At 43.7% G+C, this 65,500-nt stretch overlaps 1 protein-coding gene across 2 annotated transcripts; it reads right to left on the reverse strand.

Annotated features, from left to right (window-relative positions):
- Positions 1-11,282: 11,282 nt before the first annotated feature.
- BAK1 (BCL2 antagonist/killer 1) lies at positions 11,283-55,696 on the reverse strand. 2 transcript variants are annotated; one of them, XM_054980622.1, is made up of 7 exons: positions 50,301-50,414; positions 46,628-46,757; positions 39,784-39,889; positions 16,498-16,633; positions 16,244-16,387; positions 13,161-13,341; positions 11,283-12,468 (listed from the first exon to the last, which is right to left on the reverse strand). In XM_054980622.1, the coding sequence occupies exons 3-7, from the start codon at positions 39,854-39,856 to the stop codon at positions 12,364-12,366; spliced, it is 639 nt and encodes a 212-aa protein (XP_054836597.1). In that variant the 5' UTR covers positions 39,857-39,889; positions 46,628-46,757; positions 50,301-50,414; the 3' UTR covers positions 11,283-12,363. The 2 variants fall into 2 exon arrangements, with proteins under 2 accessions (XP_054836597.1, XP_054836596.1); XM_054980621.1 differs by lacking the exons at positions 46,628-46,757; positions 50,301-50,414 and adding an exon at positions 55,522-55,696.
- Between the last annotated feature and the right edge of the window lie 9,804 nt (positions 55,697-65,500).

Genomic DNA, 65,500 nt, shown 5'->3' on the forward strand with positions numbered 1-65,500 from the left:
ATAAACAATGCCATAGGGTAAATAGATACAAGTTCACAAAGACCATTAGTAGGAATCCAATACAACATAGTGGTGAGGTCTATGGTTCCTAACTCATTAGTGGATCATCTCTTCCTTTGTCCCTTGCCTGGATGCTATGGTGGAGAGGCTGAGGGGTAACTGGATGAAGTTAAATCCTTTGAAAACTGAGCTGCTATGGCTGGGAAGGACTTTCGCTGTGGGAAATTTGTCACTTCCATTACTCGACAGAGCCCATATTTCTACTGCGAACTCTGTGAAAAGTTTGGGGGTTTAGCTTGATTCTAAGCTTTCCATGAACAAACTGGTGTCCATGGTGGCTAGAACAGCATTTTTCCATCTTTGCCAGGCCTGACAATTCTCACCATATTTATCTCAGTCTGACCTTGCCACATTGATCCATGTGACAGTCACCTTTCATTTAAACTACTGCAACTTGCTATACGTAGGGCTACCCTTGAAGATACTCCAGAGACTTCAGGTGGTGCAGAATGCGGCTGCTAGGTTGCTGACCAAGTCACCATGGACAGCTCATATAAGACTGATTTTGAAGCAGCTGCACTGATTACCAGTTAGCCTCCAGATCCAATACAAGGTGGAATTAAAGCCCTTCATGGTGTGGTACCCTCATACCTTTTTATTTTATTTATTTATATCATTTATAGTCCGCCTTTCTCATTGAGACTCAAGGCGAATGACATACCTTCAGGTCCGCCTCTCCCATTATGAACCTCGCCCCCACCTGTTTATCTTCACAGGGCTTGCTGTTGTTTCCCAGTCTTGGGGGGAGGGGATAACTTTCTCCCATCAAGCTGAGGGCCTTTACGATTGTGGTGCCCTCCCTTTGGAACGCACTCTTGGAAGGCACTCTTGATCAGCAGGACCTGTTGATGTTTCAGAAACTCTGTAAGGCCAGTATGCTTTGGGTATCTAATGTTCTATTGTGAAGCAGACCAAATTGCTGTGCATTTTATCTGCCTGCAATTTTATGTTATTCACAGAGTTTTATGGGTTTGGGTGGGACTATTTGTATTAGGCCGTTGTTTTATTTTGATTTTATTGAATATATTATATTTTTGTATTGGTTTTTAATTGCTGTAATTGTTTTGAACTGCTTTGAGATGTTAATGGAAGAGAAGCCATATAAAAATCAAATAAATGAAATAAAAATAAATAATGAAAAGTTAGGTTGCAGTGGTAAAAGTCCTATTGTTTATTCTACCTTGCACAACACAGAGAAATTCAGAGTGGAAGCCTTCCTAATGGCTTCTGGAAGGCTATTCCATATAACAGGAGCAGACACTAAAAAGCTCCAGATCTAGTACTGGCCATCCTAACTTCCCTGCTGGAGGAGATAACCAACATGTGTTGGCCTGAGGAGCAGAGCTGTGGCATAGATTGATTCTGGGATACTTGCCAACTAGTGTTTAAACAGGGTTTTAGTTTCCCATTATCCCATTTTACTGAAACCACAGACTCTACATGGAAATACATTGATATGGAGTCCAAGGAGTTGTGAAGGATTCTAGGAGTCTGAAGCAAACTTCGCAACCCAGAGATCCCTTGGCTGCCTCCAATGCTCATTTGCTCCTCATGTATCTCTCTTTTTTAAAATCCTTTATGGGTTGGCTGATTATGGAGCCACCCCCCAAAAAAAAGTCAGCAGAGATTGGTTCTGAACTCATCTTAGGTTTTCCTGCCCCAATACCTTTACTTAAAAGGCCATAGGTCCAAACTTTTGCCTTAGCCTTGATAGTTATTGTTGGATTCATTAAATTGAGAGCTTGAATTAGGGTAATAAATCCTGGAGGATTACAGAGGCAGCTGCTACTTTTATGAGAGCCATTTTTTTTGTTACTGTTTAACCTTTTGCTGAACAAAGAGAGAAAGCTTACTGGTGTTCTGTGGCAGCAGGTGTAAGCCAGTAGCATTCTCTGTGGGTCTTTTACTGGTGTCTACTAAACCTGCTCTGAGACAGAGAGATTAAGAATAGGCAATGATCTCATTCAGGATCTCAGCACAGAGCTCATTTGCCTGCCTGGCATGTGCTCAACATTGTCATAATTATGGTGTTGGCTCTTGTTTTCTGTGCTCTGACCCAGTGCTTCTTGCATGGAACTCACCTTTCCATCTCGGCAGAATTTAAGGGGGCAGGGTCTTACTGCTTTGTTTTCTTAGATGCCTGTGGCCTTTGCAGACAGAATTCAAGAGCTTTCCCACACACCAGCACATGAATCATTGCTGCTCCTCTGGCATGACTTGGCTGCACTGATGTCCAGTCAACTTGCAAAGACCATTTTAAGGAAAGAGGGTCAAAGTGCTAGTTTTGACATTTAAAGCCCTGCATGGTCTGAGAGCAGGCTGCCTCAAGAACCATCTTCTCTTGCATGTACCTGTCCACAGTCAATAGAAGCTCTATGTTCCATCAGACGACAACATGGTACAAAAAAATTTTGGTGGCAGCACCATGGCGAATAAATTCTTTCCTAAGAGATGCCTTGGATTTATCTTTTTATGCCAAAACTGCTTTGTAGGTAACATCTTTTAAATAAAAACATTAAACAGTTTGGCCATCATGTAAGAACAATGATGGCTGAGTGTTGCAGGATGAAAGGATGTTTTCTGTTTTGCATTTTTGTATCTTAAATTTTACTGGGAACTTATGCCTATCCAGGGCAACTTGATTCAGGTAGCTCCTATGTCTGTTCTTAGTTGAAGGGCATTAGCTGTGCCACCCTTAGCAGAGTTACACTCTTCTAAGCCCATTAGTCTCAAGAGACTGCTTAGGATGGCATTGGAAACCAAATTGATCCTAGCAATAAGCTATAGTCAGCATGTGATGGACCAAGGGTATGTTTAGGTAATTGTGATAAGAGGAAGTACCGTAAGTAGGCATCTCTTCTGCAGACTTTTAAGAAAACGTAGAAAAGGAATATTCTTTTTACATCCATTTATTTGAGTCCTTATGTTGCTTTAGGACTACAGAATACACCGACTTCCTGAAAATGTCATGCTCCAGAGTGGTTTGCAGATACCTAGCATCTCCACCACCATTTTTTGTAATAGGCACATGTTGGTCCTACTGGGGACAGGTGCCATTCAATTCCATACCTGCTGCAAACAGTTTCTCTAGAAAGAGAAAGGGGAGGAGAAAGATGACACCATCTGACTAATGCTCTACCCTTGGCTCCTGGTTTCAAGAAGCAACACATTGCTGGGCTGGCTGTTTGCTCCCGATCTTAGCTGAGCTGTTTCTTCCTGATAATTTCAGAGTGGTAGCCATGTTAGTCTATTGTAGCGAAACAAAACAAATCCAGTGGCACCGTAAAGACAAACATTTATTTTACTATGAGCTCTCATAATATAGAGCTCTCTTCTGCAGATACAATAGGAGAAAAAACCCTTCACGTTTACAGAAAATTACAGAAAGGGACGATAGTTGGGAATGCCTTACAATCAGCATCAAGATTTTCAGTGCTCCGCAGTTCTGAACTATTTGAATCTGGTATTCAGAGGATTAGTCTAGGCTTGGAAAAATCTAGCTACAAATTTTAGCTTTATCCCAGACTGACTTGTTCGGATCACTATCACTCAGACATCTATAAAAGAGGTGCAATAGTTTAAGGCAGAATTGTATGTAATTCTGTGATCCTTTCCCACATTGCAGCCTTTGTGAAATATGGCAAGAAGGAAATTCTTAAATACCCTCCTGCAGCAGATTCCCCCCTCCCGAAATCACAGTACCATGGCTGCAATCTGCAAAAAGAAAACATTCCAAAAACAGGATCACAGAACGACACAAAGTGTAGATCCCCCTCTTCAGCTGTATCTCAAAAGTACTACTACTGTCTATTTCCAGATATGCTCCCATTTCACCATTGTGCGATTAAAAGTGGAAGGTATTTGGAGAAATGTTTCCCTTGCACTTGAATAACTGGTTGCCTTGGTGGCCCTAATGAGGGCAGAAAGGAAGAGTATCCATTTTGTTCAATAAATCAGACCAGGGGGCTGGTGAAATTCAAATCCTGCCTCCACAAAAAAACCCTGTAGAATATAGAAGAGCAAATGGATCCAGCCCACGATGAGTGAGGATGGACTTCTACTGACTAATGATTGGAATTATCAGTTAAGATTTTTTTTACAGAATCCCTCATGAGCTCTTTGAACAGCTACAGACACTTACAGCCAAGTAGCACGTGATTCCTTTTCCTCCCCGCTGCCTGTGTCTTTAGCAGTAGGTGGCGGCAGAGGCAGCAGCAGCTCTGCCACCACCACCCCCGGATTCCCTGGTAGGAACCCAGGGGAGGCACGCTAGGGGCGGCGGCGGCGGCAGTGTGGCCTGTCCTCCAGGCCTGCAAGCAGTGAGGGCTCTGCAGAGGAGGGTAAGCTGCTTTGAATTCATTTTGCTGCTTTATTGTCATTCGTGACGAGTGAGTGAGTGAGTGAGTGAGTGAGTGAGTGAGTGAGTGAGTGAGTGAGTGAGTGAGTGAGTGCCAGCCGGGCTACTGGGGCTGGCTCTCCAAACGAGGGTAAGCTGCTTTAAATTCATTCTGCTGCTTTATTTTCATTCATGACTCATAAGAGTGAGTGAGTGAGTGAGTGAGTGAGTGAGTGAGTGAGTGAGTGAGTGAGTGATTGCAAGCCGGGCTACTGGGGCTGTCTCTCCGAAGGAGGGTAAGCTGCTTTCATTTCATTCTGCTGATCTTCATGAGTGAGTGATTGCAAGCCAGACTACTGGGGCTGGCTTTCCAAAGGAAGGTAAGCTTTGAATTCATTCTGCTTTATTTTCATTTGTGACTAGTGCACGCGTGTGTGCAAGCAGGGCTGCTGGGGCTGGCTCTCCAGAGGAGGGTAAGCAGCTTTGAGTTCATTTTGCTTTATTTTCAGGAAATATCTGGAGATTTTGGGGGAAAGGGGCCCGAGGAGTGGGTGTTGCCTTCTGACACACGTTGATGTCAGGGGGTATGGCATATGCTAATGAGATATGCTAATGAGTTCCTGCAGTTCTTTTTCTACAAAATGACCCCTGGTTTTGATGCTGCTGGGAAGTCCCTCCCATTTCCCCATGGCATTAGGGTATGTTTGTGCACTTCCCAGATTTTCCCAGGTTATTCTCTGATCTTTCCCACATCTGCTTTGCTGTGAAGCTTTGGAAAAGATCACGGCAAAGCCTGGATGGCTGCCATGTGGATGCGGAAGTTTGGTTGTGTGGCAGCTATTCCCCCTGCCTATGAGGAGGGTGTATCCACAACCACACCAGCAACAGGGAAACAACACAAGCCTGTCCCCATGTGGAAAACATCTTGGTTTGTGTGAGAAGAAAATCAGGTCACACAATGTCTGTGCAACAATAACTGGTCACACAAGTACCCATGAGAGTTCTTTTTTTTTCTGCACGTATGGTGAGATATCTGTAGCCTGAATAGTTTATTATTGAGATTTTTACACTATTTTCAGAGCTTTTGCAATGCTTTAGGGCAACAGCTGAATTCAGGTCAGCAGTGAGGGAAATCCGACCACTTAATGACTGGAGTAGAGGCCCTGCACCAAGTGTGCTAAGTCAACATATTGTATAATGCTGCACAAACATTACTTGACTTTCATCTCTCACATACCAAATCTGGATGTCAGCTTACACTAGTCTTTCCCATAGATGCTACTTGGTACTAAGAGCATCTGGTTACCTACCACATTGACTACAAAGCAGAAGACCACACTGCCCTCCATAAAGCTTGGTATGTATGAAGGAAGATAAGGTCTTCTGAAAGAACAGCTCAGCTTTTCTAATAGAAAATCTTTTACATTACAAAATGTAACTCCTTCTCACAGCTCTTAAAAACCTTCTCAGTCAGAACCAGCTGTATTTGCATATATCTTTTATTTGGAAATATATTACAACTGCTTCTATTTAACATCTCTTCACTGCCAAGTGGCTATGCACCATACAGTTTAAGTACATAAAAAGATGCCACTTTCCAGTAAGACAACCCAGTGCATTCCCCATGGATATATCGTGCAATGAGAGCTTACGACTGCTCCTTTGCCAATGAAAAGAGGCTAATTCTTCACATCTCCAAGGCAGTAGCACCACCACGGCCCCTCAGTGGAGGGGCCATTTCCTTTTGTCTCTGATGGAGGCAGCATAGCAAGTGATGGTTTGTTTGTTTGTTTGTATGCATGAATAAGGCCTGCACATCAAATTATTTATCCAAGTCTACTAGAAGGGCTCCCCCCTCACTTGTTTTGAGTACAGAAGGGGAAAAAAATAACCATTAAACATTGGAGACGGGCAAAATTTGAAATCCAAACCTAGTGTTCAACAAGAGACTGCCTTTCTCCCCAGCAAACTCTTTCAAGAACCAATTGTCCAGAATACTGGCCATTAGTTTAGCCATTACTTCTGTGTCTGGGACTCTGACACGGGTAGAGAATCTGCTTTGCACACGAAGTCCCAGGTTCAATCCCTGGCATCGGCAGTCAAAAGGTTCCGATAGTAGGTGATGTGAAAGACCTCTGCCTGAGACCTTGGAGAGCCACGGCTAGAGACAATCTTGATACACCTAGGGTCTGGCTCAGTATAAGGCAGTTGTATGTGTGACATTTAGCCAATAGTTAATTATTATTAATCAAAATATTTATACCCCAACCAAAGTAAGCCGCTTGAGGACTGCAGCCCAGAAGTGTTCCCAGGAGATGCTTGTCGTCTCTGGAGATTCATGTGACTGACAGCTGCTTTGAAGCTGGGCAAAAAAGGTAATAAAAAGGTCCTGCCTGGCTTGGAGCTATACTGGGGATATCTAGGTTAGAAGTGTGCTGCATATTCAGGTATTTCTGAGCTGAGCTTGAAATGTGTTGCTTTGTTTGGGATATCTATAATAGCAAAAGCATTCCCAAAATGTTGGGAAATTTGGGCCTTTGGAGCCCAAACATCAGGTCTACTGCCCACTGACAACAGTGGTCTGGCCTCTGGCTGGAGGACTGGCCTGCTGGTACCTGATATTACTGGCCCCTTCCCCCCAATTATCTAAAATGGATTCTCAAAACAGTATCAATGCTTCTGAAATTTTGGGATAACGGTAATCGTACCATTTTTGAAATGCCAGAATTAAATTAAAACCTTTTTTTTTAAAAGTGCACACACCTCTAATCTAGGCCCCTGGAAAAGTGAAGGATGCAGTCCCTCTGCATCCCTGGAGACAAGGGAATTGTTAAGCTGGGTAAACTGGATGGAAATAAGCAGTCTATTAAATATAATACAGAGCAAAGAAAAGTGGCTCATAGCTACATTATGGCTTCAAGTATGCATGTTAAAACTAAACAGAAGCCTCCTTCTCCAAAGACTTTCTAGGTACCTCAAGGAGGTTCTGATTGCTAGGCCCTCCCTCCTCCCCAGCAGAAAAGCCAACAGCTCATGCATCTGGATTCACAGCTGCCCCCCAATCGCCTCCAGGAGATTTTGTAAGGCACAAGAGGAGCAACAGCTCTAGTGGCTCCAAGGAAACTGCCTTCTGTGTCCAGTAACAATAAGTTGTTTCCACAGAATCACAGCCCACCTTGTACTTACTGACACTTCTGAAGACAGGGACATACATCAAGTTATACATTTTTTTAAAAAAAAAAACGTATTTAAAATACTTCTTAATCCTCCTTTTCTCCTACAACAGGATCCAATGCATCAACTCTGGAAGGTATATGAAGCTTGTGAGCTGCAAATAATTCTTTAGCAGGTCAAAACAAAATATATAAGAGTATACAAAGGTTTATTGGAGCAATTCCAGTTTCCAACATTTTCTCCCATAATTAGCAATTTCCTGTGATGAAGAGCGATTTGCTGGAAATGCATTGCTTCAATAAATCTCTGTGCACCTTTCAGAATTTTATTACTGGGTTCCAGTGCAGAATTGTTTGTTGTTAAAAACAAACATTCTGCATCTTTCTATTAAGTGGGATCTACAGTGGTTACCCAGCTGAGTGGATCAGCTGGGACCCTAACAGACTTGCTTGCCAGGATCGCTCTCCTATTAAGCTATCGGGGAAGAGCAAAAATCTTCCTAGCCAAGTACAAAAGCACCAACTTTCTTTCTTAAACACCCTTGAAAGCCTGCTGCAAGACCCACCCACCCCGCATGGAACAAATACAGTCCCTTTAAGTGTTCTGGAGTGTTTTCACCTCTCTTCCAAACAGTATCACAGTAGCTAGTCGAATCACAATGACAGAGGTTTTTAAATTGCATTCATGGAACAAGCTTGGTTGTTCACATCAGTGTGCCACACTTAATCTTCACAGCACAAAGGTTTACACAGAATTTAGAAGACAGTATATGTGGGTAATGGCAAAGGGCATTCCTGCCATTTTCCTGTTTTGTACTCTCCCCTAAATGTGAGGAGCAGGAGCTTTTGCCTTCCTCTGAAGCAACACACACTGGAGAGTCCTGGAATCCCTTTCTCAAAGATGGTATATGTGCACTCCAAAGTGGATGAAGGATATGGTGGAGTGCACATATACCATCTTTGAGAAAGGGATTCCAGAAACGGGACTCTGCACCGGTTTCCCGTCAGGTGGATAATTCTACATGATTTATGACCTACAGTGCCTACAGTGCCTTCCTGGCCAGCTATATTGTTGCATTAAATTGCATTGGACTGAGTTATTCTGTTTATGGATTCATGTATTTAGCTGTGGTTATGGACTATTATACAAGCACTGAGCACTTTTGGGTCTTGTCACAAAGATTGTATGGATTAATATAATTTTGCATTGTGAATGGGTTTTGAATATTGTACGAATTGCATGTAATCTGGCAAATTGTAATTGTATTGAATAATTGTATTGAATATATGAGTGTTCATTTTTGAAGTGGGTGTCATTAGGTGGTCCAGAATTCTTTTGTTAACTTCCTCTGAAGCAAACCTGAGACTGCTGAGGTAGAAAGCAAGCAGGGAATAGCAATAGCTAGGAAAAGCCAAAAAGGGCTTTAATCCCAAGGGCCTGGAGGGCTGAGAGGAATCTTTGAAGGAATATTTTGAGGGAAAAGTTCCCAGCATATGCCCAGAAACAGAAAAACGGAAAGAAGCCAATAGGGGGGGCGGGTCCAAGGGCAGAAACAAGTGGGCCTTGAGGAAGGAGCTCCAGTCCTCCTAATCAGACCCCAGCACCAGGAGATGACGGCATTCACCACTGCCTTTGAATTCTTGCTACATATATTAAAGTACTTGGGGAAAATTTCTGGTTTTGATGATGATCAGTGGGGTTAGTCACAAAGCAGGACCTACTGCAAGAGAGCAGAGGTACAGAACTATGAAAGAATCAGAACAGTAATATTCACTTTGCATTCAACTGTTCTGAACTGGGTGGAGTTATCACAATCAAAGTCTTGGGCACCTTTCATGAGATGGTATGGAAAGCATCTATTACAACAGGGCAGGTATCAGTGATCCCCAATGTGGTGCAAAAGGGCACCATGGTACCTACTGTTGTATTTCATGATACTCACTTGCTTCTCCCCCAAAATAAAGAGTCAATCCTGGATTTCCTCCACTTCAATGAAGAAGGAAGCATGTCAGAAGAGCCTGTGTGTCTGCAGAAGAACCTTTGTGTCTGCAGGGTGCACCCATGTGGTAAAACTATCTGTCTCCACCACAGAATAATGATTGGCTTGGAGTCTCCTAACATACTGTGGAACCTCCCTAGTGACTGGTCCCAGTCCCCATGGCAGCCGTTTTGTTGTTTGCTACCTGTTCTCAAAATTCCAGAAATGGCCTACAGGTTCAACAAGGTTGGGAATCCCTGCGATATCCTCTCAAGTTGAGAAACATGGACTTAGTGATTCACACAGTTCATTCCAATCCATGGAATTTTAGACAGAGCTCTTTGGAAAGGCTTTCTTGAAATAGCTTTACTCTTAACTTCTAAAATACAAGGAACTCTGACATTTAAGGTGTTGCAATCACACTCAACGGGAACTCAATTGGGCTTACTTGAGTAAATTGCCTCAGGATTGGGCTGAAATCCTGGGAGTGAAGAGATATGCCCATAAAACCCTTTATATAGCATTTTAACTGTGAATATTGACAGCCAAATAAAAATTTAAACAAAAATATTGCAGGATGATTTTTTCCCCAAAGAAAATCCAGGTAGAATGATTTTTAAAATGTAAACTTCTGGGATAGACAGAAGATACTTGTGTTGCTACCAAGTTACCCACTAGAGCTTTTGGTAAAAGGAAGAGAGCTATGAAAGTGCTGCAAAAATTTGAATACTAACATTATTATGGCTTTGGAGAGCAAGGACAGAGAGCCCACTACAAGTATGTGTGCCTCTGCTTGCAAGTGAACCACAGATGTGCACATTTGAAACCTTGGGTTCATTAAAGTCAATTGATATTTTATCTGATTTCTTCACAGCAGTATCTATCAGCTGAAAAAGCAGGGTCAGAAAAGATCTAGAGTAAAGTTAGTTTTTTAAAAGCCAAAATGACTTCAAACACAAAATAGTTTGGAATTTGACTCTTTACATAACTGTCTCCCCTACTGCTCAGGATGCTGCATTTTCAAAAAAGTGGTTGATCGAAATGTCAAAGAAGAGCTCCAATTAAGTGTGATGCAACTCCTAAGCAACTCTAAGGTCCCACTGATTTCAATGGAAGAGGGAACCTACCACATGCTTAACACACTTATTGAAAATAATAGGACAGACAGCCCATGCTTAGGCATGTTTACTCAGAAGCACCTCTTCCTGATCAACTCACTATGTGTGAGCAAAGCTACAAGTGACTTTCTTCACGTGGAGAACACTAGATTTTTCTCACAAGGTTACCTGGGAAGTGAAGTCCGAGTGGTCCTTCTCCTCTGTTAGAATCACTGCCTGAAGAGCCACAAGAGGGCTTTGTTTGGGGGCACGCAGCTGCTACTTTCTCCCAGGGTGTCCTGTGGGCTGCCTGCTCCTGGGGAGCTGCTCTGAAGAAAGCGGCTGCATCGGTGAAGCTTCAGCCAAAGCAACAGCGGAAGAATCTGCAGCAGATCGTTCCACTGTCGCTGCAGCTGCAGCTTCACCAACGCGGCCACTTTCTCCAGAGCAGCTCCCGGGAACAGGCAGCCCACAGGCCACCCTGGGAGAAAGTAGCAGCTGCCCACCCCCAAACAAAGCCCTCTTGTGGCTCTTCAGGTAGCAATTCTAACAGAGAGGGGAAGGACCAGTCGGACTTCACTTCCCAGGTAACCTTGCAAGAAAAATCTAGTGTTCTCCACATGAAGAAAGTCACTTGTAGTCACACTCTGTGCACTGGAATGCAGTCATTTGCATGTGTTGGCTGAATCATGTACATGTTGCCTGGGGGAAAAAATGACATCCTGTTTCAGGTATTCACAGGACATAATTTCCCCCCATTGTTTGCATAAGGCAAATTTAAATATCAGCTATTGGTTATCAAAAGGGCAAACAACTACAACCATATCTGAAAAATAACCAAGTCATCCCTCCATTCTTCGCCATGTTCAGCTTGAAAAGTCACAGATAAATGCTGTGATGTGCAGGAAACACAGTGGCATCCTCCAGATTAAAATGGAACAGAAATAAGGTTGTTTCAAAACAGCCAATCCTCTCCACTAGTTGATAGACAGGGATCACCGCAGAGTAATAAAACATGAGTAAGACAATGACAGAGAACCACTAGCAAGGACTAAACTCTGTGCCTGGGTGAGGAAGTGCCTCTGAACTGATAATCAGGGAGAAACTCTGAAGCCCACATCTGATGCTCTTAAGGATCTTCCTCCCTAAGTCATGAGATGTTTGAATGTCCACTCAAATGAACGTCCACTGTTGTGTATACTCCTGATAAAAGGTGACCATCCAATAAATCAAGGGACAGATAGGCACATTCTCCCAATCAGGTGAATGTCACATCATTATTTCAGCACCAGAAAAGTTCATGAAAGTGGGAAGAAGTGGAGCAAGCAATGATGTCACATACGGCCCACCGTGCTTCTGCTTTCCATGGAGACACAGCTGCAAACTGTTGTATTAGAACTGGCCCTGAGATTGTTCTGAAAAAGGATTTGTTCTTCGTAGAGACTCTGTGAAGGACACAGTTCCCTTCCCTCTTCTTTCTCACAACACTGTGGCTCTGTCTTGAGCAACTACTGGCCCCTGTGGCCTCCAGAAATAATAAATCCTCTTCCATGTGTCCTTTTAATACTACACTGTGGATTCCCTGCTTTAAATATATTGGAGCCACACTGGAATTTTCCTTTGGTTGTTTCTTGAGTCCTCCTTTCTTTGAAAGCATCACCACAGAGCAGCACTTCAATAGCTGGCATGCATGTGGCTACCAGCATGTTTCCCCTCAGTCATGGCCTGAAGAAGCGACATACCACAAATTGGCCCAGCAAGATAATTGCTGCCAAAGCAATCATGTACTTCAAGTAAACATTGCTTAAGTCCATTGCTGCCACCTAGTGGGAGAGAAATGTATAATTACTTTTAAAAGTCGAGACCATACCATATCATGCAACCACAATTTCTTTTCACAGAATTTTGAAAAGAAAGGTGCCTGAAGGTCTGCAAAATGAATTTCTGTGTGTCTGATAGAGGGGAGAAATATTTCATGCATCCTTCCTCAGAGATAGACGCGCGTCTTAAAGTAAAAAATATAATTCTATAGCCAACTGCTTACATACCAAATATACTTGTTTTGGGAATCCACAGCCAACTGCAACTTCTAAGCATAAAGATGTGTGTATCTTTGTGGCATGTTTTACTCACTTCTCAAGAAGGAAAGGTGTGTGATGTTTAAAGTGATCCTAAAAGTCCCCACATGGGTTTGCTCCTGCTGAGGAACACTTGGGAGGGCCTGACACAAAGGGAACTGGAACAGAGAAGCACCGCATGGAGGCAAAGTGAGGAGAGAAAACACAGCAGACTGGACATGTCCACCTGGTACCAAAAGGTCACAGGGAAAAAGCTGAAATGCCAGTGGGCCTATCAGAGAAAAGACCCTGGAGAAACCTGGCAGAAGAGCAGAGCTTTCCTATCAACAGCTAAGGAAGGAGACCTAGTTGTCAGCCTATACTCTCTCTAATTAGATTTAAGCCACTTGCATGTTAAGAGAAATAATTACCTTTAAAAAAATGTTTCTGGAACTTACCCATCCTCCTTGCTGGGCAATCCACCGAGCGATGCGGTTGTGAAGCACAAAGTCTGCTATGAAGTGAGTGATCCTCCTTAGGAAGCCAGTCATCCCATGCTGGTATACATGGATTGCCATCCTATAGCCGAAGCCCAGCAGCGCTATCACACGGCCCCAGTTTATACCACTATCAAACAAACTGCAGGGGAAAGAGGAGAGAGGTTTGTTGTTGTTGTCGTTGTTTGTTTTTAAAGTTATGGCTGGCTATTTGTTTTCTTCTTCTGGGACACTGCTTGTTCATATTTTCTTGGCAGCAATAAAGCATTGCTTGGACAGTGCATGTGTGTGTTCATTTGCACACAGCCAAGGCATTTAAGCTGCATCAAGGCACAAATGCACAAGACCCCTTGCCTGTTTGCTGTCAGGGGTTATAAACAGCATATACGAACATACCCTTGAGCCACATCCTCTTGTTCAAGACATTCCTTTGTCTGATGGAGCCTGCCAATGGAATTTAGGTACTTCCCTACCACTTGTCTAAAGGTAAATATTTCTCAAGTGCTTCTCTTGCTCTGGAACTTGCACATTTTAGATCAGCCTCCAAATAGTCACATTCAAAAAGGGCTATAGCTTAGTCACATTACAATTGCATCAAAATGAAAAACAGGAAAACCACACCTGCTTCACAATCACAAGACCACATCATGTTTTCATGCACTGTTAATGTCAGCCCTTGAGTATCTAATGTTATTACGATCCTTGCAGAGCATGCGAATCCAGTTGCAACCTCCAAAACTGCTGACAACTGAGGTACTCCCAATCTGGACTAGAATGATCCAGAAAACAGCATGACTATGTCTTCTGCCCTACGTGTTGGGTGCTGGTGAAGTGGCAAGGAGAGAGGAGGGGGAGGTATTAAACACTTTAGAAGCAAAGCTCAGACTCCTCTTGTTTCTCATCTTGCTGGAAATACTTCCAAGATTTTTCATTTTAAAAAGACTTGTGAATCAGAAACCTCTCTCTCTCTCTGTGTCTCACACACGCAAGCACACACACACACACAAAAGAGTAGTTTCTTCAGGATAACACAAACTCTTAAGTTTTCAAATGTGGCTCTACTTTGGATACATCCTTTGGAGTTAAGTAGCAAGGACTTTTTTGTGGTGATACCCTATCTCCATGGAACTTCATGTTTAAAAGTTCGTATAAACAGCTCACACATGTTTATTTAGGAATGCACTTAGTTGACTGGCTAGTGCTGTTATTGTGATTTGTTTTTATCTGTGATTTTAGTTTTTTTTTTTAAAAAAAAACCTTTTAAATGTATTTTAACTGGTTGTTAGTTACTTTGAGATCTTGCGTGGCTGACTGATGGGATAATTTTTTAAAAAATAATCACATAAAAACTAATCAGAGTAGCAACATTCTAACACAGATACACTATTCACTGCCTTACTTACAGCTGGAAATCCACATACTGTAACTGGGAGATTCTGAAGGCACCGTACGGAATACAGAGTTAAAAACAGAGGAAAAGAAAGCACCATCAATTAATTTACCTGGTTGCAGTACACTGACCACCTCAAGGTGGTAAAACGATGAGAACAACGCTGCTTGGCTTCCCAAGAAGGGGAGAGCAGGAAGAGAGGATAGAAGAGACAGTTACACAATATTCACAAAGGACTGAGAGTGGACATACATATACACACACACGTAGGTGGACAGAAAGTGGATATGTTGTTTCAAAAAGAGAAGTAATGACCGATGCATCACAAACCTTGCGTTGGGCAATTCACTACTGTGGACAAGCTCTGGGCTCCACAAAGCCACTTACCACTGGCAGCCCCACCCCCACGGAATCTCTTTGGCTCGCAGAATGCAGAGCAGGAAATGTGTCAGCTTCTCACTTTGCGGAAGGCAAAAGGACTGACGGAGAATTTGGGATGGAGAGAGGGGTTTGCAGTGACCCCCAAGTCATGGCTGGCGTGTTTGTGAACTCCTGGACAAGCTACACACATTCATCCTCCGCTTCCTGAAAGTAGCTTTCAAAGGGAATCCAATGGGCTTAAATTACATGCACAAAGGTACCGGCTGGATATTAGGAAAAACTTTTTCACGGTCAGAGTAGTTCAAAAGTGGAATCAGCTGCCTAGGGAGGTGGTGAGCTCCCCCTCACTGGCAGTTTTCAAGAAGAGGCTGGATGAATACTTGTCAGAGATGCTTTAGGCTGATCCTGCACTGGGCAGGGGGTTGGACTAGATGGTCTGTATGGCCCCTTCCAACTCTATGATTCTATGAATACACCCAAGTCCATATTCAGCAGCAGTAAATCTGAGTAATCAGATGCATGGGACAGACAACAAGGGAGGATTGCAGCCTTCATGCTCTGCATGGGAGCACATCAGAGGCATCTTCCTGGCTGATGCTGAACACACAATGATCTACAGTAGATTAATGATGATCCAGCAGGGCACTTCACTGTTACTGTTTTTAATTTAAAACACGTAACTGCCCATCCAAGGAAACTTGAATCAGAGTTGTTGTTACCTCCTGTGCCCTGAGAAATCTGGGTTAGTCCTCAAGTAAACTTTAATTAAATTCTAAATTATCTAAAACATAAAGCAGACAAGAGCGGTAAAGCATTGTTAAAATAGATGGAATCTGGAACTCAGTTGTACATGTGAGGGGATTAGCAAGTGTGTAGAATATCTAAGAACAACTATGGCAGCTTATAACTTGGGGAAGCAAGGAAATGGATGGGATTCAATGAAGAAACACTGGAGGATATGGCACAAGCTTCAGTAGACCTCTTTTTAGCCACTTACCCTCTGTAGATGTAGATGACTGGGGAAGGCAATGGCGAACCACCCCATAACAAAACGTCTGCCAAGAAAACGTTGTGATGCGACATTCCCCCATGAGTCAGTAATGACTCGGTGCTTGCACAGGGGACCACTTTAACTTTTTTTAACCTACCCTAGGATAATGAAACCCGAACAGGACTACACTTGGCAACTCTGGATGCTGGACAGTTAAGCCAGCTTAACTGTAACATTTTGAGGAAGTCCAGAAGAAACTGGGCAGCTGCCTGCCTGACTTACCTGGAGGCTATTTTGGTGAAGTACTCATAGGCGTTGTCCCTTGTCAGCTGCAGGGACTCCAACATCTCACAGAACTCCTTATCATACCGTGCATTGATGTCATCACCAATGGTGGCCAGGCGCCTTCCGACCAGGTTGCTGGTGCTGCCAGAAGACGGCCAAAATGTGTTAGCCTCGGAATGGGGACGGAGGCAGGCACTGGCCTTGCCTTGGATTCAAGGAAGGAACTGAGGTTAAATTCTGCCGCTCTCTACCTGCCCGGCTCCTGCTGGATTGCAGCAATTTCTGGATCGATCGGCACATCTGCCTCATTCTGCTCCAGCTCCTGCTGATATCGGTGGAAGGCATAGCTCTGGAACACTTCCTCAGCCTGCTGGGCCACCTGGTCTTCTGCAGAAGAGAAGGCAATAGGCGAATGTCAGAGACAAGCAGGCAGCTCCAGTTAGAGAATGCATTCCGCTCTTGTGGTATGAATGAATGCCTTCGATGGCCGGGCCATTTAAGGGGCATGAAGTGGGCAGCTCTGGCCCTCCACACCACCCTGCAGGGCCGCGCAGCAGTAAAGGAGCCGGCTCTGCCCTTCCCTGCTACCCAGCTGGCCGCTGCGGTGGTGGAGGCGGCGTGAGCCCTGCAGGAGCTGGCTCCATGCTTTCCTGCCGCCCAGCTGGCCGCTGCGGTGGCGGAGGAGGAGGCGCAGGCCCCGCAGGAGTCGGCTCCGTGCTTCCCCGCTGCCTAGCTGGTTGCCTCAGCGGAGGCCCCACAGGAGCTGGCTCTGTGCTTCCCTGCCGCCCAGCTGGCTCTGCAGGAGCTGGCTCCATGCTTCCCTGCCGCCCAGCTGGCTCTGCAGGAGCTGGCTCCGCGCTTTCCTGTTGCCCAGCTGATCAGCCTCCCCTCTCCCTGCTGGCCAGGTAAGTGGGGAGGGTGGGTTTGCCCCGGGGAGGGGTGGGGGTGGAGAGGTTTGCTCCCCCTCGCTTCAGTATGTTCTGAAACTTTATGGAGCATATCGAAGCGAGCTAAATACCAGAATCCTGAAGTGGCCTGCCACTTTGGGATTCTGGTAAATGTGGATTTCCCCCCCCCCACTTTGGGTAAACCCGAAGCAGGAAACCTGAATTTTTTGGGGGGTGCACATCCCTAGTCCCTATGCAAAAGAATAAATGGATATAAATCTACATTAGAAATCACTAAACTCCAAAAGCAGTGGGAGAATATTTTTATCTTCCAGGACATTCCATTGCTGACCTAAAAGTGGCTGTCCTCAGAGAAACTTCAAGGGGAGATTACAATGTGAGATTGCTGAAATGGAGTTTATTCACAAATTCAGAAAAATGGATGCCCCTGCCCTGGGGCTGAACAGAGACTTAGGACTCTTATCTCACTGCAGATGCTAATTTCTGCTCTAATCAAGCTGCATTGTACCTTTACATCCTGATGCCCTCCCTTCTAACACTCCCTCATCTTTGGTTGGGATATAAAGGCTCAGGGATCTCCATTCCCACTCATGTCTGAAGAAGGGAGATCTGACTGTCAAAAGCTTACACTCTGAAAATCTTGTTGGTCTCTTAAAGTGCCACTGGACTCAAGTCCTATGTACATCATCTTGGCAGTAATTTGATGAGTGGGACAATGTATAAATCTTGTAAATAAATCGTGTGTGTGTGTGGGGGGGGGGTGAGCATCAGGTTTTGAAACATCAGCCCACAATGCAGGAGGAGCTGAAAGGCAAGAATTTATGGCAACAATATTTAGTGACAAGGGTGGACAATGTAGTCACCATAATGACCAGAAGAGGGCAGCACAAAAAACTATGCAGACAGGAGAAACATTTAAAGGCGGAACACTCAAAATATATTAACACTGTAGTTCTTAACTAATCCTCTACCACCTATTAAGTATGCAATCAAATGGCACGAAGCTACATGTAAAATATTAGGACATCAAAATAGCACTCAGGCAAGGGAACTGTATTTATATAGGCATATTTATGGTCTATACATATGATACACAAATCTCAGCCATACATTCGATGAGCCTCTTGTCATTGAAGACTAGGGTTGCCAGGTCTCCCACCAGATCCCCCTGGCAACTTGTTTTGTTGCCTACTGGTGCCTGAAGCACTGGGGGGAAAGAAGGGGGGGAATACAGGCAAGTGCCAGCATACTGGCATCACTTGGGGTGAAAAACCACATAATTTTCAAAGCTCTAGAGCATCCCATGACATCACTTCCAGTTTTCACTGGAACTGACATCAGTGTGCCAGTGTCATGCAGCGGGCACACCAGATCCTGCTCTCTAAATGCTCTCGGGGGGTTGCTGGCTATCAGACATCTGCTGAATGTTAGGTTTGACTGTTGTGTGTTTCACTTATAAATACCTGGGAAAGTATCTGAGAATCTAAGATTTTATCATCTGGGGATGGTGAGGTGCAGGGAACAACTCTCCTCCACTAGCTGACAGAAGCCATTGTGAGTGGGGAGATGGAGCTGCTCAAAATCTCCACAAGTGGGTGGGTGGTGGCTGACTCCCTGTCTGCTGCTGTACTGCACCACTGCTGACCTGGTGGTACTAACTTCTGGCTGGGCCAAGAAGCAGTACAGTGTGAGGTACTCCTGTACATAAACTTGCAAGGAGAAACAAGTCAACTCAGTCCAAGTCCGACAGTGTCAAATATGCACGTGAATTGTAACTCAGCAGTTTCTCCCAGAATCTGCCTTGTAATTTTTTCTGCTGAAGCACTGCATTAAGTCTTTACATCTTAATGACCATGGAGCCTGAAATGCTCCATCCAAGGTTACTGGTTTCTTTCCATTTCTAATGCATCATTTGCACCCATCTAGTCTCTTGCATACACAGACTGCCCAGTTAGGTCAACATAAATGGCAGAAGGGTGTGGTTGTCACACTACATGAGAAGCTTTGCAGGTGTTGGTTATTCTGTTCCATTCCCTCCATCCAAAGATCCAGTAGCGTTCCATTTACACTGACAAGGAAAGACAGGCAATAGAAAAAGGTACAGTAACTGGCTGCAGGTACAAGTGCGAGGGAAAGGTGCAGTTATATTTAAAAGGACAGACTGTATGTAACTCCTCTATTAAGTAGTGCATTTAGATATTTTTACCTTATTTTTCTCCCCAATGAGAATGGTATTGTTCCCCTTCCATTTTAGTCTCACGACAACCCTGTGAGGTATAGTAGGCTGGGACTGGCCCCACATCACCCATGGCAGAGTGGGGATTCAAACCTGGGTCTCCCAAATCCTTGTCCAACAATCTAACCACTATACTTCACTGGCTCTCAAGTCTAAAGAGACATCGGACAGCTAGGTGTGGCCTATGAAGACCTGCAGGGTCAGTGTGGGAGGAAGTGAAATGTTTAATGGGAAAATGCAAGGAAAATGAGGCCTAATGCCAGATCCTTTGCAAGGTAGGGATCAGGAGTAGCCAGCGGTACTCTTAACGCCTAAGCAACAGAACAAGAGAAGCCAGAGTGTGCCAAGAAATCCCCCAGGCACCTGGTTCATGCCTCATGTCTGAAATGTCGTGTGAACATTCTCATGGAAGATCCCTCAGCTTGCCCCTGTGTAAAGAGCCATATTAGCATTCTGGCACAGATCTTACGTCTAAGGAGCCAAACATCAAAGAAAACTTTTAAGACATTTTCTTGCCTTTAAAATTAAAAATATAAGGCTCTACCCAGAGCAACCAAAAACAATACAACACCAGCAAAGTATCAAGTGACAATACTGTAAACCGCAAGCACCCAGCAAAGCAACAGAGAGGAGGAACAGAAAACTTAAAATAAACCCGCCCACCTAAAGCTTGGGTCAGCAGCAAAAATAGCACCAGCTCTCTCAGGAATGGTGTTTGGTGAAAACATCCTGATTTCCAAAGGCATTCTGTGTAGTCTCTGGGGAACCTTAACGTAAGATCCGTTAGGAAGATGGTGGTTCTTCAGACATCTAGTGGCCAGACTGTTTAGGAGTAGGGAAGGGGAAGATAGATCAGATGGCAGGGTGTGTGTGTGTTAACCCTTCTCCCACCCAATGTCTCTTCTCTGCTTTCCCCCCAGCAGCTGACAAACACGTGACTTGGAATCCTTACTGAGGAAGAGGACTGGGAAGCAGAAGCACCCCCCCCTCAATTGCTTCCCTCTTCCAAATTGAGCTTTCCTCCCATTACATACTCAGTATGGACCAGCATTCCCAAATCTGAGTTGGTCTACTTGTATATGTGTTCCATGTTAATCCCACCCTTTCCTCCAAGGATCCCAGGACAGCATACATCATCCCCTCCATTTTATCTTTGAAACTCCACAAGGCAAGTTAGGCTGAGAAAGAATGACAGGCCGAACATCACAAGGTAAGTTTCAGGACCGAGTGGAGACTTGAGCCTGGATTTCCCGATCCGAAGCCAATACTCCAACCAGTGCACATCTTATTATGTAACATTAATTCTGGCCCAAACAGCAGTAGCAACAAGAGAAGGGTTTGTGTATGTGGGCAAGGGCTTCACACCAGTGCAGGCAACCACAGCAACTGTCAAAAGAGAAGTCTGTGCTGTCTTTTCAGTTTCTCTTTCCCTCCTGAGAACTAGTTGGGGTGTAGATGGACAAATGTACACAGCTCTAGTCATTTTAAACTAATGACTTTCACTTCAGGTAGGTGGTTTACTAGGGAAATAAGTGGCATCCATCCCTTCCAACAACAACAGAGGACCAAGAGATTTCCCAAAGCAGTGGGAATACTTGGAAGCAGTATCAGTTCTGCAAGAGAACTGCAAGATGGCTTGGTTCCCCCAACACAGCTGAAAGCACTACAGCACCAGCAGCAACAGAACACAATCAAAGCCATAAACACTAGCCCATAAATACAAGCATATGGGCAGCTGCGGGGTGCGTGTGTGTGTGTGCGCGCGCGCACACGCGCGCCTGAAGCTTTCACATTTTTGTTTATTTGGAAAATCTGCATTTCACCTCTTGAGACGAACTCTCAATTCAAACAATAAAACAAACTAATAAGCCAAGTCAGTAAAACTGCTGCAACCAGTAGAATAAATAAAAACGGATCCATAAAAGAAATGTTTTGGCTTGTTGTCTAAAAGAAAGTAAGGCAGGCACTAGGTGAGCCTCAAGGGGAAGGGAGTTCCAGAGGCAGGGTACCACCACAGAAAAAGCCCTTTCTGTAGCTGCTCATCCATCTTACCTCAGCAGGCAAGGGGAACAGAGAACAGGACTTAAGAAAATGATATTACCTGGTGGGCAAAATCAAAAAGAGTCCAGTAGCACCTTTAAGACTAACCAATTTTATTGTAGCATAAGCTTTCGAGAATCACGTTCTCTTCGTCAGATGCATGGAGGGCAGAAGGAAACTGGCCAAATATAGAGGAGGAGAGGGGGGGAAAGGGGGAAGGTAGGCAGGACTACATGGGAAAAAGTGATCCAGCCTTCAGCCTTCAAGTATTCTAGCCCCTAGCCATTTAGAGTCTCCTCCAGGTAAGAACCAGGACTTTGAATTGTACCCAGAAACAGATGGGAAGCCTGTGGAGACCTTTTAGCATAGGGGTGATCTGATCCTTGTATCTGTCCCTTGACAATAATGTGGCCATGTCCAGAGTCAACTGAAATTTCTGAACGGTTTGCAAAGACAGCCTATTATAATAATCCAGCTTGGTAGTGATCACAGCATGGAACACCATGGCCCAATCAAATTAAAATGCTCATGTTACATAAAGTTGCAGATTACATGATGTGCCTCAAAAAGCATCTTCAGGCCATACATGATGCATCATTATTTGGGAATAAGGCTTAGTGAATATAGTGAGACTCCTTCCAAAATATCATGCTGAAGATTGGGTGAAAGACAGGAAACAGGGCTTATAAATGCAGTATGCTTTCCTCCTCCTCTTCCTTTCCAGGATCTACTGGGTAGTACAGATAGTCACCTAGACAGAGCAATGGCCACCTGGCTGCCCGTGCATGCTTCTGCGCACAGATCACTCTACTTCATTTGATCCCTTGTGTGTTAGAGCGCTAAAGCAAAAACCATAAAGCTCTTGTGTTCCACATCAGCACTGTCCACTCCTGTAGCACCGAGTGAATTATTGGTGCTGGGGTCAGAATGTGCTATACTGAGCTATAGTGACCGATGAGGCACAGGAAGGATTAAGCTAAACATAATTTTTATCCCATCTCCTTAAACCACACACAGCTGGGAACTGTGACCTCTCTTTGGTTAGCTGCAAATGATTTTCTAATGTCTGGAAACTGAACCATGGTACAGATGCAACCACAAGGGAAACCAGTCATCTGTACTATCTAGCTAGTTTGTAACCAATTATCTATCAGTGTTGTATAGCGGTTACAGTGTCAGCCTAGGATCTCAGTGATCCACGTTCAAATTCTCACTCTGCCATGGAAGGTTGCTGGGTGACATTGGACTAATCACACACACTCAGGTTAACCTACATCACAGGATTGTTGTGAGGATAAAATAGAGAAGAGGAAAATTATGTCAGCCGCTTTTAGGCCCTTTTGGGGAGAGAGGTGGGGTATAAATGAAGTAAATAAATAACATCTAATTACAAACTGGGCCAGAGTGTGTGGATTAAAGGATCAGCAAAATGAAGCTAAGGACAGATAAGGGGGATTTCTATATACCCCTTCAGGAATACCCAAGTTTACAGAAAAATCTGTAATCTAAAAAAACAACCCCCCGCCAAAAATCATGGGAGGGTTAAAACATCCCAAAATAATAGAAACAATGCCTGTAGCTCTAAGAAAAGAATACTCACTGAGCTCTCAGTCGCCATTTTGGAGGTTGGCAGGCAACTACAATGATATTGCTAAGCCTTCCAAGGGGGAGCCAGGGTAGATTTGGAAGACAAATAGCCCTGGCAAGGGTTCTGTCCTCCTCCCCTGTCATGCTCCCCGATGGAGGACTTACTGCTCAATTAGGCCCAGCCTGGATAGAGGGGGAAATGACAGCCCCCTCCCCGCAAGTCCTAGTGTGACTGTTGCTTGCAAATAAATAATTTTTAAGTATTCAGGATTCCAGGAAAGCAGTGATTGCAACTTCATAGGGCTGGATACAGACAGTTAGCTTCTGTGACTGTATTTAGATTCACAAGTGGTATATGGACACCTGGGGTCAGCCTACAGGTAACATGAAAGTGGTAATCATTTCTTATTTTTTTACTGAAAGAATCCATCAATTCTCTCCCCCCTGCCAATTCTTTTTCAAGTTCTTCACTCTTTCAGAAGACATTTTGGAGGTACTGAAACAACAACCCTACTCAGTTCAAATGGACATTTGGATAACTGATCAGTATGACCCAGTGTATTCTAATCTATGTTCCTCTATGCACTAAGTCATACAGCTATCGGCAGGATAACCTGAGTGAACAAAACGAGTTGATGGATGGCAAACCTTAGTCACCTGACAAGCGTAACATTAAAAAAATGCTAATACTGTATTTGAATGTAAACAATTCTCAAGCTGAGAAATCAAAGACCAATAATTGTCTAGCACTGAACCAAGGGGAAAAACAGAAAATGAAACAGACTGACTCATAGTTTCAGCATGGAACACAGAAAAGCAAGCAAAACATGAGTGTGGTAGGAAAGGGTTGCAAAAATGCTAACCACCATGTTGTAAGCAGCCAGAAAAAAAATCAACACCCACATCACTTTTTTTTTTGAAGTTCTGATGCTACCATCCTTTTCTGGAATGAGGAACTCCCAGGGCGTCCACCCTTCTACCCTCCCCAACACACTCACATGCTGGGTTTCCTCCTCCCTTCCTAACCTTCCAAGTCCCCTCACACCTACAAACACACATCATCGCCCCCTCCCTTCCCCAAAATGTCAAATCACTTTTAGAAAATGTTTCCATGGTGCATTGCATAGGAAGGGGGAAAGCCTGGTGGCATCTGTATTGTAGGTTCATTTTTTTGAGGTTTTTAAGCTCTAATAATTGTATTTTTCTGAAAACCTAGGGATTACTGCAGGTTTGCAGAAAATATATCCTAGGTGTGTGTGGTCTATTCCTTAGCAGATTGTTACTGTTTTAGGGCCACTAGTTACTATTAGATATATGATGCATGGTGACTTGCTGTTTCTGTACTGTTACTTTTTCATGTCTAATGTACTGAGGGGATTCACTACCCCAAGATGTAATGAGGGCTACTAGCATAGAGAGCTGTAACAGGCAATGTGACAGACTCTGTAAATAGCTATTACCCATGAGAGCTACATGAAGCCTCCATATGCACTTTTGAAGTCAGGTATTGGAGGGGAATTGTAGGGAGAGACTGTTGCCTTCACTCCCTGCTTGTAGGGTTTCCTAAGACATCTGGAGTTAGTGAGGTGCAGTGGTCAGAGTGTCAGAATAGGATCTCAGAAACCCAGGTTCGATTCCCCACTCTGCCATGAAAGCTTTCTGGGTGACCTTGGGCCAGTCACACACTAGCGGCCTAACTACCTCACAGGGTTGTTGTGAGGATAAAATAGGTCCCTTTGGGAAAAAATGAAGTAAATAAATCTGGGCAGCCTCCTCCCTGGATTATCCACCACCTCTGTCCAGTTATAAAACCTGTCATGAAGCAACGTATATTCATTACTGAGCTTAGGGCAGGTCTACACATTACCTTCATCAATCAGAACCAGTATATTATTTCTGATGCCTGCAGAGAATGGCTTTAATGCCTTTCACATCCTTAACAGCAGCTGGTGTAATTATAGGCTGTCCTCAAGATCAGGATGAACCACAACACTGAGGGCAATTCTATGCAGTGTTACTGTGATCTAATCTCATAGGCTTAGACTGTAATGACTCTGCACAGGACTGCACCATAAGTAACTTACAGGGTGGCATTACTACTTTTCAGGAGAGGTTGGTGGGTATCTATGGGGGGCATATAATGTTTTGGTCACAAGAGACTGCCACAGGATGTTTCTCAGGGCAAAACTACATGGTTGCGCTTTCAAAAGAGTTGGGTCTGGATTCCCCACAGCCACACAGCAGCTTCAAGGAATTGCATTTTAAAAATAAAAGAGAGCTAAATGGGCTCAGAATACCACCTCCGGGGGGGGGGGGGGTCCTGCCTCCTCACCCCAAGCCATTTCTCCACACTAAAACAGCACCGGAGGAAGTTATTTCCCTGTTTTTGCTGCTTCATATGCACAGAATACTCCACGTGAAGCAGCAAAAAAAAAAAAAAAAAAAAAGAAGTAACACCCCCCCAGCAGAGTTTTGCTGTGGGAAATGGCTTGGGAGGGAAAGCAGGAGACCCTTTCCCCCTGTTGTGGCTCTTCCAATCTCGTTTGGATGCTTCTTTATTTTTAAAAGCCATTCTGTGCAGCTGCTGTAAGCCTGTGGGGCTTCAGGGATCACAAATTTGGCCCTCAGTGGCACTCTATCCCTATGGAGAATACCAGAATGATTTCTTTAAAAGGGCAACAGTCTGCATAGCAGAGGAAGAATGTACCTTGAAAAACTAAGAGGGAAAATACCTGAGGTAATACAATGAAGCATTCTTTGTCCAGATTTTTCAGTTGTGGGGGAGACTATAAAAAGACATTCCTCATCTTTCTCACCTGAGCTCCTGCTTCTTCCTCAGAGCCGGACCACACGTTACTAAATACACGAGATCCGAGCGAGTGTCCATTTTCGTGCCTCACCCCAAGTTCTCGTGCCTAGATGAGTACGTGTCCTTATCCGGCCATGTGTTCAGATCATCTGTTTTCAGTGGCGAGTGTACGCTGTCTTGATCATCAAGTCAGCAATGTAGAGTTTCCGTCTCCATTTTCTTCCGCTTCCCACCCTTGGCACAGTCATCTGTTCTCTCAATATCGCAGATTGATGGCGCTCACGTCAACGTGAGGGAAAGTCAAGAATTTATTTTGGATGTCAGTCGCGCAACTCATTTTTTTGCCTGCCATTGCCCAGTTCTACCCGAACTACTCTCTCATCACAGTAGGTTTTTTCCCCACCATTTGACTGCTACTTATATTCCCCCCCCTTGCCCCCAAGCAACACCAAAGGAGAGACTGGCTGCTCTAACGGCATGCTTCATTTCAAACCCACTTTGAAGCCTTGGTGCAGTTTTGGGCTTTTGGGGCCATGCAATTCACATCACACTTTTTTAAAAAAATTGAGCATGCGTAGTAACATTGCAATGTTGGAACCCTTCCCCCCTTTTTGCTGATTGGGCTGTCCCCTGCCCACTGGAGAGAGAATTGGTGGCAGAGTTCTGGGGGAAAACATGTACCACTCTCATTTTTTTTAATCAAGCCAGGAAAGGGTTAAAATGCCCTTTCATCTCCTCCCAGGAAGCAGAGGCTTGTTTCCAAACGGCTGTGCAAAATGCTTGGTTTTTTCCCCCCTCTTTGGCAAAGTCTGAAACATGCCTGGGAGGGAGGGAAAAGCAGCCATTTAATCCTTTCCTGGCTTTTAATGCTAGGGGAAAAGTGCAGTAACATTACAACGTTGCAACCCATTCGTGTCTTTTTTTAAAAAAAGTGTGTGCATACCCTAAGGGAGGAAGGAGAAAGCAGCTATTTAACACTTTCCTTGCTTTTAAAGCTAGCAGGGAATTAGCAGCAAGCTTAGGAATCATTCCTGGCTTTTGAAAAAAAAAATTACAGCTGACCACAAAGCAATTGATAAGCAAACATGATGACAAACATAAAATCCATCATTACTCCCCCAGTTGACCACTTGAGGAACAATTCCTAACACTGATTCAATTTATGAGGAAATGGAACAGATGCATGATGGGATACTGTTCGCCTATCTCGGAGGAATGCCAAGAGAACCCGTGCAAAGGCAGACATGAGTTTGATTACGGTGCTGAAAGACTGGCAAGTGTACAGGGGAGACCCGTGAAAGTTGGTTTGCGTGTCATTTGCGTGTATTTAGTAACGTGTGGTCCGGCTCTACGTTTCATGCATTCCATTGAAGCAGTCTCTCTTAATCCACTGGTGTATCTCTGACTCAGAAGGTGCTGGGCCATTTCCCCTCAAGATGACCTAACTGGATGGTAATTATTTATTCACTGGTGTCTGTCAGTGAGTCAACACAACACAACATTTATATATGCTGGGAGCCCATATTTGAAAAATACTGAGGAAAAACAGTGTTTGAAGGAGGAGACGACAGCCTTCAGTGACAAAGGTAGTTTGGGCTTGGTAAAGTACAGAGAGTGGCTGCTTCCACACATGTTGGATAATCCACTTTCAATACTCTTTAGTGAACATTTGAAACTGATTTTCCATGTGCGGAACAAAAAATCCACTTCAAAAGGATTGCGAAAGTGCATTATTCAACGTGTGTGGAAATGGCCAGTGACTCATGATTTGTAAAGAACAAAAAAGGCAGAACTAACTCACTGACCTTTGAAAGGACTGGTCAACACCAAATGCATCTTAAAAATGTTTTCATCTTATGGCATCCTGTTCAATTTTATTTCTCTATTTTAACACTGCTTAAAATGAGGGACACAAACACAATCCACCTGGAGTTTTTCCTGTACAAGCACCACAGAAATTAATGGGAGCTATGAAAGAGCAGAGCTGTACTGCACAGGAGCATACCACTTCCTTGTTAGGCTAGAAGTATATCCTCTTTCTTGCTGTTTTCTGAAGTTAGAAAAATCATTGTCAATGCTTGGAACTTATAAAACTACTAATAATACCCTTATTAATACCTGTATTAACCACTTTCACAAATCATCATATCCTGAAACTTCTTTGTAACAAAGCATGTTATATTTTCAATGTGCTGCTCATCCTAAGACATAAAAGGCAAACCATATTGCCAACGACAAACTTTTTATCCCTGTGCAGGTGCACTCTGTGGGGATAAGAAATGAGTTGGCGGCAACATGGTTTTGCCTTCCCGCTGCTTTCAGAGGCCTGGGAGAATGCCTCCGGAGGCTGTGCTGGCCTTCTCCATCGCTGCACTAGCCTATTCCATCGCTGCAGCAGCTTCCTCAGGGCCTCTGGAGGGTTGCGGCACCGCAACTGCAGAAGCAGCAGTGAGGACTGGTGTGCTAGTACAGCCCTCCCAAGACCCCAGAGTGGCTGCCCCTCCACTGGCCTCCTCTTTCCCCCAGCTGTTATTGCTGCCACATCCTTCCCCTCCTCTCCTGTGTCACCACCCCTCCCCCCTCCCCCCTCAGTGGCCTCCCAGCTTTAAAGGGAAAGGAGCTGAGGAAAATGAGGCAAGGCAGCCATTAGATTTAATACACAGTGACCTATGCGGTCCAATGAGAATAGTGACACCAATTGGCAACAAATATATTCTCACCTTCATTGATGCATTCTCCAAATATACTGTAACATACATGATCAGGGAGAAAAATCAAGTCCTGGAAAAATTTAAAGCTCATGCAGCAATGGTCAGTAACAGATTCCAGAGAGGACCACTGGCACTCCGCACTGGCAATGGAGGTGAATATGTAGGACATGAAATGAAAAACTACATGACCAAGCAGGGGATTCAGCATCAAGTCACAGTGCCATACACGCCTGGGCAGAATGGAGTAGCAGAGAGAAAGAATTGTTCTCACACTGAAATGAGTAGATCCATGCTCCTTGAAGCAGGGCTACCTGAAAAATTCTGGGGAGAAGCAATTAACACTGCTACCTACCTGCAAAATAGAGTGCCCACCAGAGGTGCAAGCAGTACCCCATATGAACTATGGTATGGGTACAAACCAAGTGTGAAACACCTGAAGGTTTTTGGATCAAAAGCCTACAGTTATGTGTCAGTCTATGGAAACAGGATATGTTGAAGTCGACTCCCACCCCTTGCAGCAAGAAATCCAAGCTCTCTTGAGTCAAAGGTTCTTTAATGAGAAATCATAGTTCTAGCATATATATGTCCATAGGTTACACAGAGGCAAGTAAAAGCATCTGGCTGTACACAGGTCTCTTGTTGAGAATGACGTACTGAGTGCTTGTTACAGTATATCTATCCCTCTACACAAGCCCCCCACCCTCGGTGCCCATCCAGCTGGGTACAGTCAGTGAGGGAGAAGGAAGGAGCTGTCCCAAGGCCGCTGCGGCGAGCCACCTCAGATAAGAGCTCAGCTGCCCTGGGAACTAGACAGCAACTGTGGAAAACAGACACATGAGACTATTGCAACATACTCAGAGTAGGCAATATACTGAGAGTAGACTGTGGGCAACAGACCTGACATTATGTTCCTAAAGAAAAACGGTCTAAGATGGCTCTCCAAGCAGAAGAAGGAATTGTTGTGGGGTATGCACAAGGATGTAGAGGATACCGAATCCTTAACCCAAAGACTGAAACTATAAAAATCTGCCACATCGTCTGTTAATGAAAGGAAGATAGCAGGCATTGGTGAAAGTGCACCAACAGGAGAAAATGAAGAACAGCAACAAAGAGTAGTACAACTACCCATCATGGACTGCACACATGGCACAGCAGCAGAACCCGCAGAGCCAGAAGGGGCTGCAAAGCCAGAAGGGGCCACAGAGCCAGAAGGGACTGAAGATCCAAGAATCACAAAATCAGAGAGAGTAAACAAAAACATACCACCGAAAAGACTTTCCTATCTGGCAAAAACAGAGGTTGTGCCTGAACCCTCCACATGGGAACACATAACAAAAATGCCTGCCAGAGAAGCAGAGAAGGGCTGCAGAGGAATGGACCCTTGAAGAACTCCCTCCAGGGAAGGGAACAGTTGGGTGCAAGTGGATTTTCAAGAACCCAAACTGATAAAACTCTTTGAGGACAATCAAGGGTGCATAAAACTTGCACAAACAGAAAAGATGAACTCTAGAACAAAACATATTGGTGTGAAACAACATCTGGTGAGAAATATGCAAGAGGATGGACTTACTGAGTTGAAGTATTGCTGCACAGAAGAGATGATTGCCAATGTACTCACTAAACCACTCCCTAAAGACAAGTTTGAAAGTCTACGCAAGAAGTTAAACTTTGTGGATTCTGTACACACCTTAAAAAGAGGTGTTGGAAATATGTCTTGTGTACAGAGAAGGCAGAAGATACAGAATACATGCAAGGGGCAGCGGGTCTGACAGTTAGATAGATGGCAGAGCCGGATCCTTCTTTCCTTCTCTCTTCTGACCTTCCTGTATGTCTTCAGATTGATATTCTTAGGATACTTCCTGCAAGTCCCTCCTCCCTTTTTACTGAGGTAGTTAGTTTCTATTCTTTTTCTCTCCTTTTCTGTTGAAGTTGTAGTTCCTAAGTAAACTCTCTTCATTCACTCCTTAATCAGACTAAAGATCTTTCCTAAAATATACCAGAGCCTACAGAATGGACATGAACTTCCAAAGGACAAGATAAGTCAGTTTGTTCATAGCACATTTTGATAGCCTGAACTACCCATCTGGCAATGGTCTAAGAAGTGGCCCTTTCCCCCTTATTTGGGTCCACATAACAAACAAAAAGTTGGACCTCCGATCTGAATGGTGCCGTATGTTTCAAGTAAAGAAGTGTTGCCCTCCTTATGATAAATTTATGGAGTGTCCTCTCCGACTCAAATGATGGGGATAGGAAAAATATAGGTAACTAGCAACAGAACAGCGTGGCCTCCAGAGGGATGGGCTGGCTCACCTGGCTGTGCTATTGTCGTGGTGTCCTCCAGAGGGACAAGCTAGCTTGACTGGCCGTCCCACCACTGCGGCACCCTCTGGAGGCTGTATTGGCCATGACACACTTTTTATCCTGATGCTCCTGCACAGGCACACCAGGATAAAATGTGCATCGTCGGCAACACAGTTTGCCTTTTATGTTAAAGTAATATTAATTCCTGTGAAGTGTGGGATTTAGAAACTATCTTTGGAAGAAATTCCAAACTAGGTCTCAGTACCACCTTTTCCGCATGAATCTTTAGGAAAAGAAAATACATGCGTAGTATTGCTAATTCATTTACCCTCCTGGCACAAGTAATAGCTACCAGGAATATAATTTTAATTGAAAGGACTTTTAATGGACAAGTGGCTAGGGGTTCAATGGTTTAGCCATCAGTTTTGCCAGGACCAGCTGCAATGATCACAGAGGTATAATTTAAGTCGCTGGTGGGAACATGTTCTGTAGAGCCTTCAGAAATAGTTTAGAGTATAATATGAGAAAACAGTCTTATCGTCTACAGGGACACAAAATGCTGAAATAGCAGCCAGATATACTTTAATAGACGAAAAAGAGAGCCGATAATGTTTTAGGCTCAAAAGCTATTCCAGAACAATGGCAGGGCACATATAGGGGTTGAGGTCTTTATCCTTGGCCCATTCCACAAGTTTATCCCACTTATGGGCATAAGATTTCCTAGTATTAGCTTTTCTGGCATTTAGTACAACCTCTGCTACTCCTTGGGGAAAACTGCCTATTGCAGGGTTAACCATGCCATCAGTCTGAGTCTGGGTATGTCGTGATACCTCACTCCTTGGTACAGGAAGAGATCCACTACCAAGGGTAAGTGTCGAAACTTGCCCTTGGCCATTAGAGAAAGTCGGTGAAACCATGCCTGACATGGCCAAAAAGGCTATGTCACTATGCAATCCATCTGTATTTTGCTGATGGTGCAAGCTATCAGAGGTATGGGGAAGGGGGAAGGCATAAAAGAGGTATCCTGACCATGTTAACTGGAATGGAGCCGTTCGGTTCTCTTCTATTGCAAATAGGTCTATGTCCAGGAAACTCCATTGGTGGAAAATCGGTCGTATACATGACTCGTTCAGCAACCACTTGTGAGCGGAGAAGCCTAGTCTGCTTCGTCTGTCCACAATGAAATTGGATTTCCCTGGGATGGCCTGTAGGGACACTCTGTGTCATACTGCCCTGTTTCAGATTACATGGATTCTCTGCAGAGGCTCTTTGTTTGTTTATGTAGAACATAGTTGTGCAGTTGTCCATAAGTATTTGGACATGTTTGTTTTGTATGATACCTGCGAAGGAGATAAGCACATAACAAACCGCCCTCATTTCTAATATATTGATATGCAAATTCCTTTCACCTTTCAACTGCGTGCCATGGGTAGTGTAATTATTGCAATGTGCCCCCCAGCCTTCTATTGAAGCATCTATGGTAACAGTGGCTTTGATCCTTGGAATATCAAAGTAGACTGGGATCTGATAACTACCAATGCAGTGATCTAATAACTACTCTCAAAATAGAATGCTATCTATTCTGGGCATGTAAAGTGGAGCTACGGACAGATAGAAACCATATTTATAATCCCCTCATTTGTAGCCAAGTCAGAGGAATTACATTTGTAGCTGCAGCCATTACACCTAGGAGCAGTTGAATTTTCAGTGCTGATTGAAATCTACTATTCATCATAGATCTAACAAGAACTTTAATCTTTCGCGTTCTCTCCAATGGGAGAAAAGCCTTATTAGAGTCAGCATCTAGTAATGTGCCAATAAATACCACTCTTCTAGAAGAGATAAGGTTCGATTTTTTAAAATTAACTATTAATTCCAAGCACCGACATGTCTCTAACACCATGTCTATATTCTTTTCTAAGGCCTCTTTGGAATAGGCAGAGATTAGCCAATTGTCCAGATAAGGGTAAACAGAACAGTCTCTAGTTCTCAGATGAGCAACCACTACAGCCATGCACTTGGTGAATAATCTTGGGAGCCACAGCTAGTCTGAACAGCAGGACTTGATACTGATATATGTTCCCCTCAAACTGAAATCTCAGGAATTTCCTGTGGGATGGATGGATATATGAAAACAGACAGTGCAAAACAAGAGTCATGGGGCAACAGCTGTAGCACCATATTGATTGTTACCATTCTAAATTTATGTACTCTGAACATTTTATTAAAATTTCTCAGGTCCAGTATGGGTCTGAAAACCCTCGTCCTTCTTTTGGACTAGAAAAAACCTAGAGTAAAACCCCAGGCTAGGTTTAGATGCAGGTATTTGTTGTACAGTACCCATTTCCAGCAGTGCTGACAACTCTTTAGTCAGTTCAGGTAAGGCAGATCAAGGAGCTTTACAAGGAATAAACATGGAGAACTGTTAAACTCAATTTTATAACCATTTCTGATAACTTCTAATACCCAAACACCTATAGTGATAGACACCCATGCTGTGTAATAGTCTATTCCCGAAGATAAAAGCTTCTCCTTGTTTTAGCCAGAATGCTTCGGACTTTGGCTGACATCTTTGCTCCCAGCTGACAAGATACCTTGTTTCAATTTGTGAATGGGTTTAAGCCTCTGATACTCTCCTTGACCAACAGATGTAGAACAACCATGAGGATACTGCTGTTGGTAGGGTTGGTATCTTGAGTAACAACCCCTATACTGTTGCTGTAGCTGCTGTTTGTAGAAGGGTTGAAAGCTAAGCTGTTGTGGGGACAGCAGCACTCCATAGGATCTCACAGTCTACCAACCCTTCTGCTTTTGTGATAAGTATTCATCCATCTTTGAGGAAAATAACATTTCACCCTCAAATGGTAAATCTTCCACCCTGTTTCTTGTCTCCAGCAGCAGTCTGTGGAGCAGAGCCAAGCATGCCTCCGAAAGACTACTGCAGTGCTGACACTAAAGCCCTGGTGGAAGAGTTGACTATGTGCCTTCTAACATTTATTTGCTGCTTGGGTAGCCTGATTGCCTCCTCTTGAATCACTTTGACTAACACCTTCTGGTCCTCTGGTAGGTGTTCTTTGTACACTACCATCTTATTCCAAAAGAATATTTGGTAAGTCCCCATAACAGCAGCATAATTAGCAATGTTTATGTTGAGGGCTGTAGATGTGTATAGACTTTCTATCCCAAGCTATCCAGCTTCTTTCCCTCCCTATCAGCAGGCACAGAATGGTGATCTTGCCTGTGCATTGACTGCATCTCCTCTGTGACCAGCGATGATGGAGAAGGATGAGAAAAAGGAAAAGAAATTTGTCCTCCTTAGTTTTATAAAAGCCTTCAGCCTTCTTAGACGTAGGAAGGATTGACGCTGGTTTTTCACACAATGCAGACATCAGATCCACGAACCCTTCAATCATTTATTATTTATTTGTCATTTCAATTTATAGAAAATTTTAGTGACGAAAACTATTGACCAACAGACCTGTGCAGTCCCATGCAGGACTACACAGAAGACCAAAACTGAACCAATGGTATCTGTGGTATCATCTTGGGTTTATTCACCAATGCCATCAACAACGCCCTTCTGCTCTCTACACAGGACATGTAAAAAGAATAACAGTACATAAATCTGACAAAATGGCAGTATTTTAAAAAGTGGAAGAACATTTCAGTCTCCCAGGACACACTGTTGCTGATTCTTCTTCCATAGCAACAAAATTCAAAAAGGGAGCTCCAGTGTGAAACTACAAAAGTAGAATTCATCAAGAAGTCTGAAAGCATCCTCTAAAGATTTGGGATTTCTTAGCCATTATAAGAGTTCATTAGTTCAGGAGAACTACAGAAACTGCATTACCAGTTACTTCTATTGCAAGTAGAGTTTGCACTTTTCTTGATTATATTTAAATTTTACATAATCACATCTCACTTATACTTCTTGCAATTTCAAGGCTTTCGACCCTGCTGTTTACGACGTTTCCCCTTAATAATGTGTGTGTGTGGGGGGGGGGGGGTGCGTGAGCATGTGTGAGAGTGTGTTTATAAGTGACTGTCAAGTAAGGATCCACATCATGTACCTAACAATGTGGATTCTAGACCATAAAAAATTATGCTAGAATAAATTTTTTGTTGATTTTTAAGGAGCCACAGGCCAGTTGTTTATGTTAACTGCAGCAGACTACCACTTCAGGATTTGTTACTGCAGAGTTTGTATAAACACTTCCAATGGGAACTAATGTCCTTGGTGGTCTACTCAAGCTTGTATATATATATATTTAAAAAAGGTTATTTATGCAAGACCAAAGTAAATAAATGGTGACCTGCCAAAAGCCTGAAATCTAGGATTTTCCTTTTGTGTGTTAAGTACATCCTTATGAGATCAGCCAGCATATTGTAATCCTAAAATGATCAGTGTTATCAACGTTATAGAAAACAATGGTGGTAAAATTCTACATCCTTTTAAAACCAATAAGGAGTCTTGTGGCACCTTGAAGACTAGTAGATTTATTGTGGCATAAGCTTTTTTAGATGCATGAAGAATACTTGGGCCTAGAGAAAGACGTTGTAAAGAATAGGGAAAAATGGCAAATGAAAAGCAAAAGGTAGTGTCTGTGGCATTTTAATGCAACACTCAGATGCATGCAACCAAAACACAATGATCATTCACAACCAGCAGTAACAGGCATTAGTAAAATCTTCTCAGACTGTATGTATCATATTTTAAAATTTCCTATTCAGAGTTTATACAGATCACTACAGGAATTTACATAAACTCTACAGTTCCATATTACATGTATAAACACATAAAATATGCATTCTCAATCAAAATTAGATTTCAAGGATAGATTCTGCAATAATTATTCAGCCACCATCACACTGATGTGAAGAAGTCAGCCTAATGAAAGACTGATCTAGGGATTTCTATTCATCTTTGGCTGCAGAAATAAATATATTTATGCAGCATGCAACACATTCAGTTTTAACTCCATTTTAACTGCCAGGTACTACTGTGGCACAAATACATAAAATAACCCTGACTAAACAGCAAAGCAGACATGGCAAACTTTTAAAAAAGGTATTATTGACAAAGCTGAAATGACTTCTTAACATCCTCATTTACAACCCCAACAGTAAAACAGCTCATAAAGGCAGTGGTGCATAAAGGTTTATGGTATAGCAGAGTTTTAGCCATTGTGTTGCGGTTTTAAACATTAACAGAGAATTGTCTTTCCCCTGCAGCACAATTCTAGGAGGTGCCATATGCAGAGTTCCAAAGGATAATATTCTATATAGTATTTAGAACCCACAGAGCAATTTGTGCCAAAATGAACTTTAGGAATTCCCTGAGGTTTGACTGCACGAGGTAACAGATACTGTCAAACTAGGGTTGCCAGGTCCCCTTACCCTACCAGTGGGAACACGACACTCACTTTTTCTTCGCTCCTTGTGACTGCATGATGATGTCACTCCCAGGAAGTGATGTCATTGTGCAGGCCCAAGAGCATGCACATGCTTTGCAGCAGCTTGGTTTGGCCCCCAAATGGGCCCAGTTCAGTCCATTTGGGGCCCAGACTGACCCTCTGGGAAGTGTAGGAGCACTTTCATGGCACACGACAACGTCACTCCTGGGAGTGATGTTGTTGTGTCACCTTGGAAGTGCGCCCGGGAGGCCTGTTCCCTTGCCTCCTCCCACCACTGGCCAGGTGAGTGGTGGCAGGGGGCAGAGGGTGGGTGCAGAGGATCCCCTGCCCCCCACCAGGGGACCTGGAATCCCTATGTCAGACAAACCCAAATCACAAGCACAACATTTTTTCTGTTTAGCAGCTTAAGAGAAGTCCCCAATTCAGACTTCTGCCACATACTCAGTGGTCTTTCTCATGCTATTCCCACTCAGCCTCGACCTGTGATATGTAGGTAATAGTGACTCACCTTATAATAACAACAAAGTAATGCATGAGAAGCACTTCACAGTGCAATCTTAAGAACATTTTCCTGATAATAAGGTTCACTGGAAAAAATGGGGCTTACTTTTGAGTAGACTTGCTTAGGATTGGTCACTTGACTGCTCAAAGGCGCCAGATAAATGCACAGTATTAACATTTTGTTGCAAGTGTTATTCTTGTTCAAGAAAGGAAATGACAATTGTACCGTTACACAGTTCTAATTAAAACTCCTTTTGACACTCTACCATTCCACCTCACCATATGACTTTCATGATGCTAAGCCTGCAAGCAACTTCAGGCCTTTCCTGTGGCACCGTCTACTGTGCTAACCTTGGCTCAGAGAGATCAAATGATATTGTACAGAAAACAGTAAGATCTAGACATACCATTTCTGTAGGAGAGGGTAAAGTTTGTTTGGCAATCTACAGTGTTTTTTGTTTTAAGAAAATATAATACTGACATCATAAATTTGTGAGAAAAAAATCTGACGACAACTTTTAAGGACTGTCCCTCTCTCTTTAGTCAATATTACCCTTCTTTTAGCATCTACCCCTAAATGCTGACGTTCAGAACAGTTACTAAAGAAACTTCAGTGGAAACACAGTCATCATTTTTAATGAAGTTCTGTTTTGGTAGTTTTAATTATGTTAATTTGATTGACTATATTGGACAAGAGTTGAATTTCTTTTTCAAGAGTGGCTGTGACGGTCACACTATACCAATTTCATTGATTTTACTGTTACAGACAGTAATAAATCATCTTAAACATAAGATACTAAGAATTAAAATATTAATTAAAGATCAACTTGGTTTTTTCTGTACATTGCTGAAACTAAGCAAACCTCTCCTCGGAGCATCTAAATGTGACAAGTGGCCAACCAAGAGCCCTACACACACTATTCCAAGTTTACCAATGGAAAATCAGGACAGTTGCAAATAAATAGCACTGCTGCTAGCATGCACAGCTCATGACTGCACTTGTTAGGCAGAAAATAAAATAACCTCAGCCTGAGTAGGAAAGAGGGAATGCTGTACAGCAGGAGGAATGTACATGAGCATTTTGATATTCGGATGGGACCAACCTAGAAAGTACAGTTGTAACAGTTAAGATCTTGAAGTCCAAACCTCAGGTTAACCATGATCTCACAGGCAGTCAGCCAGTGAATTCATGGTCAACCTGAGATCTGAAGCAAGGCCTTCTCACTCAAGTCACAGGCACAGCACTTCATCTGTAAAGTGGAAAAGATAATAATATTAGCTAGAGATGGGCAAGAACTGGGAAAATGGTGGTTCGTGGTTTGTGAAAAGTGACAAACGATGAACCACCATGAATTTGTCCAGTTCACGAACCAGTTCGTTTGATTCGTGGTTCGTCACTTCCGGGGCTAGCAAAGCAGCAGCCGCAGCACTTTTCTAGCTGCCCCACTGCTTTTTTCACTCAATGGAAGGGAGAGAACACACTCCTCATCCTCCCATTGACTGAAAAGTGTAGGGCAGGAAGTTTGAAAGCAACACTTTTCTTGCCGCTTGCAAACAGCAAGAAAAGTGTTGCTTTCAAATGCGGCTGCTTTTCAGCTGATGGGGAGGAGGGACCCCCTCTGCCCCCTCCCTCAGCTGAAAAAAGCAGCCGGTGTTTGAAAGCAGCAACACTTTTCTTGCCATGCTACTTTCAAACCTGGGCAGCTTTTTTCAGCGGACAGGAGGGGGATTCCCCTCTCATCAGCTGAAAAAGCTGCATTCAAACCTCTGCAGCTTTTTTCAGTTGAGGAGAGAGGGAGGAGGGACCCCCTCCCCCCAGTTGAAAAAAGTGGTGGCCTTTTAAAAACAGCAACACTTTTCTTGCTGCATAAGAAAAGTGTTGCTGCTTTCAAAGCCAGCAGCTTTTTTCAGCTGACAGGAGGGGGCGTTTGAAAGCAGCTGCCGTTTGAAAGCAACGTTTTCTTGCCATTTGCAAATGACAAGAAAAGTGCTGCTTCGAGCTTCAGTGTGCTCCCTAAAGATTCCTGAATCTTTACAGAGCATACCGAAGCATTTAAACACCCCGCTCGGAAACCAAAGGGGCACACGCCTCTAGTGAGAAACTGAAAAATGAGCCAAGTGAACCAAATGAACTGGCCTAAATTTCGTTGCTGTTCATCAGAAATGGGGTCTGATGAACCGCCGGTTTGCAAACCACGAACTGGCTCAGTTCACGATGAACTTTGGTTCTTATTTGGTTCATTCCCATCTCTAATACCAGCCTAGCTTTCAGTGTTGCTGAAAGGATTATGAACTCCCATGAGAATTTACGATAATATTATACATATGGCAAGCACTGTGACGGAACACAATAACCCTGTTAATATTCTGCTCTCTAGAGGGCAGGGAAGAGTCATCTTCAGCATCCATTCTCAAACTGTAGCATGAAAACATTAACAATAGCTGTGGCTGGAATGAAAGAATGTGATATTATAGACTGCTCTGTATGCTAAACAATGCTATAGAAATAATTAATAATAAATTCTAATCCAACCTACTTGCTTCAAAACCCCATCTGTAAAACAGAAACTGCAATGAATGATCTATTGTTGTCAAAAGAATAAGCCAGACAGATGCCTCAATCCAGAATCCTAAGGCAGGCTTCCTATTCATTTCTCTTAAGAGTGGACGAAAGAGAGCTGTGAAGATGGAGAACTGGAGCCGAGGGAGCCAGACTTGCCCAAGTCCATGCACGAGCGCAAAGGGATGGATACTGAACACTTCAACCAGCTTCAGCCATTGCAGGGAAAAGATGCATCTGTGACCTAACAATGTCATTTGCAAAACCATCGATGTTCGAAATTATAAAAGGAAAAGGAAAAGATTTCCAAGTTAAGCTCGCCATGAGGTTAAGCTTTGGCAGACAGACATATTCCACTTCTCCTTTTCTTTAAAAAAAAACAAAAAGCAAACACGCTGAGACAGAAAAGAAATATAAATTCCATTCACCAGCAATCAAAATGAATGTAAAAGGCCCAGAAGGGTTTTTACCTGATTCAAATTGCAGTGATGATCTGCGTCTCTCTGACCTGTCTGGTGGGTCACTGCCATTTCCCGAGGCCATGGCTGAGTAGAGCTTTGGGAGATTAGTGTTTGTCTGCAAGAGATTAGGAGACAGATGGAGGGACCAGTGAGGCTTTGCAGTTTGAATCTGGATGCTGAAGGATCTTTTGAGATTACAAGGCACTTCCCCCTCTGAGTGATATTAACAGCTTCCTCTTCCCTTAGTTGTGGCTCCACCTCTAAGCAATCTGATTCTGCTTTTCTCCCCCCTCCTCCCACGCTTAGCCTTGTACTGCCTCGGATCTTTTTCCTCGAAAATGATCAGGGCCCTCCTCCTTCCCCATCAGTCTCAAAACTAGCTGATAATTTTTCCAGCAAAGGCAATACTTAAGATGTTGGCCAAAACAAATACAAAGAGATTCTACTAAAGAACATTTCTCTCTATCACATTTGTACAGTTCAGACAACTTTGTAATATGCACCAAAAATATCTTTGCTTCCAGAGTTGCTAAATATCTTTTTAGCCTGCATAATTTTAAAAACGGTTAGATAAACTGAATCCTCAAAACAGCAGTCCTCAATCTTAAATAAGCAGCTACAACTTTTAAAAAGCTGATCAGGAACTAGGCTTTTAATATAGTGATTTGGGTTTTTAAAAAAATTATATTTATCCCAGTCTCTTCCTAAGGAGCTTGTGGCAGTGTCACAGTAATTCCCACAAAGAATTGTGGGGACATGTCTGCCAACTTCTTGAGATCTAGCTTCTGTTTTCCTCCTGTTGCAGGTACTTCATCTTTGGATGTGGTCTCACAGCCTGTGGCCTTGAGTGACCATCGCAACTCAGGTTGTTTTTAGTGTACTTTTTATTTTTGTTTTTAAAGTCTATTTTTATTGATATTGGCTTAGATCCACCAGATCATTTCTGTGGACTGAAGGATTCCACCTGTGGAGGGTGACTTTCTTACTGCCCCCCTTTCTTTGCAGCCTAAAATGCTCCCCAATTGCTGCTGCTGGAGGACAGGGGACCCCAAGGAATTATTTTAAGGGTATTTGGGGCTACTGCAAGAAGGGGAAGTGAGAATATGGTTGCCAACTCTGGCTTGGGAAACTCCTGGAGATTTGGGGGCGATGCCTGGGGAGGGCAGAGTTTGGGGAGGCAGCTGAGCAGCAATGTAACACCAGAGTCCACCCTCTGAAGCTGCCATTTCTCCCGGGGAAATTGATCTCTCTAACCTGAAGATCAGTTGTAATTCCAGGAAAACTCTGGGCCCCACCCGGAGGTTGGCAAACCTAGGTGAGATTCCACACTGCAAATGGGTTTGAGTCCACTGGCACCTTAGAGACCAACAAGAGTATCAGTTTTCAAGAACAGAGTTCCCTTCTTCAGACATGAGTAGGAATGAAGATCCCTGAGCCTTTATATCCTAGCCAAAGGCTCAGGGTGAGGAATCCCCTGCTCCCAGCCTCCACCCCCCTGCCACCACTCACCTGGCTGACGAGGGGAAAAGATGTGGAAAACGGGCCTAGGAGGCAGAATATTTCACAGGCAAGCCTGCTGCAGGTGCACTTCCAGCAGGGGCAGGGCATGACAATGTCACTTCCAAAAGTGATGTCACTGCACTGGCTGCAAGAATACTCCGTTTCGCTTGGGGCCAATTTTGTCCTCATACGGCCCAATTCTTAAAGCGCAGCCAGAACGATGACGTCACTCCCGGAAGTGATGTCATTGTGTCGGCACTGGGAGCACATGCACGCAAAGCATGCTCACAAAGTTCTTCAGAACTGTGAATACCAGTTCTCCTCACCCCCACCAGGAGGATAAGGGGTTGGTGGGGTTAAAAAGGAGGGCATCAGAATGTGGCTGTCCTCAAACACAGAGACTTCAAGGGGAGATTACTATGGGATTACTGCAGGATTTATAACAGTTCCGCAACACCGGCAAGACAGAGATGTTCCGCTGGGCATATGGTTGAAGCCTGATGATGTCCCATTTTGGCTGTTAGTGCCCCCAATGTGTTGCCCATGTCACCCTGAGACTGACTGTTTCCATTTTTACAATTTGCATTTTATGGTTTTCTGTACAGCCTCTGATACAAATACTGACACCTAATTTATGTATTTATTGATTGGTTTTTATCTGTTTTCATGTGTATTTTTAACTTTGTATTTAAATGTAAAAAGGAGCAAGAGTCCGGTAGCACAAATTTTGTTAGTCTTATAGGTGTTACTGGAATCTTGCTCTTTTCTAGTGCTAACACAGACTAACACAGCTGCCCATCTTGATCTATTTGTATTTAAATGTTTGTTGTGAGCTGCTCTGAGCCTGTGTGTGGGGAGGGCGGGATACAAGTCTAATAGAACATACCAGAGAATTTCAGAAGAAAATCAGCCCGTGTTTTATAGATTATAGCAAAGCTTTTGACTGTGTGGATCATGAAAAGGTATGGATGGTGTTGAAAGATATAGGTGTGCCACAACATCTGATCGTGTTGATGCACAACCTATAATCTAGACAAGAGGCTACTGTTAGAACAGTATATGGAGAAACATAACAGTTTCCAACTGGCAAAGATGTCAAACGAGGATGTATATTATCTCCCTGTATGTTCAATCTATATACAGAACATAGCATAAGGAAAGTTGGACTAGATTCAGATGAAGGTGTAGTGAAAATTGGTAGAAGCAACATTTACAATTTGAGATGACACATTTACAATTTGAGATGACACTACATTACTGACAAAAAACAGTGAAGACTTGAAACAAGTACCAAGGCAGGATTACAGCTGAACATCAAGAAGACAAAAGTAAAGTCCGTTGAGGAATTACACCATTTTAAGTTTAACAGTGAAGAACTTGAAATTGTTCAGGATTTTCTATTCCTTGGTTTAATCATCAACCAAAAGAGACATTACAACTAAGAAATCAGAAGACCTGGAAGGTCAGTCATGAAAAGATCCTGGAGGAGAAGAAGTGTTGCTGGGGACCAAGATCAAAATATTTCAGAGTATGGTAGTGCCCAGTATTATGTATGGATGTGAAAGCTGGACAATGAAGAAAACTAGGTATCACAGACAAAATAGGGACTGGTCTCAAACAGTAATGTACCAAGCAGGGACCAAAGGGTCCAAAGAGACCTAATAACAATGATAAATACAAACTAAATTTAATAAAAGTGCAATATTGTACAATAATTTCAAAGGTAAGTATTCAATATGTATATACTCCAAAAAATTCTAAACCAGTTACAAAAGTAAGTATTCAATATATATGTACTCCAAAACTTTGAAACAGTCTATCTACAAACATGTGGAACCAATGCATGAAGTTTCTGGTTCTAGTCCATACAACATGTATAGTGTAACATTCAAGATAAATGCAATGTTCATATTCCAAAGTGCATGATTCCAGCGAGTTGTTTTTTTCTTCCTTGCAGGCAAGTGCCAATAGAAGAGGACAAAGAGAGCCCAATGGGAGCCGGAGGTGGACCAAGAAGCCCCTGGGCTGTTGGCAACGGGTGCGCTAGCAGTTGTGGCAGCCCGTTTCGCGGTGTATTGCTTTGTCAAGCCATTCCTCTATTGCCTATAACAAATATTAATGCTAATGCAATATATACAATGAATAAACAATGAATTGTACAAATAAAAATATTCAAATAGTAATGATAATCTGTATCCATTTACTTACATCATCTTCACCAAACAATATTCAAACCAGCATTGGTAAGTTTCTTCCTGATAGTTATGTGTTAGTAGGAGGTCAACCTCTTATATTCACTCACTTGAGGTAATTAATGGGCGGGTAGCTTAAAGAAATATCACATATATTCAAAACAAGTTGGTGCTACTAACTAGGTGGTAATATAGATTGTTATAAAAAAACTGTAAAATCTATTTCATTGTTTAATCCTGCAGGAGCCAGGCTGTCCAATCTAAAAATCCATTCAGCTTCCGTATGCAATAAAGATTTGTGAATGGCTACACTAGTCGGGGAGGCTGAAACATGTAATACCGAGAACTTCAGTTCTTGTTCATGGTGATGAAACTGACTAAAATGTAGTGTTAACGGAGCTTCAAGAGTTTTGTTTCTGATTTTCAAAAGATGCTCTTGAATGCGTACTTTTATGGTACGTGTTGTACTACCTACATATTGTAGACTGCAAAAGCATTCTATGATATATACTACATTTGAGGTGGAACAAGCAGAAAAGGAATTAGTAAATAATGTCCTTCCTGTTTTTGGATTGGAGATGGAGTTGATATTCACTGAAAGAGCACACACATTACAGTGCCTGCAAGCATGATGTCCTGAAGGAAACCGATCTTTGTTCCTATTGTCTCTGACATCAGAGTGTATAAGTTTATCTCTCAGGCTCCTGGTACGTCTGTAACCCACTAAGGGGGGTGATTCACAGCCAGGAATGCTCTGAATTATTTGCCAGTTGCGTTTGATGATCTTTACTATCTCTTACACAAAAGGTGTATATTCTATAGACCATTTGATATTAGGTTCCAGTTTCTGGGGATGTTGTACCAAAAGCCTGTCCCTCTCCATATTGATGGACCTCTCCTTAGCCCTATTAATTAATGGTTTAGGGTACCCCCTGGAAGTGAATACATCTCCCATTCTATCAACTTCCTTACGAAAATCACCGTCCCTAGAGGAATTCCTCTTCGCTCTCAAAAATTGACCATAAGGTATGTTTTCTTTAAGGGATCTGGTGTGGAAAGAATTGTAATGCAAATAGGCACTCCTATCAGCGATTTTGCAAAACAGTCTAACCCCTAATTTATTGGTGTTCTGTTTAAACACAACCACATCCAAAAAATTCACGTATTGTTCATGTGCAGTCCCAGACAGTCTAATGTTGGTATCTATAGTGTTCATCCAATCTAAGAGTTGTTTAGCATAGTCCTGCCCATCAATGATCACCAAGATGTCATCAATATAGTGACCATAATAGAGAATTTTATCATACAGGGGATTGACAGAGGAGTTCAAAAATGCTGATTTTTCCAAATGAGTCATAAATAAGTTGGCTATACTGGGTACCGCAGGGCACCCCATAGCTACCCCTTTCGTTGGATAGAAAAACTGGTTCCAGAATCTGAAATAATTCCTTTTTAATAAAATATCGAGAAAGCTTAATAGCGAGTGGGTCGGTGGAGTCTGATCTATTCTATCAGTAAGATTCAATTCAACAATGTGTCAAGTCTAAATTATCCCTAGAAGCTAAAATGATGAAACTGAGGATACTATACCGTGGTCACATTGTGAGAAGATGAGACTCACTGGATGCTAGCAAAAGACGAACCTAACATGAGATGGATTGATTCAATAAAGGAAGCCACGCCTTCAGTTTACAAGATCTGCAGTTAACGATAGGACCTTCCGGAGGTTGTTAATTCATAGGGTAGCAATAAATCAATTCACAAAACAATCTGGAGTGGCAATTTATCAAATGGTAAGGTTGCTTTTGTCAAAGGGAGCACAACGGCCATTTTGCACCTCAAGACACTGCACAAAAGTGAATGCCATCCTGAAATAAACTTAGTTGTGTGAATTTTGTTCTTTCAGTTGAGATAGATAAATATTAGAGAGTTGGAAAGACAATGAAGTAGATATAAGCTAAAAAAAGATCAAACTCTGTACAAGAGATTTCTTCAAGGGACATTCTTTTCAATAGTACTATTCCTTTGACTAAATTATATTTAAAATGACATATACCGAGAAGAGAGAGACTGTAAAATTAGAATCTTAAAAGACAGGAGAAACAAAAGAAAAAGTGGAAGGACAGCATCCTCTGCAGGGAGCTTAGTACTACAATTTTTCTTTAAACTGTGACCTCCTCCTAATAATCAAAGACATCTGTGGCTAAAATACATCAATCAATATTTTGGTTATGAATTGGTAGAGATCAGGATTCTAAGTTTTACCTAAGTAGCACAATTCTTGTTAGAAACAGGATCTTCCATACATTTAATATTTGAGCTGAGAGCGGAAGTACAAGTGACAAAAGGCACAGATTGGACACTTGTCAGCTTCCCTCAAGTTTTGATGGGAAATGTAGGCTTCCTAGTCTTGCAGCTTGGCTCTCTGACTGCTGTCCAATGGACTTTTCAACTGTCACTTGTCCAACATTCCATCAAGCTGCCTACATTTCCCATCAAAACTTGAGGGAAGCTGACAAGTGTCCAACCTGTGCCTTTTGTCACTTGTAGTTCTGCTCTGAGTTAGCTCTAATGGATTCTCATTCTAGTGCAAGCTTATTTATGTCCCTGTCTGGTACAGACCCTAATTGTGCACAGCAAAGGTAAATCCTAAGAGATCATAATTGTTGATTGCAGAACTACATGTTTTAGAAACATCAAGTCATTTACAGCACTGAACATCAGATTACATAGCTAATCTAGACAGAGTATGAAGGTAACCATGGTCCAAAGAAAAATCCAAAAACAAAAACCCTACACATTACGTTTTAATCAAGAACAGTCAATATATCACAAAATAGTGTGCCAACTTTCATGAGCTCTAGAACTCTTCACCTGACAAGATATTTTTAAAAAATCAAAAGGGGAATCTCTGTCTGCATATTATTGTTGCAGACTTGATTAGATTATGTGGTTCTGGGTGAAGAAAAAACATGGCAGGCTTCATTTTAAAATTAAATAGTAAAGGTAGTCCCCTGTGCAAGCACTGGGTCATTACTGACCCATGGGGGGATGTCGCATCACGACGTTTTCTTGGCAGACTTTTTATGGGGCGGTTTGCCATTGCCTTCCCCAGTCATCTACACTTTACCCCCAGGAAACTGGGTATTCATTTTACCGACCTCGGAAGGATGGAAGGCTGAGTCAACCTTGAGCCGGCTACCTGAACCTGGCTTCCACCGGGATCAAACTCAGGTCGTGAGCAGAGCTTGGACTGCAGTACTGCAGCTTACCACTCTGTGCCACGGGGCTCTGTAAAGAAATAGTAATTGATCAAATTTTAGTCTAGTGCCCAACAATAGCCACTGCAGACTGTGAATAATCCTGACTGATAACAATGAATAAAATTTAAATCTCACAGGGATGGCTGTAATAGTCCATTATTACCATTATACCCATAGTCTTGTGGCCCCTAGAAGGCTATCAAATCTATTATGGTGTAAAGTTTTGTGAGACACACAAACTGCAGCAAGGAGAAGAATATTTTAAGATCAAGCAATCAGTACATTACACCACTACAAAACAATACATGAATATGAGATTCAATCATTCTGCATATAGTATGCAGTGAGTTTGAAGACGTTTAAACACATGAATGAGTGAGGAGGGAGAGAAAAAATACATTTTCTATATTTCAACTCCTTAGGTTTATCTAAACAAGACCATAATTGGCTTAATAGTAAAGACAACTTCACATGGATTAGACCAGTGATCCCCAACAGGGTTCCCACTGGCACTTCGGTGGCCACCAGTGAGTTTCCTAGTACCCATATGCTTCTTTCCCAAAGCAAACAGCTAACCCTGGCTTTCCTCTACTTCATTACAGCAGGCGAACCCAGAAACAAATGACTTCAAAGGAGGAAGATGCTTGGCTTGCAACTTCCCAACATTATATGATTGGCCTCAGTACCCCACAGCAGCCATTTTCTGACTAGTCCCAGCCCTCTATAGCGTCAGCACTCATTCTGTATTTTCATAATTCCAGAAGTACTCAACAACATGGGGGGGGCCATGGATTAGACAAAGGGGGCAAGGAGCCATGTTGGTCCAAAGGAAAATCCCAAAACAAAAGCCATGTAATATCTTTCTATTAGAACCAATCAAAATAACAGAAGCTTTTGAGTCAGAGTTCTGGAGAAGTTTAAAGTTTGCATGTTTTGTGTTGCTTTGGTTAGTTTTAACAAACCATGTTTTTTGGTTCAGGATTTCACATGGATTAATTACCATTTTACATACTCAGTTATATATACAATGAGGATGGCTAGAAACGGATAAAGTTTACTCCTCTCTGTCAATGCATATTTATAGACTTTTTGTGACTACTGAAGCAGGGCAATTGGCAATTACAGAATTAGGGCCAAGCTACACATGACGAATGACACTTGAATGGCAAGTGTATTTCTCCCTGTTCACTTTCCCTCCACTCAATCCACTTGCTGTTCAAGTGTCATTCGTCATGTGTAGCTTGGCCCTTAGTTAAACGTGCTCCACAAGAATATGACTGTATACAAGGTGTGGCACGTAGTAATGACTGAGCCTTTTCAAGTATATGGTTAATCTCAACCTGCTAAGAAAAGGTTAATCCAGTAGACACTGTGATCTTGGTTTTTACAGGGGGAGATGAAAGAGTAAGTTTCCAGGGACCAGGCACTGGCATATGGATGAAGCAATGGTGCCACAGAGACTGCATATCTGTTTATCTTTACAAAGGGTGCATGTCATGCAGTCACTCTACCTACTCTGTATCACTTGTAAAACTGACCTTTGCTTCTACTATGTTTTCAGCTCCCACAGTACACAATATAGGTATCCATGAACATACTTCCCTCACTTTCTTTCTGCATCCGAACCCTCTGGCAACTTTCTGTTTGTCAAAACAAACAGCACGGGTGAAGTCAGCAGCAGCCTGTACACGGGCTTTCTCTGTGGTGGTCCCTATCCTGTGGAATGACCTGCCTGAGGAAGTCAGAAGAGCCCCCACTCTCCTGGCTTTTTGTAAACGATGCAAAACCGAACTATTCAAAAAGGCTTTTTACTCAAATGGGAGGGCTGTATTGTAGGGATGGGGTCTCAGATGCTTCGCTAATGAGTTAGGGACCATAGACTTCATCACAATATTGCCATACATATTATTTGTTGCTTTAAATATGTACTCCTATGTACCACCTGTGCTCCATGTTGTCTAATGTTAGTCCTAGAACTGATTATGTTCTGCTTCAATATTTTTTCTACTCTATATTGGATTCTTGCTAATACTATGTCTTTTAAACTTGTATCTATTTACCCTATAGCATTACCCTTGATACTGTATTGAAATGCACTTGATATACGAATCTCATACTATGTAATCTGCCTTGAGTCTCAGTGAGAAAGGTGGGCCATAAATAAATAAACGAGTAAATCCCTTCCTAAGGCTCTCTTATGAAGACAGTCCATACTGGAAATTAGGAGCAGATCTAGAGTTGCTGCTCACCTGGCAGGGGATTCTCCACCCATCATTAGTTACCCACTACTGCTTGGAGCAGTGGTAGAAGAATTTGTTTTTAAAGGCCACTGGGCTGATGGCAAAACCATAGAGTTTCTGGCGATTCCTAGAGAGGTCCTCCAGATTTTCCCAGGCAGTGACATCATGCTGTTGCCAATGGCCTCCCCTCCATCTTTTGCTGGTTGCAAGGCCTGGCTTGGCAACCCTAAGCAGATCTGGGATAGATGTGTGTGTGTGTGTGTGTGGTGCCCTCAAGTTAGAGTTGACTTGTGGCAACCCCTGGTGGGGTTTTTAAGGCAAGAAGCTATCATAGGTGGTTTGCCATTGCCTGCCTCTGCAACCCTGATCTTTGTTGGAGGTCTCCCATCCGATTACTAACCAATGCCAACCCAGCTTAGCTACTGATATCTGACAAGATCAGGCTCACCTAGGCTATCCAGATCATGGCCTGGGATGGATGTGGAATCCTATAAACTCAAAAAGAACCAGAAATACAGAGATGAAGATAAGGATACCTAAAATAATTTAATACAGCATAGTTACTGCCACCCATACCATAATCAGCCAGATTAAAGACAGTTTAAAATATGGGGCTTACCATTCTTTCAGTTTATGGGTGAAGAGAGATTCTAGTCTTCATTTGTGATTTATATAAAGTGGAACCTGTGGGTGATGCTATAACATTTTTAGCCTGATCTTCCTCCAAGGAGCTCAGAGTGACATAAATGGTTCCTTCTTTCAGCCTAACCCCGTTTATCCCCACAATAAACCTTTTAAGTCGTTTAGGATGAAATAGTGACCAGCCTAAAGCCACCCAGGGAGTTTATGGCCAAATGTGCTTTGAACCTGGGTCTCCCCAGTTCTTGTTTTTCACTAACCACTATACAACACTACCTGATAACCTGGAGTACTAAAAAGTAGTTCTATGTATTTGGTTAAATTCTAAATGCAGCTTTACAGTGACTTGTTTCCAACATGGTTGATCCCACAGGAACTTTTGGAGTTTTGAGAAAGTATAGAACCACCGAACAGCTGCCTTGAAGAGTCAGAGCCAGTCACAAAATGCTGGGAGGTTCCAAGTCATGCTTCCTCCTACCACAGAGAGAGTTGTCTCTCAACAGATGATGCCTGCAGCTGCAAAGGTTTATATTTCCTGGGTTCTTCTGCAGCAACTTCCTACACTAAGAGAACAATCTTTACCTTGGGGAAGAGACACTGGTTTCAGTTTCTAAAGAAAGGAGAGAGTTTGCTCCCTGTGTGGCCACAAAGATAATTTGCCATGCTCAGATACATATGGAAATGTGACGCACCGGGCTGGGGTGAGTTCAACTGTCAGTAAGTTAGCAGGAAATGCCTGGAAGCTCCTTAGGGGTTTTTGTTGTTGTTGTTGTTACTTCAAGATCCTTTGGATTTTATCCCCAAGACTCAGGCAAGCAAGCAAGTGCTGGAAAACACAATGAGAACCATGATTTCTATGGACACGGCACTGGGGACTGCCACCAAAAATTAAATCATAAGGAAGGAAATTCTAAGACTTATTTATGTGAAGCTGCTAAATAGTTCTTATACTAACAGCATGCACATGTTTCCAGCATTCTGTCAGAATACTGTTCTGATAAAAAGATTCCCGAACTGTTCTAGTGCAACTTGCAGCAAGTTTGTGGCATCCTGAAGATGAACATGATTTAAGCTTTTGTGGACTAGATAAAGCCGACTTCATTAGATGCGTCCAATTGGTCCTCAATGGGCAGATATTTATTATGGGTGGGAAAGTAAGCTGCAGAGGCAAAGGGCCTTGAAATGCAGAAAGTACAGTGTTAAATATCATTATGTAAAACTGAAATGTAATCAAGAAAAATAAAGCAAGCATTCACAATAGCAATAACTGGCCATTTCTCTAGTTTTGCTAAGCTAGTCAGCACCTGTAATGGCTGAAGTGTACCGGTTTCACTTTCTCAGAGTACTACTGTGCTCAGAGACAACTCAAATGAGCTTCCTTCAAACCCTGAGGTAAGTGTTAACACTAGTTCTATTTATATCTGTTTGTTTGTTGGGAGTGACATCACCTGTGAAGTACTGGTGTACTATCCTTTTCTAGGAAATGCATATACTTCCTTAAGGGAACCAGTGGAACTACTTCCTTCACGCTCTGAGAAACACTATGAAGGGTCTGAGGGGAAAGTGGAGATCTTTTTGGAAATCCAGACAGACAATCACATATGAAGTTGATGTATATTCTTAAAGTCCACATTCTTGGTTATGTATGTAAACTGCTATAGAGAAGCAAAGTGAACTTGCTCTCCTAAACCTCAAACTAGTTCTTTAACAACGGAGACATTATTTCTGTGGATGAACAACAGAACATAAGATAACCAAACATTTCTTCCCTCCATGGAATTATTACACATAAATCTTTGGTGTGCAGTGGAAGCTTTAAAAGTGAATGAGCAGAAGATTCCAGACTGAAATGATTATTAGTGTGAAATGATTACTTCATACAGAATGAAGTAATCTGCATACCACCACGGACCTACCAAACTCTGGATTTGATGGCCTACAAAACAGGCTGGTTTTGTGCATGACAACGTCTTCACATGGTAATGCATCATAAGCTGGGAAATGGTACAATCTTTATAAAGGCACCATCACAATAGGCCTGAGATGAGTCTCGGTCAGTACTTTATTTCCTACTGTGACTTTGTCTACAGAAGGAATGAATTCCGGGGTGTTTTCCCCCATCTCACCCACCAAAACAGTTTCAGTACAACATAACATTAACATCCCAAAACAGAGTTCTTTGTTTATATTCACAGCACAACAGGATTTTGCAAAGGGGATATTGAACAGCTACTGCTCTTAATTTTACTTCATTTTTACTGCACTTTTTCTCCCTAAAGGGGATTCAAAGTAGCTTACAACATTCTCCCCTCTTCCAATTTCCCCTCAAAATCACAAGAGGTAAGTTAGGCTGAGAGAGAGACTTGACTAGGTGACCCAGTGAGTTTCATGGTAGACTAGGAATTTGAACTTGGGTATCCCAGCTTCTAGTCTGACACTCAAACCACGACACCACATTGGGTCTCTGATTAATTTCAGAACTGAATACTAGACAAACAATGACATGCAAACTCCCAGTGTAAACCAAAGAAATTTAATGTGCATTATCTAGTTGGGAAGGCTGAAGATTTTCAAACTTTTCATTTTTACCATGAGTCACACATTATATCTGAAAAGTCTGCACATGTTCTGCTTCAATAAAAAATCTTAATTTACTTTTTGGATGATTGGCTTAAAATATAAATATGGGACCTCCATTACTTTGTGAAACTTTGATCTTATATAGTACTGACTTTTCAAGCACCACTATAATAAATACTGAGCTTTTGTCCCTTAATCTTTTTTCCCTCTTCTGACATTTATTTCCACGCCGTATCAATTCAAAACATCACTCAGACAACTCTGCAGAATTCTGGATAGTTTGTTACTTTGAGCCTTACAAGCCTTTGAGCCTCATGGACTTAAGGTAGCAATTGTAATCATATTTGTGTGTGTGTTATAAGCCATCAGATCGTTTTTGAATTATGGCGACCCTCCCAGGTGAGCCTGATCTCGCCAGATCTCAGAAGCTAAGCAGGGTCAGCCTTGGTTAGTAAGTGGATGGGAGACCTCCAACAAAGACCAGGGTTGCAGAGGCAGACAATGCCTCTGTTAGTCTCTTGCCATGAAAATCCCGCCATGGATCACCGTAAGTCAGTTATGACTTGAGGGCACTCTCCACCACCATGAACTGGGAAGTAAATGCTGCTAAAATCAATGATGTTTACTTCCAAGAACATCTGATAGCCTCTTAAATGGGTATGTTGAATTTGAGATTACCACTAAAAATCTGTTTATTTTTGATCTAGATTTGGCTTTCAAATTGTGCTTCATTTTTAAGCTTTTCGTAAACCACTTTGAATATTTTGATAGAATGTCAGTGCATAAATTTTGTAAATAAATTTTGTCAATAAATTCACACAGAATACAGTTAGTTCAGATTACAAGCCTTGTTGGTTATTAGGCAAGGCCAGATCAAGACCAAAGTGATTACAGAAAAAGACACACAGGGCCTCTTCTGTCTCATGCAGCTTGCACTGACATGGAACTACGCATAAGCTAGGTGACTAGGAGGGCACATGACACAGCAAGCCTGCTCTGAGTGGGTCTCAATCTGGTCAGTGCCTGGATGGAAGACCTCCTGAGAATCCCATGTCTACCATCTTGAGTTTCTTCCATGATTGGTCCATGACAAGATGAAAACGTAATAAATAAATAGGCACCACTATGTTAGCTAGGAACAAGACTAGAAAAACATTCAACATCAAGAAATAGGATACTGGGACCTAAAACATTTAAATGTTTTTTTCCAGCCCTGATTACAAAATGCATTTGATTGATGTTCATGTCGAATAAAATGAAAACAAAGTATTAAAGATAATACCTTCAAATTACATTAACTAGTAAGCAAAATCAAATGCAAACAGCTGCTGTCAAAAGATCACAAATGTATTTTTCCTTCCAAAAGGCTGGTAGATATCTGTTGTTTGAATTCAGGATACAAACACACAGAATACCACTTGGCTGCACAGCCATGAGCAGCAGTTTCTGATTCTTATACTGGTAAGGCTTTTGCAAAAAAGTCACTAGAATTTTTTAAATGAACTATAGCACTACCTGACTGTATGGCATTTATTTCTGTAACTGGACATTCTTTTAGAAATACATGTTTAATATAATGGTAGTTAGCTGTACATACAGCTGCAAAGGTCTCCTGCCTAAATATGCGCAGCAATCCTTGGTGGTTCCTGATGCAACTATTTTAGACACAGATCTTTTCCCTTCGATTTTCTAGTAACACAAAATTGGTGTTAACTCAAACATTCCCTACACAACCTCTGCAAACTCTTGTGTACATCTAGTTAAAATAATAAAGTCTACGTCAGATCAAAATAATAAAGTAATGTTTATAGTTCAGACTGTAAATCTCCATTTTAATGAAGGAACTGAAGCGCACAGAATCAAGTGTAGCTCATGCAGTAACTTTTGGCAAACTGTGGCAAACCACTCCCCAGATTAGTGCATTAATTTTTAGAGAGACTCCACCTACCACTTAGGGAGATTTACCCATCAAAAGGCAAGTTCCCACCCAAGGCCATTTTCACACTGCTTACTGGCCATGGAACATCGCGCCAAGCTCCCAGAATGACAGCGTCTTCCTGATGTGATTTTGCCAAAAAAACGGCAGTTCTCGCACGAAATCGCGCCAGGAAGAAGCTGTCATTCTGGGAGCTTGGCGCGATGTTTTGTGACCAGTGAGCCGTGTGAAAATGGCCCAGATTTCTGTTCATTTAGAGGAATACTTTTCTTCTGTTCTTTTCAACATGCCCCAACCATACTTGAATTACAGAATGGTGGAAGTGGGAGAAGCAGCTCCCCATCTTCTGGAACAGCACCCCCTTTGAAAAGGCTATGACAGGGCAGAGAATTATGATTTGGTGATTCACCAGCCTCTATCTTTTTGTGTACTGATTTGGAGTTTTAAACCCAAGGCAAATAGGCAACACCTTAAAATATTTTTATTCTTGACTAATTCAGAGATGGCATGAGCTTCATCTGTGCTAAATCTCATTTAGATACCTCTGGAAAATCTAGTAGTAGTAGCGCACATCCCAAAGAAACCAGCATTAATGCAATCCTAAGCATATGTACTAGGAAACAACTACTACTCAAGCCTATGGGACTCCTGAGTAAACATTAAAAAACAGCTGCAAAACGGGCTGAAAATACAAATCTGGATTCAGAACTGAAGATCTTTGCAAAAGTTTAAAAACTGCCCGTTTGAGTATGAAATTCAGTAGGGGAGAAACTTTCTGAATGGGAAGCCCTCCTAGCATCGGTCCAAAACAAAGCTACACAGCCTTAGGACGGGCTAATACAGATCGAAGCTGTTGTTGATCCATGACTTGCTGAATGGTTTTAGACAAGTCACCCACCTCTCAGCTGCAACTCCTTTATCTATAATAGCCCACTGAGAGAAGCGGTCAAGAGCTATGTTCAGACTAGCCCGGCTGGAAACCTAGCTACTCAAGGCTTTTATTGGGGCGTGTTTAGTTCAGTTCCTTACAAGCTACTCACACAGCTCTGTATGGAACACGAGCCGGGAACCAGGAGCCAGTAACAGCAGGTTAGTTCGACGTTGCACGTGGAAGCCTGCAGACCGGCATCTCTACGGGACATCCCGAAACGCGAATACAGACAGGCCGAAGCTCCCCGAGCGAGCGGTTCTTTCCCCGCCACTCCCTATTGTGCAGCCTGAAGATTTGAGGGGGCAATTCTCCACCGGACGGTTTTTAAATTCTTCAGTTTGCCCGGATCGAGATCGAAAAACGCCCCCCCCCCCGAAGTTCCCAAAAGATCTCCCCCTCCGTCCATCCCGCATCTTCCAGTCTCCGCCCGCGTGCACGGGGACACGCAGCTGCTCTCAGTGCTCACCCGGCTCCTGCCTGTTCGGCGGCCCCTCCCCGCAGACTAAGCTCCTGCTGCTGCAGCTGGAAACGGACGGATGCGACTGAACTCGGCTGTCCTTCCGAGCTGGAGCTGCTGCTGCTGCTGCTGCAACACCGCGGCGTCCCTCTCCCCCTTCCTGCTTCTTCTTCTGCTTCCTTCTGAGCAAGACAAGGCTGGAATGTGAAAGGAAGGGGGTGAAGCCAGCCGGCGAACCATAGATGCCGACTAGGAGAAAGTTACGACATTTAGCTCCCTCTACAGGTTCGCTCCTGGAAGCAGCGGAAACGGAACGACCATCCTCTAAAGCGTCCTCAAACAGTCGGCCTCAAAGAGATTGGCCAAACATTTTATTGTTTTATTTTTTTAATTACAGTTGTACCCACCTTTCTTCTGTGGGGGCCAGTCCCAACAACACTGAGAACCAAGGGCTGCTTCCTCCATATACCCCCCCCTTGTCCCTAGGGTTGCCAGGTCCAGGTTGGGAAATGTAGGGGGTGGAGCCTGGAAAGGGTGGTGTTTGGGGAGGGGAGGAGCCTCAGAATGGTGTAATGCCATAGAATCCACCTTCCAAAGCAGCCATTTTCTCCAGGTGAACTGATCTCTGTAGCCTGGAGATCAGTTGTAATTCCAGGAGATCTCTAGCCACCACCTGGAGGCTGGTAACCCTACTTGTTCCCCTTCCAGATTTTCCACCAGTTCCTATAAAGGTTTCCCAAACCTGCTTGGTCTGATTTTTCTTAGAAGAGCATACAGAAAATGGGTTGGGGGAAGTGTGTATGGGAAGGAGCAGATTTTCACACTCTCCTACCAGTATCCTGTGCCATTTCTCTCACTACTGCTGGTGGACCTTTTGCTATCTATGTTTTTTGTTTATCAATAGTAAATATAGTACAATAGTGTCTTAAAACTACATACATATACTTTTTTTTTTAAAAAAACCCACCAGTTGTGGTGTTGGGAATGGTTTGCAAAAGGGGCAGTTATGGGAGAAGGCCCCCATGTATACACTGTGTTGCTATTTCAAATGCCACTGCATTCACAGCAGCAATAACAGTACAATGGGAAGTCATCCCTAGCAGAAGCAATCTAGTTTAGTATTAAATAGTGGGTTCAGACACGAGGTGATTCAATAGCTCTTTATTTAGCAGGAACACAACACACACTGACAGACTGAACAGAAGTCCTCAATATATATACAGCAGCTCCACCCTCAGAATAACTGATAGCCAATGAGAATACATATTTTAGAATACCATCATCTGCATAAACTATATACACTGTTTGAAGTAGACAGGCCACTGATTGGTCTTTATTATAGAGGACCGATTGGCTGCTGTCATGAGAAAGTAACCAGTGATATTGCAGGGATTATGGACCAATGAGAATGCAGGCTTTGGGAGCCTTGACTGAACCTCAAGCTCAACACAGTATAGTGCATTACAATCAATACAGTAACTACTTTAGAGGCCTTGCTCGGCCCAGTACACAACACCCCTCCCCCCTTAGTTTGGAATACCCTGTTGTTCGCAGATAGGCTGGGGAAGATGAGCCAGAATACATTAGAGGCCCTGAGACCAATACATCACACCCCTTCCCCCCTAGTGTGGAACTACTTGATGCCAATAGAGTCCTGGAGTGGGAATGGGGAAAGGTGAGCCTGCCAGAGCCTGCACGGTGCAGTCGCTCCAGAGTTCTTTGGGGCCGACAGCCCCGTGTTCCTTGCTGGCTTTGCTCTGGAGGTGCAGTCTCTTGTGGGAGTTTGCGAGCCACTTGAGGCCGTGGATTGCGGAGAAAAGTCCCGGTTCTGTTTCTGCTCCCATAGCGGCCAAGGCAGTTTAAGCTGATGTAATTGAGCGCAGAGTGGACCTGATGCTCCTTCCGATGGCTTGTCTTCACTGCTGGTGTGGAGACGGGCGGCCCTTTGCGGCGCCCTGATGAAACGTGCCTGGCAGGGAACTTGCTGTGTGCCGCTTTGCTTATGGATGGGCTGCCTTGTTGGACTCCGGTAACGCGGATGCCCAACGCCTTGAACCAATCAAGTCCCAGCAAACTCGTGCAGTGCCCCTTAACCACAACAAGAGGAAGGAGGCCGTGAAAGTCCTTGTAGCCGACCACAACTCGGCCAGCTCCAACCACTGGAACCCGACGACCCTGGAGATCCATCAGGCGTAGACTGCTGGGCTTGAGCGGCTGGTTCTTGCCCTTGGAGCACAGGCGGTTGTAGGTGTCCCTGGAGACAATTGAGAGCGCTGACCCGGAGTCAACCTCCATGACACACAGTGTTCCCTCAATACAAACCGTGGTGTAGATCTTATCTTTGTTGCCTGCTTGTGTGTGCATGATGACAGTTGTGGTGTGGCATTCATTCAGCTGGCACTCTCTTCCTCCTGGCCTTTGGCAGCGCGGAGTGAGGCGAGGAGACTGCTGCGGAGAGCCTCCTTTCCTGACAGTTATGCAGGCCCGAGCGATGTGGCCCTTCTTTCCGCATGCCCGGCAGTTGGCATCCCGGAACCGGCATTTCCTTCTTTCGTGGTCTCCCCCACAACTAGAACAAGGGGAACCGTAGTATGGCTGCCTCTCAGAGTGCTGGGCTTGCACTGCATGGAATCTGTGCACACCGTCTTCTTCCTCAGAGCCACTGTCAAAATCCCCATAGTGGACTGGCTCCTCGTTCAGGGGCAGATCTGGACTCCGCCAACGTCGCACCTCCCGGGTGGACTGGTCTGCTGCTTCAGCTGCTAGTGCTTCTTTGAATGCTGTTTGGAAGTCGAGGTTCTTCTGCGTGAAAAGCCGGCGCTGTAGCTTCTCATCACGAAGGCCACACACCAGGCGATCACGTAGTGCCATCTCAAGGTCAGGGAAGTTACATTGTCTGGCTGCCTGTCGGAGGGCTGTGACAAATGCCGCTATCGATTCACCTTGCGCCTGGTCTCGGCTGTAGAACGCATGTCTGCAGGCTATCTCAGATGGCTGTGGTGAGAAGTGCTCCTTGAGTCTGTTTTTTATTGTGTTGAACGCTGTAGTTTGAAGCTGGGCTGGCGCCACTAGTGCCCGTGCTATATCAAACGTGGAACGCCCACACACGCTGAAGAACGTTGCTCTCACGAGATCTGTGTCTTCAATCTTGTTCGCCTCAAGGTAGAAGTCGAAGCGGGTAATGTAGGATTCCCAGTCCTCGGCTGTTGAGTCAAACGGTTCGAAGTGGCCCTTAGCGGCCATGTCTGCCTTCTGGACGACGCGAGCGTATGTCGGATGGTGGAGGTGACAATTCCTCACGCTTAAGATTTCAGCTTAGGTCTTGGGGCTGCCTACCCAAGCACCTTGTTAGTGATATCGCTCTGGTATTGGGGCTGCATACCCAATCAGAGATCCCATCCTCGTCGCCAGTATTAAATAGTGGGTTCAGACACGAGGTGATTCAATAGCTCTTTATTTAGCAGGAACACAACACACACTGACAGACTGAACAGAAGTCCTCAATATATATACAGCAGCTCCACCCCCAGAATAACTGATAGCCAATGAGAATACATATTTTAGAATACCATCATCTGCATAAACTATATACACTGTTTGAAGTAGACAGGCCACTGATTGGTCTTTATTATAGAGGACCGATTGGCTGCTGTCATGAGAAAGTAACCAGTGATATTGCAGGGATTATGGACCAATGAGAATGCAGGCTTTGGGAGCCTTGACTGAACCTCAAGCTCAACACAGTATAGTGCATTACAATCAATACAGTAACTACTTTAGAGGCCTTGCTCGGCCCAGTACACAACACCCCTCCCCCCTTAGTTTGGAATACCCTGTTGTTCGCAGATAGGCTGGGGAAGATGAGCCAGAATACATTAGAGGCCCTGAGACCAATACATCACATTTAGGCTGCAGGAAAGAACTGCTGGACCACAATCATCCAGTGAATTTCACCATGGACCAGTGTGGACTTGAAGGTGGCTTTCCCTGCTTTCAGTCTGGTACCCAAATCACTACAAGTATTATATACCGGTGTCAATATTTTACATCCATTGATTCTTTATTTCAGCATTTTGTATTTTAAGTTTGAAAGCTAGTGTTCAGTAGCATGTGAGGAATACAGTATTTAATACATCTTACGACTGACATGCTTAGCAAAGAACATATGAAGTTCCTTACATAAAGTCATTCCATCTAGCTCAGTACTTTTGTCTGTTCTGACCCCTCCAGAGTATCAGCCAGAGAAGGGTCTTTCCCCACAGCTGCTACCACAGATTCTTTAAGTAGAGATGCCGAAGTCAGAACCTGAGACCTTCTGCATGCAAAGCATGTGTCCTATCAATAAACTCATTCCCTACTAATAGACAGCTGACATGTAGGAAAAACAATTTCAAAGTTGACGTGCAGTAACCTGGACAATGTTCTATTCAGTTTATTAAGTGAGGGAGCTACAGCAATATTAGATAATGCACAACAGGAAATGCAAACATTCATACCCAAACCAGATCATATCCTAAAAATATAAATAATTTTACAAGCACATTGTAAATGTAGTACTTTGACCAGCAGTGTACAGAAGAATAAAGCATTAGTAATTTCTTATGGTATATTATTATTTAAAACAAATAGGTGAATATTATATAGTACCCCAAACTAACTCTAAAAGTTTAGACTTCATGTGGGACATAATGATCAGAGTGAAATAATAGAAATATACTTCAGCTGCCATTATATTGAAAATATACATGATATCATATGGCAAATTGCAGCCAGTATGCTGAGGATCAGTGGAGGAGGAAGAGTTAAAGGACTCCACCAGGTAATTGACACATGAACTCAAGAGGATGGATTGTGCCCTGAGGCTGCAACTGCAGATCTAGCTTGCTCAAATCCATGTCAAACATTAATTATGATTCTCTACACACAACAGAATGATTGTACAGAATGGAACATTCCACTAACAGTTAAGAAGCAGTGGCAGTATATGTGACAGAATTAGCTGACATGTCAATTTTTGACAGCATATGATAGCTGAAATGCAGGAATAACCAGCATTTGACAGCTGAACACAAAGAAGAGGGAAACACAGATAACCTTAGTCCAATAGTGTAACATTATAAATGAATAAATGTGGCGATTAAAACACAAGCTTCAAGGTGTGTTATAATAAAGATATTTATTTAGGTATTGGCTGTGGCTCAATGCTTTGCATGCGACATGTCCTGGGTTCAATCGCTACCATCTCCAGTTAAAAGGATCAGTAATAGATAATGTGAAAGACCCGCTTCCAAGAACTTGGGAGAGCTGCTGTCAGTTAGATCAGACAATGCTGACCTTGATAGACCAATGGTCTGTCTCCATATAAGGCAGCCACATATATTCATGGGTAGAAAAACATTAGAAATAAAACTCCTTGGAAGAGGGTCATGTTGCAGACTGTGATGCATGTCCGGGGTCTGAGCCCCAGCCTTGACAAGAGGGAACAGCAGGTCAACTGGTCAGCCAGCAGACAATAGGTCAACCGGTCTGACTGGCAAGCAGAGGGGGCAGCCGGGGGACAGCAGGTCAACCCCTCCCATGGGCAAATGGAGCCAGAACCTGCCTGTGCCAGGGGCAAGGGGCAAAGGCCCAGAGCCTCAGGAGGCAGGGGGATACAGAAGGAGGCCAGCGAGTCCCACTCCCCTGGGGAAGGAAAGGGGACTAAGCAAGGCAGAAGGGGGCAAGGGCAGAGGGGTTGGGGGCCCAGCAGTCACCCACCCAAAAACCTTACCTGAGGAGGAGAAGCAGCAGCAGCCCCAACAACCCAAAGCCACGCCCCAGCTAGAAAATAGTAGCCTGGCCCAGGAGTTGCCAAAAGCCAAGCCACTCCAGGTGGGGCTATTGGAGGCACTCTGCAGGAAGCCCTGGGCAACCAGCCAAGGAGCCGCAGCTGGACCCACCTTCAGCCATCAGCTCAGCCAGGCAGGCCGGGCTGCTAGCCAGGGGACTGCAGCTGGACAGGCCTGCAGCAATCAGCCAAGGCAGGGAGGCTGGGCAGCCAGGGAACAAGGCACAGCTGGTGCTGGTCAGTGGGGCCAGATCAGCTACCCCAGCTGCGACTGCTTGGTGTAGCCCAAGACCAGGCTGGAAGAGGGGTGGGACAGTAGAAGGAAGCCCTATAAAAGCTGGCTGGGAAGAGCCCTGTGGTGGTGGGTGTGAGTAGGGAGTGATGATGTGGAGTGAGAGCGGTGTGATGCAAGCGTGGAGGTTTGGAGGAGAGCTCTGGGAGGAAGAAGTGAAAGAGGACGCAGAGGGTAAGCAGGCCAGGTTGAGCAGGCCAGCGAGTGGACTGAGAGGGAGTCTGGGTGAGGTATACCGCCCCTCCTTCCACAGAGCAGGGTCCTGCAGAATCCCTGGCCCCCCTATGACGTCAGGAGCAGACCGCCCAGTGCCACGCCCAGTGGCAGCGGTGGCAAGCCCTGACAATGCACAGGTATTGAATTTATTTGATCTACAGGGAGAGATAGTAGGGAGACTGTTGGAATCAATCACTTATGCTTCTGGATTTTTGGCATATAGTTTCCTTATAGTTTGCTCTGAAAAATTCATGAATAAGGTGTCACACCACAATGGGTTATTGACTGCCATTCTACATATGAGATATATGACATGCCAACAGGAGATATATGACATGCCAACAGACAGCAACTTCTGTTGCTTGGATATTAGTGCTTTTGTGTGGGCATCTAAAAGTATCTGGAATACCAAATATTTATAAGGAAGAATCCCATAGTACTTAAACACCAGGAAATTTATTGTGTCATGAGTTTTTTCTGGTCAAGAGCAAACTTTGTGAGAGGAATTAAAACTTTATGCATCTAAAGAAGTGGATCCTAGTCTACAAAAGCACAAGTCACAACATATTTGTCAGTCTGAGTGTTTCAGTAGTACTTCCTCATAAATACTATGTATTTGCTCTCCCCTGAAGGAACCACAGGACCCTTGCTTATTTTGGTTACAATAGACTAATGATTAGACATGGGCACGATCTGAATTACGATTTCAAAACCTCCCCGATTTTGGCGTTTGCGCCATCGTGACTCAGCTAATCGGTTCTGTCCATGGCAACCGATCCAGCAGTCGGGGGTTTGCTTGTTCGGGACTTGATCGGATGTATTGGTTTCTGTTCGGAATTGCAGACACTCTTGCGCTAGTAATTTATTCCCGGGGCAACGGAGCCAGGGGAATGAGCTTCTGTCGCCCTCGAAACACGAATGGAAACCCAGCTTTCCTTGATTAGCAGGCTTCCTTCCAACCACGGAGCAGCAACCCAGGGGAGGGAGGGGGAAGGGGGTGTTCTGAAGCCATGGGCACAAAGGAAAGGCAAAAGGCAGCGAAGGAGGCTGGGAGGCTGCCTGCGCCATTCGTCTTTCCCCAGGACAAGGGGCGTGTGGGCAAGCCAGCCGCCCCTTGTCCTGGAGGAAGACAAAAGGCAGTGCGGGTAGCTGGGAGGCCACCCGCGCCGTTCGTCTTTCCCCAGGACAAGGGGCGCACGGGCAAGCCGGCTGCCCCTTGTCCTGGGGAAAGGCAAAAGGCAGTGCAGGTGGCTGGGAGGCTGCCCGTGCTGTTCGTCTTTCCCCAGGACAAGGGGTGCGCGGGCAAGCTGGCTGCCCCTTGTCTTGTGGGGCATGTGAACGGTGCGGGCAGCCGCCGAGCCACTCGCGCTGCCGCCAGCTCCACAGCGCACTGGGACAGCAGGCTTGCTGCATGGGTGGGTGGGTGACCCAGGAGCGCACGCGCGCGTGCGCGAGCACACAAGAGCCTGACTACGGTTGCCCTGGGCACTGGCAACCATAGATCCAGCCCTCGGAATGTCCCCTCCCTGAGGGGAGGCGGCTCATTGACGGGTTCAAAACTCCCCCCCTCTACTCTAAGTGTGTGTGAGTGTGAATGTCCCCTCCCTCCCTGAAGGGAGGCAGCTTATCATTGCCTCCCCCTGCCCACTGGGCCTGGCGGCCGCTGCCACCAACTACCATTCCTATATCGCTGGAAACAGCGGGGTGCCCTCCCGCTTTGGCCTTCCCGATTCCGGATCAGAAATGGGACTTGATCGGTTAGAAGCGGTGGCCTGGGTTCGGCAGCGGCCTGGATCCACGAACGGCTTAATCAGTATTTTTTTTTGGATCGTGCCCATCTCTACTAATGATCTTCAGCTTTCCAGATCCCACTTTTAACTCCCAGGAAGACGCATAGAACCCTCCAAGCTGTAATCATGTGACAGGAAGTCACATGACATTGGCAAGAGGACTGGCTAGAATCATCTCATTGGTGGGGAAGTGACTGTAAGTTACAAGTGATGCAGGGCATGATGAAAGAGCCAAGCCTTGCGTCTAAAATGCTGTATTTTAATATTTATATCTGCCAATTGAGAATTTTTAATTGTATATGGAATAGTGTTTTAATGTTTTTTATGTTTTTATTGTTTTTAAACTTTATGTAAAAATTGGATGTTGTTACACCACCCTGAGCCTGTCTGATGGGGAGGGCGGTTTAGAAATGTAATAAAATAAATAATAATAAATAAATAAATACCCATGGAGCAAGCAATAGAGCACCTGCTGGGAAGGGGATGGGGGGCAGCTAGGCTAGGTTGTGGAAAGAGAAGGAAAAAGAGATTTTTGAATGTGCATGGAGCATTGAAGGTAGGAATTAGGTTAGTACTGATGGGATGTGGCTGAGACAGGCCAAGTTAAGCAGGGGGAAGGGAGAAATCTTGTGCCTATGCTAAAAAAGAATGCTCTCTACTCCTGAGTAACCTCAACTCCCCATCTTGCTGCTTCTCTTGGCATTTGCTCACGGTAAGACAGTATATGACCATTTTCACACTGCTTACCGGCCATGGAACATCGTGCCGAGCTCTCAGAACTGCCATTCTCGCACGAAATCGCAACAGGAAGACGCTGTCACTCCAGGAGCTTGGCGCGATGTTCTGTGGCCAGTAAGCACTGTGAAAACAGCCTGTTTGTCATTCTTGCTGTCTGTGCACACTAGAAGCAGGTCCTTCAAAAAGCAGAACAGAACTGACATCGCTATAGAGGCCTGTCAGGTTGCCAGATGCAGTGTTGAACACATGAAGCTGCCTTATCCTAAGACCTATCTCAATCTATCAACATCCATATTGTCTTCTCTGACAGGCAGCAGCTTGCCATGGTCTCAAGTCAAGGTCTTGACTTTACTGCTATCTTGGGCTTGACTCTCACCAACAGGGAAGAACTGGTTAATGAGGTGAAAGCAGTGGGCACTTTGGGCAGTACTGACCATGTAATTTTGGGAGTCTAAGATCTTGGAAAAGCTGAACATAGACATATAGGTTAGATTTTAGAAAAGTTAATTTTAACAAGCTCAAAGTCATGCTGGGGAGAATATCATGGTCATAAAAAAAACCTCAGGGAAAAAGGAGTTCAAGATGGGTGGGAGTTTCTTAAAAGCGAAATTTTTTTTTTTTTAATAAATTTTTTATTTTTCATAGCTACAAAACACTACACAAAACTATCACAAGGAAAGGGGAGAGGGAAGGGACAAAGGGGGGGTGGAAAAAGAAAAGGGGGGGAATGAACTACAAACACTAAACACTACACTTCAATGTTTCCCTTCATACTGTCAATACAAAAATAGCTCCATAAAATAATGATGGAGTGGTTAATCATACAGAGAATAAACATTTCAAATTCTGGTTAAACTTTCCTCCCCCTTCTAGGTCCCGGACACAATTCTCTCTGTGCAACTGCTGTTGCGATGCTCTCCTCCTCCCCCCCCCCCTCCGGCTCCTCCTTTTCTTCGTTCTTGGTGCAGCAGAGTTCTGGGTTTTTTATTCTCAAAATCCTTTAGTTGATCTTCTGATAATATCTTATAGGCCTGATCTTTATATCTGAACCATATTCCTTCCGGGAATAACCATTTGTACTTTATTCCATGGTCCCTCAGAAGTGCTACAAACTTTTTATATTTA

The sequence above is a fragment of the Eublepharis macularius genome, chromosome 5 (genome assembly GCF_028583425.1).
Source record: "Eublepharis macularius isolate TG4126 chromosome 5, MPM_Emac_v1.0, whole genome shotgun sequence".
NCBI classification, from domain to species: domain Eukaryota; kingdom Metazoa; phylum Chordata; class Lepidosauria; order Squamata; family Eublepharidae; genus Eublepharis; species Eublepharis macularius.

Coding starts and splice junctions, on each gene's coding strand:
- BAK1 (XM_054980621.1), bottom strand. CDS start 39,856: ATGGCCTCGGGAAATGGCAGTGACCCACCAGACAGGTCAGAGAGACGC. Junction 16,388..16,497: donor ATCCAGCAGGAGCCGGGCAG/GTAGAGAGCGGC, acceptor GTCTTCTGGCAG/CACCAGCAACCTGGTCGGAA. Junction 12,469..13,160: donor TTGCCCAGCAAGGAGGATGG/GTAAGTTCCAGA, acceptor CTCTCCCACTAG/GTGGCAGCAATGGACTTAAG.